The sequence below is a fragment of the Populus nigra genome, chromosome 12 (genome assembly GCF_951802175.1).
Source record: "Populus nigra chromosome 12, ddPopNigr1.1, whole genome shotgun sequence".
In the NCBI taxonomy this organism is placed as follows: domain Eukaryota; kingdom Viridiplantae; phylum Streptophyta; class Magnoliopsida; order Malpighiales; family Salicaceae; genus Populus; species Populus nigra.
The window spans coordinates 12745775-12806226 of NC_084863.1; the positions used below are offsets into that span (position 1 = coordinate 12745775).

Below are 60452 nucleotides of genomic sequence, written 5' to 3' on the forward strand. Positions count from 1 at the left end.
CACATGATTATTTTGAATGAATGTTGGGAGAATGCACCACACCCACCTAGACTGATCGTGGGACCATCTGATTTAAAGCTCAATTATACATTGCACCACATGAGTATGGGTGATAAAAGCAACATCATTGATGAGGCTGAGACACTTCTTTTCACAATCTGGTTAGATGAGTTGAGAAAAACTTATTGAGAAAGAAGCTGAGCATACAACGATGAGCTTTGTACTGCAAAGTATGAAATGCAGGTCTGAATAACATGACAGTTCCATGAAAGTGGATGACCGCATATCCTTGAAGGGTATGTTTCAACTGGAGGTGAGTTCATAGCTGATTGACAATCTTGATGGGTGTTGGCACGATGCGCACAATCAATCAGAGAACAATTCTTGAAAGAATCCTGGAGATGAATGATTTGTTAAACTTCTTAATGATAAATCAAGCAATGCTACACTTGGGGGCATTGTCAAGCTTGATAAACAGTGAGAGCAGTAATTATTGCGGACAGCCCAAGATGGACACTGCATTTACAGCTGAGTGGATGGCTAGCACATGAATGAGCTAATGCATCGAAAGAACAAAGAAGGCTTTGGAATGCAAACAAAGCCACCCTATGACGATGAAGCATCAAAGAGGGGGGAACCTATATTTCAAAAACAGGTAAGATGCATTGCATATCATCTAACTTCACATGCATTGCATAATTGTTTTGCAGATATTTCACGAAACAATATTCCCACTAGGATCCAACGAGACTCACATGAATTGAAGTTCTTGTAAATCACATCAAATATGGCAATTCCACAAAAGCAAAATTCATAAATGAAGACAAGAAAGATGGATTTTTATTCATGGAAAAGGGGTTTACAAGTACAAATGCTAAACAGTGCGAGGACGATCAGGGATATTTTCATCTTGATGGTTAATCATGCCTCGGAATTCCTCAAATTGTTTATACATGCGCTCCATCTCTTCCTCGAACTCGAGGTGTCGTGTGTTAACATAGTCCCTCCAAAAGTCAACACGTGTATTTAACTCTCGGTTTCTCCTCTCCAAGCTGTTTCTGTGACGTCTCTCATCACGGAGTCTATTCCTTAAATTTTCGATCTGATGTTGGAGATTAGGAACCTGAGTATTCAACTCAAGTCTTCTGGCATGAAGACGCTCTGCAACGTTCACCAAAGATGAAGTAGCCCTGATACTGAGAGCAAGTGACTGATTCACTGCTTCAATATCGGTCCTGGCTGCCAGCATTATTTCATCACGAGGAAGGATCATATCTCTAGCCACGGTTACAGCAATATCTTCGTTGTCCATTACAGTATCCTCTATTGTAACTGGACGACCATTCACTTCAAAGCTAGTGAAATAATATCTCTAGTACGCTAAACTGCAGGCTCTACTGCAGGAACAGGGTTTGGGTTAGCATTGGAAGAAGAGGAAGACATGGTTAAAGCTTCAAAAGTTAAGAACTTTGAGAGTATTGAAAATGCAAGAAGTTGATGATGTCTTGTGCCAAATACTACATGATTTATAAGGAATTTACTCATACCATCGTTTTGAACGGCAGCTCAAATCTCAACTGTATATACAGACATATCGAAGCTCATTGCTGACATCACTTTCATGTCTTGAAGCTTTCCTCTTTTTTGGGATCCACAAATCGAATCCCAACCATACATACATGACTTCCTTGAGAAGCTTTTCTCATTTTTGGGATCCACAAATCGAATCCCAACCATACATACAAGACTTGCTTGGGAAGCTTTCCTCATTTTTGGGATCCACAAATCGAATCCCAACCGTACATACAAGACTTTCTTGAGAAGCTTTCCTCATCTTTGGGATCCAATTACAAATCAAATCCCAACCGCACATATAAGACTTTCTTGAGAAGCTTTCCTCATCTTTGGGATCCAATTACAAATCAAATCCCAACCGTACATACAAGACTTTCTTGAGAAGATTTCATCATCTCTACGATCGATTTACAAATCAGATCTTAACCATACAGGTATGCCTTCCTTTAGAATTTTTCATTAACCCTGAAGCTCATTGCTGACATCACTTTCATGTATTTCACAAAACTATATTGAAATCACTTTCAAGTATTTTCACCATCGGGCAGGTCGCCTGACACAATTAGACCACTTGCAAGTTTCCTCGCATTTTATCATCGGGCAGGTCGCCTGGAACAATTAGACCACTTGCGAGTTTCCTCGCATTTTCACTATCAGGCAGGTCGCCTGACACAATTAGACCACTTGCGAGTTTCCTCGCATTTTCACCATCGGGCAGGTCGCCTGGAACAATTAGACCACTTGCGAGTTTCCTCGCATTTTATCATCGGGCAGGTCGCCTGACACAATTAGACCACTTGCGAGTTTCCTCGCATTTTATCATCGGGCAGGTCGCCTGGAACAATTAGACCACTTGCGAGTTTCCTCGCAACTTGCGAGTTTCCTCGCATTTCACCATCGGGCAGGTCGCCTGGAACAATTAGACCACTTGCGAGTTTCCTCGCATTTTCACCATCGGGCAGGTCGCCTGGAACAATTAAACCACTTGCGAGTTTCCTCGCATTTTCACTACGGGCAGGTCGCCTCGAATAATTAGACCACTTGCGAGTTTCCTCGCATTTTCACTATCGGGCAGGTCGCCTGGAACAATTAGACCACTTGCGAGTCTCCTCGCATTTTATCATCAGGATGGTCACCTGGAAAATAGGACCAATGTTGAAATCACTTTCATGTATTTCACAAAACCATTGTTGAAATCACTTTCATGTATTTCACAATGCTAATCTGAAATCACTTTCATGTATTTCACAACATTAATCTGAAATCACTTTCATGTATTTCACAAGATCAATATTGAAAACACTTTCATGTTTTTTCACTTGGGCAGGTCGCCCATAAGAATTAGACCAACTGAAAATCTGTGCATTTTTCAACACTTCCATCGTTTTTCTTTACAAAACTTACTATGCAAAGTCAAAAGAAAATGAATTTTCCGATGCCTTTGCACCGTAAGCATTGTAAAGAGGGGGCAACTGTTGTAACCCAATTTTGGATCCACCAAGATTTTCTCGAATGTTATTTTATTTCTATTATTATTTATAAAAATCCAAAAAAATTAAGAAAAAAGTTTAAAAATTCAAAAATATACTTTTCTCGAGTCAACCGCATCTTTCCATCAAAACCGAGTCCACCGGGTCAATACGGGTCAAACCATGTCGACCAGGGTAAAAATGAGTTTCGAACCGTTTCGGGTCAAAACCTTCATTTTTGGTCAAAACCGAGTCCATCGGGTCAATACGGGTCAAACCATGTCGACCAGGGTAAAAATGAGTTTCGGACCGTTTCGAGTCAAAACCGTCATTTTTGGTCAAAACCGAGTCCACCGGGTCAATACGGGTCAAACCATGTCGACCAGGGTAAAAAATGAGTTTCGGGCCGTTTCGGGTCAAAACCGTCATTTTTTACCAAAACCGAGTCCACCGGGTTAATACGGGTCAAACCATGTCGACTAGGGTAAAAAATGAATTTCGGGTTGTTTCGGGTCAAAACCGTCATTTCCAACCAAAACCGAGTCCACCGGGTCAATACGGGTCAAACCATGTCGACCAGGGTAAAAAAATGAGTTTCGAGCTGTTTTGGGTCAAAAACCATCATTTTCGACCAAAACCCGGTTCACTGGGTTGATACCCATCAAAAAAATTTTTCTCAGTGTTTCAACATAATTTTCGGTCATTAAAATGGATTTTTAGTGGTTGAATCAGGTTTTTTCTAATACTAAATAGAGTTTTTAATTTTACCTATATACATATATATTATTATACATAATAAAAAAAAATATAAAATAAATTGTCCAACGGCGCAACGCGTTGCGCCGAAAGCAAACGGCGATTAAACAAATGCCAAAAGCAAACGGTGATTTAAAAAATAAGATTTGAAGATTTGCATGTCTCTGTTGGCTATAAATAGCCAGTGATAGTTCGCCAGCAGGGGAGGAAAAAAAAAGAAAGAAAAGAAAGAAAGAAAAAAAAAATTTACTATTCACGTTTTTTTTACTATTTCTTCGTGCGAGTAGGATATTGATTTTAAAAAAAAACAATTTGAAAAATATCAAATATATCCTAACCGTTAGATCTATAGTGTTTAGATCTGAACCGTTGATTTAATAGGGTACAATAGGGCTTACCACACCCAATTAAAACCCAAATCAATCTCAGCCCTTAAAACAATTCTTCCTTAGATCTGGTGGCGCCACGTCACACGGTGTACCGAGCTTTCGGTGCACCGTGCCACACCAGATCAAGACTCCTCTCATCCAGACCGTCCGATCAACTTGCAGATCCATCGAATCGCAGCCGCAGGATCAGTTCAACGACGATCCAACGGTTCACAGCCTTCAGATGCACCGGTGAACCATGCGCGCGTTCACACCATAGCACAGCTCAGAGTCTCTCTCTCCTCTCGCCAGCGACTCTCTCTCTCTCCCCCGATCTCCCATCTCCGGTCGTCTCCAGCCTCCGCACCACCACAGAAAGGTTTCTCCCCTTATGTAAAGAAATACCCCGATGGTTTTCATTGATTTCGCCGCCTTATTTGGCCGGAAAAGGGCCGCGATTTTAGTCGGCCACCGAAGCTTCAAACCGACGATTCTCCCTCGTCAGCCATCAACGGCCGTCGAGACCACCGCCATCAGAACCCTCGACATCAGATCTACCAGGATCGACCATCGGTTGGCCAGAAATCTCGCCGTAAAATCTCCCCTCCGCCAACAGTAGCCGTGCGTGTGCCACACGCGCCGCCAGTGGCATTTTCTTAATTTTCGGAGAACTTCGAGGGTATTTTAGTATTTTACCCATACAGTGACACTCAGGTAATTTTTTGGGTTTCAACTGGTATTTTTGATATTTTTTTATATAAATGCTTGTAAATTTTCTTGCATGTTGTAAAAAAATACAAAAACCAAAGTCGACAAGTCTCCTAATTTTTAGGGACTGATGTCATTTTTAACGCGTCTCCTATTTTTAGGGACCGACGTTAATCATTTAAAAAAAACAAATTACCAATAAACCCAAAATATAATGGATTATATCCATTATTTCTTTTGGTAACCCAGACGTAACTCTCCTTTTTAGGGATAAATGTCAATATTTTAGACGAGTCTCCTAATTTTTAGGGACTGATGTCATTTTTAACGTGTCTCCTATTTTTAGGGACCGACGTTAATCATTTAAAAAAATTACAAATAAGCCCAAAATATAATCGCATTTGAATCAAATAAAAAACACACAAGTAAGGGTAACCTTTCTTTTGAAAGGATGTTTTAAGGGTGGTGTCTATCTTCCCTTAATCATAACTAACCCTGTACCCGAATCTCTGGGACCAGTGTCTAATTTAGGATTTCTAGTTCCCTCAAATTACTAGATGGCGACTCCAATAAAATCTTTGTTTTCCCCCAATTGAAAAAAAAAAACCCTTTTTGTTAAAATAAACAAAAAAAGCGGGAGCCGTCGCCCGACGTCGTGTATCGACAAGCATCAACAGAAGAATTCAACCCTTTATTCTAGTATACACATTTAGAATATATTTGACAGTGTGATAACGATTACTTTTCAAATAATTTTTCGTGTCAAAATATATACTAATGATGTTTTTTATTTTTTAAAAATTATTTTTGACATCAGCATATCAAAACGATCCAAAACATATAAATCATATTAAATTTTTAAAAAAGATTAAAATTTTTAAAAACATAATTTCCACCCATTCCCAAATGATTTCTAAAAACCAAACCTAAAAGAATAATAACTAAATCTTAAAACTTAATTCATACTAAAGGTCTGGTTAGGTGCTATAGTGTCAGTGGGGTTTTCAAATAAGACCAAACAGGTCAAGTCCTAGTCTTTAACACTAAATTACCAAAATCATTAAGTGAAGCAGCAGTGGTGACACCAGGTCTAGTAGTGTTTGAGTTTCAGACAGAGGTTCCAGAGCCGTTGAGGAGGCGGAGATTGCAAGAGGATAGGAATTGAAAGAATCCCTTCGAGTCAACCATGGTGTTGGTGTTGCCTGCTGTCCAAATTGGGATACCACCAATGTAGTTGATGGTTAAAGAAGAAGATGAACCCATTTGAGAAAATCCTATGTAGAATGTGGTGATGACCATGTTTGGTTGGTTTGAAGCTGAAAGATTGGTGCCTGGTTGGATTGTTGTTCGTGCAATTGAGATAGTAAATAAGAGAGAGAAACAAAAGAAAAGAGGAGATTGTGGGGTTTCATGTTCTCTTATTTTCTTCTTTGTTTAAGTTTTGAAATTTGTAAGTAGGATTTCTGCAAGATAGGCCTGTTATTGGGGGATTTCTGATTGTCATCTCTATGGAACAGAACAATAACAATACCAAGCATGACTCTTTATTTTAGTTTCCTTCTAACTTTTTTATCCTAAATGTCAGATGAATTTTGTAATCACCTGTATGCATAATTGAGAGAAATGGGGTGTTAATTTTGTATGCAGGAAATTAGATTAATTCTTGCTGCTATCCCATTGAAAGCTTAGACAGAGAAAGAGAGACAGGAAGTACAACACAGAATACCAAGGTAAAGCAAACCTACTACTATATTACCAAGCCATCTGGATAAATTATTAGCTGCGAGGGAAACAGAGCTAAAGCATGGACAGTTGTTTGACATTAATGGGGTAAACTTCACTTGTAAGGTTGGAATTATAAGCCTTGGTTGCTATTTGAATATTCACTGCTTCTGTTGGATGCAACCCATCAAAGAAGACATGGATGTTCCTGTCTTCACAGGCCTGCCCTTCTTTCTTGCATAGGATGCCATTTCCTCCTTCATTCAAGGACATCACTTCACAACAAGCACTGTTTGTGTCTTTGAATCCTGTTTCACAGAAATCCGCAAACTAATTCAAATACCTCCAGCTGATGAAGCTGATACTGTGCCTGTCATAATCATCTAGCAGCAGGTTATCGTGTTTGGTAATGAAGAAATTATGTACCTCTGGAGACGGGATTTTTTATAATATCTCTGATCATCTTGTAAGAATTGACAAAGACAACGTTAGAGCCAGGCATTTGTTCCTTGCTGACATCCACTAAAGACTTCAAGTGAGCATTGAAGAGGTGAGCTGCCTTGTTCAACCCTTCAATGCAGCCATTACGTGTCCGTCGGTTTGCCATGACCATAGGGCTGCACCCGATTGGATTAACAGCCATCAAGGCAAACTTGCGACCCCCTAAACTGTACAGTTTCTGCAGCAACAATGTATTGATTAAAGCTGTAAAACATGATCCTGCCATGAAAAAGTTAGACAAGATATTTGTTGAAAGTTCAAATTCATCCTGTAATTGAAATGGTAAACGGACACCAGGGCCTTGTTGCCCATAAAGGCTCTTGACCAATTAATGTCCTTTAAGGTGCATGGAACCCTGAGCATTGATGTGTGTCTGTCTCAAAAACTCAGGGCAAGAGTGAAATTTTCAGCTACAAGTCTTCTTCACAACCAAGGCAAAAATAGTTAATGCGAAGAACTAAAGTAGAAAGTTAGGTGTATACTGTGTAGCAATCCTTAAACAATTATTGAACGAAGAACACGAAGGGTGAAATTTCAAGAAAATGAAAGAAAGGAAAGGTGACCATGAGCAAAGTCATAGTTCAAGAAGAAGCACCAAGGCTTCTAGTCCAGAGGCAGAGGCAAGGTTTCCTTGCCTCTGTTACCTGGGTTTGAGTTTTAGCATGCATGTTTGTCATCCCTGCAGTGTTTTACCTGTCTACTGAGCTTGCAGGGTGTTCAATGGATCCAGGGATTAGTTATAGTGCATATAAACTAACCCGGACATTCCGGGTTACCAAAAAAAAAAAAAAAGTACCAACATGTTAAAATGATTTTTTTAATAAAAACATGATAACTTCATCCGAGTTTGGAATTGGACCTGCTGGAAGTTATTGCTTGAGAATTTCTTTATTTTCCTTCTCATTTTTTTATATTTTTTTCTACTTAGATTAGAACCCTTAATTTAATCTTGATGTTTTTCTTTTATTTAAATTGTTTTATAGACTATTTCTTTCCTCTGGATTATGGAATTAAAACTTTTCATAAAATATTAGAGTTTTTCTGTCTATTTTTCTATAATTTCAGAATATAAAGAGTTTAATAACCATAGTTTTTATTTTTATCCATGCTATACTTGAGTCAAAAGTAGAGAGACAATAAAAACTACGAGAAAAAGAAAAAGAAAAAGGAAATCTTGTACATATTGGTGTTCTATATAATTGGAAGACCAGCAGGAAGTGACGAACTGTGAATTTAAATTTAAATGCAGATCAAAATGTCCATAGTTTTCTAGCTGAAGATAAGAAATTGATCAATGCACCTGAAGTTGCCCCGACAGTTTCCTTGTCAGGTTGGCAGTGAAGGCTTCAAGACTGACATTTGCATTGGATTGTCTCAGGAAGTAGTTGAATGAGTAATCATTCCCTCCAGTTCCCATAACAAACAAATACTTCGGAAGTAACTCTCTTCTTTGGAATCCCATTTCAGCTTCTAAAACTGGCAGTGTGACCTCCTCAAAATTCCTGATTTGTTGATTTAAGCTGATAACATTGCCCTGAATGCAAGTCATTAAGCGTTTAAGCCACATTCATGCAGTAAGCTTATCATTTTATGATCGATAGAAGCTAATGTATATGTATTACATGTACAAGAAGGAGGAAATGATAGCATAAGAAGAAGAAAATGAGGCCATCTTACTGCTAGCAGTCCGGTGTCATCGAGTATGCCAGAAGCACCAGAAGCATAGCTGACACCATGGATAATTTTCGTTCCCTTAGTTGAGGGGTCAGTGAAAGCAGGAACTAAAGGAAGCTTAAGCTGGTCGCAAAGGAGGTCAATTACATTTTTCCCGTTTGTAAATCTACCAGAAGGCCCAGAAGGGAAGTCTATTCCATATGGCAAGAAATCAGCTTTAGCTATTGAGTTTTTGAGGAAGTTGTTGTTGCCATTGTCAACTAGAGAGCTTCCAAACACAAACATCCCTCTAATGCGAGCTCCATTTTTATCTGTTGCCCTAGCATAACAGCTACATGGAAAGACACAAGCAAGGATAGGGATGGTCAATAAGAGCAGTCTTGAGTTTATTATCTGACTAGCCATGTTGATCAAAGTTGTAGCAAGTTTGGACCAAAGATTATTTGTGTAGAATGAGAGGCAAGGAATGGTCAATTTATAAGGAGTAGAGTCTTCGATGAATTTTCAATGCAACCTACTTCTTCTGTGACATTTATTACTTGGTCTTCCATTCATAACATAGCTTGACTTTCACTCCTGAAATTTTAATTTACGTGATAGTACAAGTAGGAACTATCCACAAATGCTTCCTGTTCATGAGTAGCATGTAGCAAAAACAAAAACAAATCAAAGTTTTACTGATCCTAAAATTATAGCTAAATTATGAAGAGATTTTTTTTTTAATAAAATCTAAATATGAATAGTTTTTAACTGTTCCGAGAAATAAACTAGACAGCCCTGTTACACTATTCCTAGACCTAAATCCTAATTCTTACAATATGCGCACCCCGTCAGTTCAACTGGTCATTAAATTTGAGGCGTGGCAGTAACTCATTCACAGGGAAAGTGGTCAGCAGTGAGGCTGCAGTTTGGACATTAAAATCACAGCTGTTACCTCACATAGCACGGAGCAAAAACCGACGCTACCCATTCCCAATAATTTTGGCAACAGTGATTTCCTTCCTAGGGAATTGAGCTCTGCATAAATATGGTTCAGGAATGGTTGGTGTGAAGACAGGGATTGGTTAGGGTTATTGAATAAGGTATTAACAAATGTGTGGGATGGATAGGAGACAATGATACTGCAGAAAAAACACTGCCGCACACTTGGAGCAAACTGCAGCATCTCTGCTTCCTATCATCAGTCTTGACCTTCTCTTCAGGAAATGAACTGTGGACACATGGAACTGCGCTCTTTTATTTGAACATTTCAAGTCAGACACAGGCAGTTCATTCAGTGTAGTTGCTTGCTACAGCAGAATATCATTTGTAATATGTGTGTGTTAGGTCTTACACGTACACCAGAACTGCATATGTATTACTAATGCTCTCTGAACCTGGGAAAGAAAAACTATATGTGAGCAATATGAAATGCAAGATTAGTCCCACTCTCAAAGATGATGGAACCATAAAGACATGATGAGCACGTCTTCGAAGGTCTTATGGTTTAAGAATCAAGACCATTGAACTCAAAGAGGTGAATGGACTGAATGTTGAGTTTGTTTATTGTCATATCCTGCAGATGGAAGTTGAAATATTTGTAGGAGAATTGGTGTTTAGTTTGAAATACAAGTAGGGGTGAGAAAAAAATCAAAAAACCGATTAAATCGAGAAAATCAGGAAAAAAAACTGAAAAAACTGAACCGTAAAAATAAACCGATTAAACTGATTAGAATTTTGAAAAAACTAATCGGTTTGGTTTGGTTTTATAAGCTTGAAACCGAAAAAACTGAACTGAACCAAACCCAAACAGAAAAAAACCAGAAAAAACCAAGTCAAACCGGGAAAAAACAAGCCAAACCGGAAAAAAAACTGAGTCAGACCAGTTTGAACCGGTTTTTTTCCCAAAATAACCAAACCAAAACCGGTCGGTTTGAACCGGTTTCGGTTTCTTTTTTTTAAAAAACCAGTTTTGATAATTTTTTTAACAAAAACCAAATCAAACCAAAAATAATCACCCCTGAATACAAGACATGGGTAGAAATGTAGAACAAGAACAAAACCGATTACTTCCATCATTTTGCAGCAGAGAGGTGCAGGAGCTACATTCTCAAAAGTTTACTATTATCTGCAATCAATTAGACAGATACTTGGAACAGGTGATTCAGTTATATCAGAATGTCCATCATGTTCATGTCTATTTAATTCTCAATTTTAAGAATATAACAACAAAAAAATCATTTTAATCTAAAAATTTAATATAAATAATAAAACTCAAAAATAATTTATATTTTTTCAAATGAAACTTTTTAAATTTAAAATTTATATGTACTCATAACTATTTTATATTTAATTTTATTAATTTAAGATTTAAGTTGGAAGTGAAATTTCAATAATAATTTGACATTACTTTCTAATAATATATACCTTAGCTTCCTAAATAAAAGATTCATTATCAAGGAAAAGTTTAGTAACCTTAAATTGGTTGGTCTTGGAGCAAAACCCAATTCCACAGTTCCTCCCAAATGCTACTATGGAGAAGGATCTTAGAAAAGCTTTTCCTCAGTTTAATGCTTAGAACTGGAGGGGGGAAAAACCTTGCTTTTTGAAATACTACTGCCTCCTTCTAAACCTCCTGACCCAAATTTTCTAATGTATGGGGTTGATAGGGTTGGCGAAGCCGAGGAAGATGATATGGTTGTTTTATAAGAGATGAGGCTATTGTCAAAAAACTATATCAACTTAATAGTTTAAGTTATTAGGTAAGGTCTTAAAATATGATTTATATTATTCTCTGACATATCCCCTCAAATGAAAGCTCTTTGGGCTTGAAACTTACACAGACTCACACTACCTTATTCTTAATTTTTATCAAATAAATAGGGATGGTGAGATTCGAACTTGTGACCGTTTGGTCATCAAGGCTCTAATACCATGTCAAAAAATCAATTCAACCTAAAAGCTTAAGCTGTTAGGTGAGGTCCCAAGATATGATTTATATTATTCTTCAACACATCCCCTCAAGTGAAAGTTGTTTGTGCTTAAACTTGCACGGACTCATATTACCTTGTGCTTGATTTTTATCAAATAAATGAGGATGGTGAGATTCAAACTCATGACTACTTGGTCATTAAGACTTTGATACCATGTCAAAGAATCATCTTAACCCAATAGTTTAAGCTGTTAGGTAAGGTCCCAAGATATGATTTATATTATTCTCTAACATGGTATTGGGTTGAGATGGTTCTTTGACATGGTATCAAAATCTTGATGACCAAGCAGTTACGAGTTCAAATCTCATCATCCCCATTTATTAATAAAAATTAAGAATAAGGTACTGTGAGCCTGTGCAAGTTTCAAACCCAAAAGGTTTTCACTTGAGGTGGTGTGTTAGAAAAAAAATATAAATCATATATTGGGACCTTACTTAACAGCTTATGCTATTGGGTTGAAATGATTATTTGACAGATAATTTCAGTTGTGGGTGAAACTCAACATTTCGTTATATATTTTCTTTCCTTTTATCATTGCTCTATTGATTTCATCATTTAATGTAATGTATTGGAATTGTAGAAAGTTGCTAGCTCTGAATTTCACCAGATTATGGCTGATCTTATTAGGATTAATAAAGTTGATATAGTTGTTATTGTTGAACCTAAGATTAGTGGTACTAATGCATAAAAGCTTTCGTTTTCAGGATTCTTTTTGAGAGGCTTTGCTGATGGTTTATGAGTTTTATATAGGGATACTAACTTGAAGGTTGCAGCTATTCTGGATAGTGGTAGGCAGTTTATAAACATAGAGATTGAATGGTATTGTGCAATGTGATATTGCTAAAAAGGAAAATCTATTTCCTTATCACATGGAGAAATTTGTTGTTATATTTGTCAACTAGAGAGCTCCCAAACACATATTTCTCTAATGCTAGCTCCATGTTTTCCTACTACCCTAACATAAAATTTCTTAGCCATTCAGATAAATGGAGTGGCCTATTGGGTGGTTTGAGTTTGAACCGTATTTTTTTGTAAAAGTGAGACATCTACAAATTATTTTCTAGTTCGGCACCTAATTCTTATGCGATGTTTAGAAAAAAAAATTGAAATATGACGTCGTCGGCATAAAATTTCATGAAAATGACATAGGTTTAAAAAATATTAGAAAAATAACTTTAATACAATTGTTATTCAAAATCACAGCTTTAAACAAAACCATGATTTAGAATTGTGGTTACGTATACAATCGTGATTCAAAATCATGGTTATAATAGGTGTTTAAACACCCTTCAGCTCTCAATAGCCACCGCTCCTTAAAAAGAAAAAACCCTAGAAACCAAAAACCACCACCAAAATAGCCTTTAAATGCTGAAAATAGCTTTCAATCCACCACCAAAACACCAAAATCATGTTCCTCTTGTCTCCACAAGTCTAACTATTGTTATATGGTTGCAAACTATCGACCTAAGCTTGATTTGCAGCCTCCTCGCCGCGACAAGCGGTAAAACATCCATCTAGCCATAAAAAAAATCAAGGTAAAACAGTTACATTGTTTCTTAATTTTATGGGTTTCATTGTTGAATTGAGAAGTTTTGAGTTTTGATTTACGATTATTTATGTTTTGTTTGATAATTGGATATTTTATGGATGTTAAGATAGTTTTGGGGTTGAGTGAAGCAATTATGTGTTTTTATGCAATTCATGTTATTTATGAAATCAATTAGCTTTGAATTAGAGATATTATGGTTTAAATTGAATTTCGAGGTTACTTGTTATATTTGACAATATTATTTGAATTGAGATAAAAAAAATTTTAATTGATGCAATTAGATAGCTTTTAATCAATTGATGTTATTAATAAAGTTATGGTTGAAATCATAACAACTCAAGTTTGCATTGAATTCTGGTAAAAATAATCGTAATTAGGGTTTTGTTTCAACTGAGATAATTTAAGTTTTAATTGATACAATTAGATATGTTTTTCTTGATATTATTAAAGTCTAAGTAATAGCAATTAGGGTTTGTATTGAATTATGAGATAAATTATTTTTTATTAAATAGGTATTCTTCTTTTACAGAATATATCTTTCAATTTTTTTATGTTATGTCATTATGGTGGTACTATTATTCCTGATACGAATAATAGTATCATTTATATTGATGAAAAATCTATGTTCTTGAATGCTAATAAAGGCATGTCATTAGAAGATACCAAACAAATTATACATGGAAGACTTGTGTTGAATTATAATGATGTTGAAATCAGGATATCAATTAGAGGTTTCTTGTTGGGGAACATCAGTATTTTCCTATTTGATTGCATGTGATGTGAATTTTGGGAATATGATAGAATCATTCATCCAAAGTGGATCGAACTTGATGAAATTGTATGTGAGTATTTGACATAAACATAAAAGTTTATATAATATCATGGAAATACTATTGTATCTGGACCTATATATGCTCAGCCACTTAGACAATCATCATATTTTACCAGTGCTAGTATGTCTAGGTTATGAAAGATATAGTTATGGGAATTTGAGATGAAAATATGATTAAAATTATAAATTGTAATCAACGTAGGTATGACTCATCTACACCTAGTGATAATGAACATAAGGGTGTCATGGATTTATTTGTAACATCAGATGATGGTGATGAGATAATGAGGCCTCATGTTTCATAATTTGGTTTTGATAGTTGAGTAGATGACATAATTTGTAATGATTGGTCTATTTACTGTATAAATTTAATTGGTAATGTTGATTTGGTAGTTGGACAAACTTTCAGCACTAAAGATTATTTAGTAAATATTGTTAAGCAATGACACATTGCACATTCACTTAAATATCAAGTTCAACATTCAAACAAAATATTTGTTCAATAATAATGTGTTCATGCACTTGAATGTCAATAGTACTTGCATGGAAGATACCATAAAAGATCAAATTTCTTTGAGTTAGTAAAGTTGAAAGGTAAACACATATGTAACAATATAAACATAAAAAAAGGACCACTCTCAACTTGATTCAAAATTTATTGCATTAGTGATTTCAACTCTTATTCAAAATAACATTACTTGAGGAAAAAACCAAATTGCATTATAAGTTTAAAATTTCTTACTATAAGGCATAAGCTACAAAACAAAAGATATTTGAGGAATTTGATACACGTGAGGATTCTTTTGAAATGTTACCTAGATTTTTTTTGGCATTACAAAAATCAAATCTTGAGAATGTTGTTAAGTGCAAATATAATCGACAACTTGATAGTGAAACAATTATTTCTGGCAGAGTTTTTTGGAGATTTGATCCTGCAATTGAGGGGTTTAACTTTTATAAGCCAATTATTAGTGTGGATGGCACCTGTCATAACCCAATTCTGGGTTCTTCTCAAAAAATCAATTTCTTAATAACAAATAAAATAAAGGCTGACAAAGTGGAGAAAATAGGTCGGGAAATCAAGCTGCAATTTTTAAAGGAAATTCAAGGCCTAATTGTACCCCATTATGCCTAAAAATGGAGAAAAAATGCAAATTCAAGGTTAAATTAAATAATTATTGGATGAATTTGCATAAAAATTAAGTCCAATTACATAATTAAATTTTTAATAGGCCAATTTGATTTAATTATGGGCTAAATTAAATTTTAATTATGTTTAAGAATTAATTTGGGTTCAATTAAAGGATTTAATTAAGTGCAAGGACTTAATTATACTTTAAATGGGTCAAATTAATTTTATTTGGGGCTTAATTGGTGAAAAATTAAGTTTGGGAGCCTAATTTGAGCTTAATTGAGAATATTGGAGTTTTAAAAGATCAAATTTATTTTTTACAAAGTTAATTGATTGAAATTAGGGGCCAAATTGCAAGAAAATTAAAGTTTTAGGGTCAATTAGGGGTTAAATTAAAAAAACTGACAGCCAAGGATGTTTCTGCAAAAGGCGGCAAAATTAAAGGGCTTAATTAAAAAAAACTGGGGGTGAAATTGAAGAAATTAAAAGTTTAATGGTCAATTAGGGGTTAAATTGCATAAATCTGAGACCAAGGACTATATTGCAAAAGGCATGTAAATACGAGGCTGAAGTTGAAGTTCCGCAAGGGCCTAATTGCATTAAATCAAGAGTTTATGGTCAATTGGGGGTTCAATTGAAATCAATTGAAAGATGGAGGACTAAATTGAAGATCTGCAAAAATCCCTAATTTTAACAAAAAACGACGTCGTTTCTATTTTTTTTTTAAAAAAGGACCAGACGACGCGTTGTCTGGTCACTGTTCATTGTCTTCCCCAATTTTTGTCCGAAAATGACAGCTCAGGGAGCTATTTTTAAGGTGCATTTAATGCCTCATATGTCTACCAAAATGGTCACCTGACATCCCTCTATCCCCGAGTATGGTCTGTTCAGGCCTATGAACATGATACTGGCCCTGGCGGCGGCGTAAAGAGGCCAACTCAGGTAGCCTTTTTCCTGTAGCTTTAACAACTCATGATGAACATTTTGAACCAACGGTTGGGATGCTTACCAACCAAACCAAAGGCCACGATTTGGCACCATTAAAGATAAAATGTCCCTCTTCCACCTGCTATAAATAGGGGTGCATTTCATGACCTGAAGAAGGAGAAAATCGGGTCCAAAAAGGGTAAAAAATCAGATCCCTCTCCTGTTTTTCTTCCAGCCAACACTTCTCTCTTCTCTCCCTCTCCCCGCTGCTTCTTCAACCCTTGAGGATCCCACATAAACATTTCTTCTCCACCAACAGACGGCGGCGTAGCCTCCTTTCGAATCCAAATCCACACCAGTGGAAGAATAGCCACTGCGACCGCCGGTCCCTCTTCCCCTGCAGATTTTCTTCTCCTTCTTTCATCCTGCTCTGCCACCAGCTGCCATCTTTGCCACAGCTTCAACCACCGTCCTCACGGCAGCCCCTCCCCGTCTCGACCAGTCAAGCCTCCATTTAGGCTCTCCGGCCTCAGGTAGCGTTGTCTCTCCGTTGCTGCTAACCAAGTTGTTGCATGTATTACGAATTCTCATTCTACATGCAGCATGATTAATTAGCATGGTTGCTGGGTTGGCCTAGTAAACATGCGAGCCTGGGCCGGACCATTTGGGTCCGGCCTGGCCCAAAAAAAGAAAAGGATATGTTGGGCCGAGATCGGCCTAACCAAAAGTTCCTAGGCTTGGCCTAGCCCACATATTTAATATTATATTATATTATATATATATATATATATATATATATATTATTTTATTTTATTTTTATAAAAAAACAAAAAATTTCAAAAATCATTTCAAAAAAAATTGTGATTTTCTTAAATATTTTTCTACCAATTTTGTATAATATCGGGTTGTATATTTATACTATAAAATATAAATTCGGTATTAAAATACCCGGTTTTTTCCAAAATATTTCAAAAAAAAATCAAAACATTTTGAGGAAAAAAATCTCAAAAACTTTTGAATCAATTTCCTTTTTTAAAAATAAAAAAAAATTATATTTTGTTTTCATGCATACAGTCAAATTCTAAAATTTTTCCAAGAATATTTTTCATAAAATAAACAAAAATTACATCTTTTTCATGTTTTAAAAATTCAAAAATGGATATCGTAACCAGTTTATGATTATCCATTAGGATTTGACCAACATGTCAAAAATCTTTTTCCAATCTTTTTTTAGGATCTAGATGTAGACTTTAATATTTATGGAGTGTAAAATTACACGATAAAGTACACCCTCATGTATTAAAGATACAAAGATGCGATGCTAAAATTCAGACTTTAGAACAGTTAGGATTTAACCCAATAAGATAAAGACTCTCTCATGAAGATAGATTTGCCTTGAACCTTAAAAAAGACCTACTAATAGAAACCCGACTTAGAAAAAAAACAATCAAATAACAATACAGCTTACCTTAGGTAGAGTGCACTGAGGGTGATGCGTCTTCCCCTTGCACAACCAGTCCCTTACTCAGATTCTCGCAGACCATAGGTTCCTAGTGACCATAATACTAGGTGGCGACTCCTAAACATTAATCATAATTCTATGATTAAATCCAAAAACCCTTCGTAACAAACAACACCTCACACTTGGAGGCACAACAAGAGCCTCCGTCGTCGCGGCGCTCGCACCCCCGTGACAGCACCCATCTATTTATAAGGTTTAGGTGAAAAGTTATTAATTGTAGTTGATTTTAATGCAAATAATAGGACTTTACCTTTGGTTTATGCACTAGTTGAAGAAGAAAATAATATCAACTGGAGATGGTTCTTACAACTTCTTCAACATCACATTATAGGTGACTATGATGGTATTTGTATAATATCGGACATGCACACTGGTATTAAGCATGAAATGATAAAAATCTAGCCTAATTCACCACATGAAGAAGAAAAAGTTTGATGAATAGTTAAGTTGGCGAACACAACGTGCACATTTGGTAATTTCAAAGATCTCATCAATCTGGTTTACATGTTATTACATGTTGTGCAGAAAGGCTTCTTACTATTACCTAGTATGTTGACCAACATTATAGTGTTCATACAAGAATATATATGAGACTCCATTACATCCTTTACCCCCTGAATTAAATTAAAATGAATATACTGATCCTCAAGTATACCCAAACCCCATGAATTAAATTGCTCACGTTGTTTTAAAGGGTTTCAGTTGATGTCATTGGTCATTTCTAAAGCTAAAATAAGAGTAAATGTAGTTAATGAACACACAGTAATTGTTTGTTCTTAGATTTTCACGAACAATTGCACATATAGAAGACAAAAATTGATCAACAATACATTCTCGAACACCAACAGATTAAGAATAGAATAATTCTCCAAAAGACAAAAAGAATTAACTAAAAGCTAATTAATTAATGTCAATTTAGAGTTAATCGTCTGCTATTCCACTTGACTTCTACAAAGTGGGCAGGATTTGGAGTTGAGCACCCAACGAAAGATGCATTTTTCGTGAAAGACATGAGAGCAGGGTAACTTTGATAGCTTCACCGAACTTGAAAAATCCTCCAAGCAAACCACACAAGTACCACCGGAAGAAGAATCACCATTGCTCTGCCCCTGCTTCGTGTAAAACCTCTCCTTCTCCAACTTCTTTAACACTCTCTTCGATGCACCCGTTGATACGGTTACATGTCGATCTGTGTCAAATATCGGCTCCACGACATGAACAGTTTCCTCCAGGACCTTCACATGAGCCAACACGAAGAATCCAAAACAACCGGCCCTCACAAGATTGTCAGAAAAGGCAGCAATCTTTGAGGCCAAATCGTTGGATAAAGAAGCACTAAAATCGGAGCAAGAAATCATGTGGGCAACGTAATGAAAGCATGAAGCGGGCTGAGCAACAACTTGGCAAGGGATTTGGAAGAAATAACTAGTTGGGTCAGCAGCAGTTGGCCGGTTATCATCCACTCGCATGGCCAGTGATCGTCCTCTGACTCTAACCCGTGTTTCTTTCCTACTTTCCGACAAGATTTGAACAAGAAACATGGGTTCAGTGTTGTTGTCTGGATTAACCAGAGTGGTGCTAACTGCAATTAGGGTTTCATCAACTCTTGCAAGCGCCATTGAAGAAACGATTGAAAAGGGAGAAACAAGAAGATCGACGTGTAAGTAATAGATGGATGGATAGAGAGACTTCACATGTATTGTTATGACTTGAATTTATAGATCGAGACCGAAAGAACTGTGTGCTTTAATCCGGAATGGAAGAGGAAACCTAGCCAAAGTATACGATTCCAATCCTTTTAACACAAGGAAAGGAAACATGGATGAAAGGGGAAGTCTTCCATGGCCGTTACGGTTATAACAAGGAAGCAGATTTTATCATGCTTCTTTCAACTGGGCTAGTGATGAGCCTCTCTCACTAATACTCCTATTTTATAAAATAAATATTATTTTACCAAATATTTATAACTTTAATATAAATATTTTTTGGGTCAACAATATAATTTTTTATGATAATTTTAATAAAATAAAATAAAATTAATACCCTACAATTAGATTATCACAATTAATGCAAAATATTAAAATGGCTATTATAAATTATAGTTTTGATTTCTTATATAAAAAAATAGTTGTAATGTAGATTTATTTTTTGTTAAAAAATTATCTTTATTATAAAAAAACATATTTAGGCAGGATTTACACTAGTCATGCCTAGTTCCTTCTCTCAACTTGTTTCCTCAACTGATTCTCGCACTAGTTTCAAGTCCGGCATGGTCTCCGACGTGCATAATCTTGAGGATGTATTTTTATGTCATGATATTGCCTCAAAAACTGGTTCTTCTGTGATTGATTTTGCAAAGAAACAAGCTGGTCGTTTAGGGTTTTACACGTGGGCCCATGTGGTGATATTTGAAGATTTTGTCGAGGTACTGCGTCCCTTGGATGAGATGATCCTGCCAATTTTGATTTTGATGACGAAGATCATGTCGTGTCGTTGATCAAGAGGTGCATCAAAGTTAGCGTTAAAGAAGTTGAAGGGAGGGATGTTTTACATGAAGGGGCTATATATATATATATATATATATATATATATATATATATATATATATATATATATATATATATATATGTGGTGGTGAATATATCTTGAGGTTCAAATCCTGACACGGCATCGTATTTATAAAAAATAATTGGGTGCGATTTAACCTCTTGTGGCAGGTTGGTGAGTTGATTTTAGGTTAAACTAAGCTATAATTTTAAAAATAATAATATTGTTTTAAAAAAAAATAGTTTGAAATAAAATCTAATTTATACTAGATTCTAGATAAGCAAGGTATTAGATTAATTTTCAAGTTTTATTAAGATTAAAATAATTAATTTGATTTAATGGGTATGAATATGTTTCTTGAAAATATTTATTTATGTCATGATATTGCCTCCAAAATTGGCTCTTTACTTTTTTAGTGATTTTATGACAAAAATGTTTGTGAGTTTAATTATGGTTTTTTAAAATATTTTTTATTTAAAAATATATTAAAATAATATTTTTTTAAAAAAAATTATATTTTAAATCAGCGCATCAAAATATCAAAATGATCTAAAAATATCAAAAAATATTAATTTGGAATAAAGAAAAAAATAAAAAAATTTAAATTTTTTAAATATATTTTTAAAACATAGAAACAAACAGGACTTAGTCGTTTAGGGTTTTAGACATTGAGCCGTGGTAATTATTGAAGATGAATAGTTTATTTGTCTTGACAGCTATGTTGTGTTTTTTAAAAAAATAATTTTTTTAAATGAATTTTTATTTTTTAATTATTTTAATGTTCTCATATTAAAAATAAATTTTAAAAAATAATAATAAAATATTCTTTTAAAGGGCAAAATGATTCCAATCTCCAGTACATTAAGTCCTGAATAGTGAGAGTCTGAGGATTTTTTGGATTTTTTATTATTATTATTAATTTATTGATATTAGTAAAAATAGTTGAAAAAACATCAATTTAATATTTTTTTCAATAAAAAACAATTTAAAATGCACTTTTAAAATCATGCAGGCAAACACTTAATTAATCTTGATGAATTAGTTTTACTAAAACCATATTGTGAAATTCTTAATTCTAATTTTATTGGGTTTAAATTAAGTTTGACGGAATCATTAAAGATTAATAAATTTTCAATTGGGATGAGTTTTAAAGAACTAGCTCAATGGTCAAAGAGGTATGTTCTCTTTCTTAATTTCTTTAATTCAAACATTAAAATTAATATTTAGATAAATTTATTAAATTCTTTTTAATATATTACAATGATGTTAATGTGCGATTTTAAAATTATCTTAAAAAAATTAGTCTCGCTAATATGCAAGTTAATTAAATGTAAAAGTATGTATTCAAAATATGCTCAGGAATTTTAATCTTACTTGATTTAGTGATCAAATGAGATCTTTTAGAATGTGTTAACGGTTATTTTTTATAATATATTTTATTTGAAATTGTATTAAAATAATATTTTTTAAAAAAATTATTTTTGACATCAGCACATCAAAATAATTCAAATAAAAAATAATTCAAATAAACAAATCAATTTTTTATATATATAAAAAAAAAGCAAGTTAAACAGCAGCTTGAAATTGGTGTGTTTGAGAGTATGGTTGTAATTATTTTTCAAAGTGTTTTTCACTTAGAAATTCATCAAAATAATATATATTTTTTTATTTTTTAAAAATTATTTTTAATATCAGCGCATTAAAATAATCTAAAAATACAAAAATATATTTGTTTGAAACAAAGAAAAAAATAAAAAAATTCAAATTTTTTCAAAAGTGTTTTTAAAACGCAAAAACAAATAATAATAATAATATTCAATCACTTTTACTTTTGAATGTATTTTAAAAATATATTTCACTTAATTTTTTTTTAAATTAATGTTTTTTTTAGTATTTTTTAATTATTTTAACGTGTTTATATTAAAATATAAAAAATATATTTTAATATAAAAAATACTTTTAATAACAATATTAATCAAAAACTTAGTTTTAGTCGATAAATAAATTGGCTGGGATATGCCCAACAAAATAAAATTGTTTATTGAGACCATCTTACTGGTCAGTATTCAGACCCAAAATAATAGCTAGGTAACAAACCCAAGTACAAGTAGTGAAGAAGAGAGAGAGGCTGAGCTGACAAGACAAAAGCGCACACTAATAAATAATTAATCGTTCAAAAACTCTTAAAGATATAATGACAACTGAGCTCTGATCTTTCGGATCTTTTAATGTTATATTCAACCTCTCCCACCCCTGGAATCTCCACAACACTGCAAACTACCATTACAAGAGTGACTCCCGTTTCTTTTTTAAGGTTTCTTTCTCTAGGATCTCAATCATTTGAACATAATTGTCTTTTTGTTTAGATCTCTTCTGTTTTAATTCATGTCCGTTTGCATGTGTTTCTGTTTGGTGGGTTTATTAATCTTTTTTTGTGTTTCATTTGCCAAATATGGGAATAAATTTATGATTTTGGAGATGGGTTTTCTTTGTTTTGATTGAACAGGTTAGTTTTAGTGATTAACTGGTTAATGGACAGTGTTGAATTGGGATTTTGGTTAATGGGTTTATAATGTTAGCATATTGCTGATGAGTTTCTTTTACTTCTTTGCTTCCCTCTTTACCTGTTATGTGTGGATTATAGATAATCTCTATTGGTTCTGTGTGTTTTTGGCTACTGAGGTCGGGCTTGGGCTGTTCTACTCCTAGCATGATTGGAAATTGTTTAGGAAATTAGCTTTTCTTTCCCATATCATAACCAACTGCTATGACACATGCTCTTTGGTGTAAATGTTGCAGCCGATTTGTCCCCATGTGTGAATTTTTCTAACCTCTAATTTCAATGGATTGTGCCCCATGAGATCATGGAGAAAAATTGAAGTGTATGAAGGGGGAACATTAGAAGTAGACTCCTAACAAAGATCTTATATGAATTGCTTGATCTTCTTTGTAGTTTCTTGAACACCCCCTCGTATGGTATTATGTGGATGCCGTTTGGCTTGTATGGCTGCAAATAGAAATAACCTTTCTTGCTATGAAAATCTATTTGATTTATTTAGTAGAGAAAAGATGGGACTTGGAGGTGCTGATTAGTTGTTGCTGGTTTTGGAGGTGCATATTGCAAATCCAAGGAAAGATGATTAGCTTGTGGATGTGATGTGTAGAGAATCCTGTTGTGAAGTACTCGAGTAGCAAAGCATGGCAATAGATTGGCTATAATGAATTATAGGTTTCGTCATAGTAATTTTTTATCCATACCAGTCAGCCTATAGAAATTTCGTTTACTTTTTCAGGAAGAGAAACATTGCTGAGAGTACAATAACAAGCGTATTCACGGAGGGGATGGCATTTAATGCCTTTTTGGATTGGAGTGCAAAAGGGGTTATCTCCCTAAAAAGCTAAGGATGCACTATTTTCCCTAACATACACTCAATTCATGATCAATTTTCAATTTTCAGGAATTCCATTATTATCAAGTCTAGGGTTTAACACTTTGCCGATTCTTAGGTCTGATATGACCATTTCTGTAGGCATATTCATTCCTTTGGCATTATTATCTTAGAAGATGAACCTAGTTTGTTTGTTCATGACATATTGTAATCTTGAAGTAGGTGCATCAAGTGATAGATTTTAGTAGTTTAGTCATCTTTTTTGGGCTGGAATTTTCTGACTTTGTATTACATTTTCATGCTTGGGGGAAGGCAAGATCCACTTGAGGATTGGAGTTGCAGTGTACTTGAGATAGGATGAAATATGACAAATGAAGCTTGTGGTCTTTAGCTTCAGTGGTGAAGAGTGCAGTGAGAAAGCAATAAAATGATAGAATGGTCTGCTTCTAGGATCCGCTTAAGAAACGTTACTGTGTTAATGGAAGCCTATTGTAGCTCTAGCTAGCTTGTCCATAAAATTGCAGCTTTGTTTATCTTTATTACCATCAACTCTTTCTCTTTTCTTTTTCTTTTTTCAATATGCAAGGCTTTAAGAAGGAAAATCTTATGCCAAAAGGATATTTGATGCGTGGATTAATAATCTTGGGCAGACAGACAAAATTCTTAATGTTCAGTTTACAAGTAGCATCACATTGGGTAATTAGGTATCATGTCATGATAATTTACTACCTTCCAAAGTTAACTGTAGTCACTAATAGATAAATCATGGTTGCCGCTAACGGTATCTAACTGGAAAATCTGAATAGTTACTGAGACAGGATTTGGTGCTTTTTACAGGTTAGCTGGAATAAGTTGTTCTCTTGTTAAGCAAGGATTGACTCTTCGCATTCCCAACCAATCTCTGTTGTTGCTAGTGTTTTTACCAACCCTGTATTGTCACCCACTATATACCCAATTATTGTCCATAATCTTGGTGCATGAATTTCCTGGTGATCAGTGTACGAAAGTCAAATTATTTTTGCTCGTGTTACTTTATTGAAAGTTAATGTCATTTGAATGCATTGTCATCATCCACTTAAGGAATAGCTAAAATATGTAAAAGGAGAGCTAGAGGATTTGCATTGTCAGCTTTGGGAATTGCATCTGTCCACCAGGAAAGAAGTGAATATACATTTTGGTTGAAGCAATTCATGGATTTTCTTTTTTGATATGCCAAGTTTTATTTATCAAAATACTGATCTGTTCTTTTTTTCTGTTGGCGTATAACTTGCAGAAAGACATATCCTTGATCTGAAAATAGTGGACAAAATATGAGTCTAGCATGTCTTGTATGCCACAGCGTAGAAAGTCCATCACACTCCTTTAGAAGCTACTCAGTCTCAAGTTCAGACAACGAAGGAAGATGTTCTGCCATTGCCAACTGCATAACCAGGAAGTTATCTCTCCCTCCTCCCAGAGCAAACTCTTCCTTTGCATCATCATCCAAAGTGACCCCACAACCATCTAGTCCAGGTAATGATGACATGACAGGACCCCCGCGACTAGTACGTAGTCGTGCTGTGAGAAGAGACCTTGTAAGAGATTGGAATTTTGATGGGTTTGTGATGGAGCGATAACTACTTTAAGTAGGAAAACTGCCGTTCTCTCTGCTCATGTGATAGCTTTAGAGATTTATCTTGCTGTCTTTCCTTTATATTTTTTTTTGTTATGGATGCAGTTAAGCTCGCTTTTCCACTTGAAGAGTTTGCGTTTGTGACCATCTTAGGAAAATTAAATGTGAAATCTTGTTCATATTTCTTTTCTAAATGGTCCGCCATTGCTGGTCTTAATTTTTGTATCTCAGTTGGGTATTTTTCGCTGATGTAGCTCGAGCTTGGGTAGATAATGGTCTAGTGTGCCTTCTAGCATGTAGCCTTCCTCATCCTCCTCCTCCTCCTCCTCCTCCTCCTCCACCTCCTCTTGTTTTGGCCAATTACCTACGGCTGTGGTGAGCTGCATGATGAGCATCCACGGTTCCTTTCAACTTATCATAGATAGGAGACCGCTCTCCTACAGTAAAGCAGTAATATGCGAAGGCTGATAATTAACCTCGGACAGCTTTAGATGGGTTATGATTTTGACGAGGCAGACACCTTGTACGGTTGTAGGCTTGTAGGAAGTAGCAGACTGCCTGAGAAGAGTTGTCAACTAGTCATTGATAGCAATTTCACTTCAGTTTCTGGGTTCCAGTTCGCATCCCATTTTGGCTGGCAAAGACGGCACAAATTATCAGGTAGGTTTTTCAGTACGTGTTAGTAGATGAATTGAAAGGGTGGTGGGAAAACGTGGATGAATTTCAGGTGAAAATAATGGAAGGCTTCCTAGCGATCAAATCTGTAAGGTATCTAGCTTGTCCAGTTTCCTCTCAAAGCCCATTGCCATGAAACTGGAGTCATGACGTGGGGATTTACGTGGGGATCTTTTATATATATATTTTTGGTATAATAATGTCTATTGTATTATTTTAATAATAATAAAAAAATTTTAGGTTTTGATAGTTTTAGAACAGTCTAGAATGCAATTTTTAATTTTTAATATGACCGGTAGATTTAACTAAAATTATGTTTCTTATTAGATTAAAATTTCATAATGGTCAAAAATCAAAAAGTTCAATAGGGTTTTTTTTATTTTATTTTTTTTTAATTTCTAACTTGGTTCAACATCATTAATCATGCTTTTAATAATAAACACTTTTTAAACCCTTCTAAACCGTAACCCAACACAACTCAATACTAACTTTCTCCATCATCCAAATAATACTATCAAAACCAAGAAATGAAAGTTGAAATCACATACTCATCATTAACAACAACATTGAAGTCATTTAAACATGATTTTCAACACACAAAAAAATACTTATTTCCAAGTTTTCCTATACTAATCCATTTTCAAGCTCACCAATCAATATCAATTCCTCAAATTACTCATCATAAACAAGAAATAAAAGTAAGATCACTTACCTGAAGACATCTAGAATGGATTTAAACAAGCCTTTCAACAAGTTTTTCCCAAATTCTTCTTCCTTTCCCTAGGCTTTAAGCTTTCTCTCTCTATAATTTTCACTCCTTTTCTTTTATATTTGCCTTTTAAATCCATTGAGATCATGTTTCCTATGAAGTAATTGCTTAAATCTACCTACTACATCATAAAAAAAAAAAAGAGAATTTTCCCTCAAAATTTGATGGAAATTTTAGAAACCCTCATTCTCCTCTTTAACAGCAGCTGACCAGTTGTTTTTAGGTAGTGTTTGATATTGTAATAGTGGTTGTTTTTTAAAGTATTTTTCACTTCGTAAGAATCTACACGTGCCTTTATTTGTCCATCATTCCATTTAGGTTCATCACTCCTAGTTTAATAAATCTTGAGTCAAAGTGTTAGGGTCCTAAACTCTCATGCTAGTGTTCTTTTCTCTCTTTTTTTTGTTCAAAATTTGGGGTAATATCCAGCCAAGAAAATAGTGTTGGCCTTACCTTACGTTTCTGAACAGTCTTAATGCAGGTTTGATGGTTATTCTTCTTTTTCCTTTTAATTTTTTTCTTTTCCTTCTTTACTACATTAGCCGCCCCTTCTAGCTCACTTTTCTTTCATGGTTTTCTCTCATTTCTTTTAACTTTCTTCTCACTCAACGGTCAAGGGGGCCTACATGCATGCTATTTTGGTTCTGTTTTGAAAAGAGAGATTGTTGCAGCCAAGGCTTCTGGCCGGCTGTTTTTTAGGAAGAGGAAGGGCACCTTCTCTTCCCCCTTGTATTTATACCCCTCTTAAATAAGCTGGGGTGTTTAGGTGCTAGACAAGGCTATTCTTATCCTTCTTTTGGGTTATCTTTGGCCGGTTTCTATTTCAATTCTCCCCTAGGATAGGTCAGCCCTCCTCCATCAGGATTTTCTCTAAGGTTGGCCAGTTTATATCCTTCAATTCTTTCTAATATTGGTCGGCCAAAGACTAAATTTTTTATCAGGTTTTACAAAACGCATGGATTCATCAGTGCACACGGCCACCATTGACTCAAAATCATCAACGAAAACTGAGTCGATACCGACTCATAAATCGTTAAAGAAACTGTTTCCACGGCTAACGCATGGATTCGTCAAAGCACACAACCCTCTGTTGACTTAGAAATCATCAACGAAATTGCTTCCATGGCTGACGCATGGTTCGTCAGCGCACACATCCCTCTGTTGACTTATAAATCATCAACAAAAATTGTGTCGTTACCAATTCAAAAATCATCAACAACGGTGGAGTCGTTTCTGGCTTTACTTTTTTTTGTTGGGTGTTTACATGACCTGGATCAACATAAAACAAAAGTGATTATTATCATAGTTTTTAAAACTTGATTTAGTGGTCAACCTAGGGCAAGACACGGGTCACGGCTTAGGAAGGTCAACCCGGGTTGATCTGGATAAATATAAGGATAAAAGTTGTTATTATAATAGTTTTAAAACTCGACTTTGGAGTCGACTAAGGCAAGGTTCAGGTCATGAGTTGAGAGGGTCAACACAGGTTGACCTGAGTTAACGTATGAATAAAAGTGGTTATTATAATAGTTTTAAAATCCGACTTCGAAGTTGACCCAAAGCAAGGTTCGGTCACAGGTCAGGAAAGTCAACCTGGCTAAACCAAAAGGCTTTTAAAAAATAATAATTAAAGCAACCTTGTTTTTACCAAGATTTTTTTAAAAAAAATTAATAGATTTTTTACCTGTGTTTTATCCCGGGTTGACCTGGGTTTTTTACTAGATCAAGTCTAGTCAGTCATTCCTCTATTTTTTTCTTAAATTCGAATTAGTTTAGACCTCGAGTCAATCAATCTAGTCAATCCTTATTTTATAACTAAGATTATTATAATATTATTAATTTCAACACTTAATATAAACTAAAATAAAAGAAAATCTAATTATTTTTTAAACTATATAAGTTTGATAACAATACATATTAATAGTAAAATAGACTTTTTTTATATTTTATTATGGTTTGTTCACCATAACCAAACATGATATAGAGACAATCATTTTATCTTATATATATCATTATGAAACATAATTTTATCTATATCTTTCTCTTTTCTTTTCTTTTTTTACTCTACCTTCCTCTTTTCTGTCCCGAAACAGTTGTTAAATGCTACATAAGCACAAAGGAGAGTAACATTGGAAGCATGGTAATTATAAAATCAAGGAAAGTTAATTAGTTAATCTTTTAAAAAATATAAATGTTTAATTTTTTGGAATATAAATTAGAAAATTAAAATTACTAATTAAAAAATATAAAATAATATATTTTGGTATTCTATATATTAAAAATTGAGTTTTCTATACTTTTCCAGATAAAAGAAAAAAAAAAGGAAAATAAGAGAGAGAAACATAACTCTGTATTGAATTTTAAAATACAAGTTTTTACATGATAGAAAAATGGAAAAGCCAATTTTCATTTTTAAAATAAAACATTTCGTTGGAAAACATCTCTCTTATATATATATATATATATATATATATATATATATATCTTCTTATTTATGTCATTATGGATAAAACATTTAAAAAGTAATGAAATTGAAAAATAAAAAAAATCATATTTTGCATTATTCTATTATTCTGTAGGTTTAAATTATTAAGATTTTATTTATCAAATATCAAGAAATGAATATATTTTCTAGTTTTCTACTAAATTACGGGGGAAAAAAAGGAAATGAAGTAGGAAATTAAAGTTAGAAAATGTGAACCATTTAACACACCCCAGATTCTCTAATAAATCCAAAATTCATCATCCTATAACCTATAGGCTACCCCCCCCCCCCAAAAAAAAAAAAAAAATTGAAGCCCAAATGGCCATTCTACCCTTTTTAACCAAATCTGGAAAACCCCCACCACCACCCCTACAAAAACCGCCACTTTCAAAGCACAAAGCAAAATTCCTAGACCAAAATGCCGCCACCACCACCACCCTTCCATGCTCAAACCCAACTCTCTTCCTCGCTTTCACTCTCCTCACTTTTCTCAACCCGTGACCTGGACTAGGAATTTTTTGCTACGTTGAGTGCTGAAATGGAGCTTGCAAAAGGAAAGGGAAGTTTTAGGAGAAAAGAAGGGAATGAGGATTATCAAAGGCAGAAGGAAGTGGTGGATTTTGTGAGAAATTCCGAGGCTTGGAAGCGATCCGGTGGGAAAGATCATGTCTTTGTTCTTACAGGTAGTGTGTTTTATTGATTTAGCAATATGGGTGGTTGTTGCTTTTAATATTTGATTTGTTCTGGATCATTTACTGTTGTGGTTGATCGCTGCTCTTTTTTTATTGTTTTATTTGATATAAATTAATTGGCGTTGTTGGATATGGGTTGCAGGGCCCTGGGAGAGGGTCTCTCTTGTTTGTTTCTATTTGATTGGTGATCTTATGTCTTGAGTTATTTTATATGAGGCTGTTCAGAAAAGTTAATTGGGTTTAACTTCCACCCTCATATCAATCAAATTACCTAAATGCATTTGAGTTTTGCTTGATGACGTGTGTTATGTTGTTGCTAACATTATGGTTGACAGGGAGGCATAGTTCGAGAAAATTTGTGGGACTTGCTGGTTAATGAGCCTGGTGTTATCATGGAAGAAGGCTTCCCCAATGCCACTGGGAGAGAGCAGTCCATTAGAGGGATGAGAACATCAGAATTCTGTTTGCATCCAGCTGGGGACACCCCCACTTCTTGCCGACTTTTTGATGCCATCCAAAGCCTGTGTATACCTGTTATTGTAAGCGACAACATTGAGCTGCCATTTGAAGGCATTTTGGATTACACAGAATTCTCTGTTTTTGTTGCAGGTGATGATGCCTTGAAGCCCACATGGCTGATGGATCATCTCAGAAGCATTTCCGAGAAGCAGAAGGAGGAACTTCGTCGAAATATGGCTAAGATCCAGCTGATATATCAGTATGAAAATGGTCACCCAGGTGGTATTGGTCCTATTTCTCCTAATGGTGCAGTGAATCACATATGGAAAAAGATACATCAAAAATTGCCTGTGATCAAGGAAGCAATTGTTAGAGACAAGAGAAAACCGCCTGGTGTATCAATTCCTTTGCGTTGCCATTGTACCTGAACCAAATCAATTAATTTTTGTTTATTCATGTATTTTTTGCAGCCTAATAGCTTTTGGCACGATGCATTATACAAAGGCAGTTTATTTCATGTTTCAGGGGGGGAATCGTTCTTCTGGTTTCACATTTGTAAATTTCGGGATGCTAAAAGAGTTCTTAAACAGTGCACTCCACAGAAATTTGCCATTTTGTTATCATAAATCAGCTTCCATTAATGATCTTGCAGAGCGGACACTTGTTTTTTCGTTTTAAAATACAGCAGTTTCCAGGTTTGCGAAAAGAGGAGAGCTATATTCTAGCATCTAGAATAGAACGCTTCCCTCTGTAGCAAGAAAGGGTACCCAATCCCTCTTCTTTTGGAAGGAAACAAAACAAACAAGATACTAATCACAAAACCAATTACAAGAGGAACAGTGTTGATCACTTTCCTAGGCATTGCTGGATAGTAACACCCCACAACATCACCATGTGACCCAGCAAAAGCAAGAAACGCAATCAAAGAAAGTGATGCGTGAAAGAGATCGGCCCACCTCAGCCTATAATCCGACGGCACGCATGGTTTCTTCCTGCCTCCATTGAAGGTCCATATCCCTCTAAATGTTGCCAAACCATAATACAGCCTGCCAGTTGATGTGCGAAAGCTATCAGTGAACGTGAAAAAGACACAGGAGGCAGCCAGAAGGGCCCATAAGGCACCCATCAGCCAGCGATTCAAGGTAGTGCATATGCCATCGTTGGTTAGAAGAGGAGCGAAAATGGTGAAGGCAAGGATTGTAGCAGTGGGCAAGAGAATGTTAAGCCTAGCAGTTCCGCTGAGGACTGCATTGATTAGATGTAGGTAACGAGATTCATCAGGTTCTTCATCTTTCAGATAGCAGTAATCATCGCTAGGCTCAGAGTCTTCTGCGAGGTCTTGCCAGATTGACTTGTCCATCTTTGATGAGCAATTTCTAATGCAAGGCAATATAAAGACATGATGGATAAAGGAAGTTAACGTAGGAAGTAAGAGGTGATTCTTTGTTGAATTGATAGGGCAGGAGGGAAGGCAAGCAATTCTCTCCCTTTTTTCACCTTTATATTAGGATCTTTACTTCTGTGGAAGGTTTCTTCCTAGTTATAAGATTTGGCATTCGCTTTTGTTTCGAGAAATGGCTGCGCTTTCCCACTTGACATCCTTGAAAAGTGGGTTCAAAGGTAGGAGCAATGGCTCTGGTCAGCTGCTGAGTTGAAGAGGAAGACTCTTATAATCTCCCAAATTCAAAAGCTAGTAACCTCTCTCAGTGGAGTTACTCCATTAGCAAACCCTACGGGAACTGTCTTGCCAAGCAATCTTAGCTAGCAAATGGTAAAGGTGAACAAATCCTACTACATTCGTTCATAACTATCAGGCCTGATAGGAATTCTGTTTCCTAGTCCTAGAGGGATTTCTGTGTCACCGCTTATTTCCTGAATGGCTTCAATATGTGTTGGAAACAAAATAGTTTTCAATCCTACTCTTTGGAGGGAAACAATAGAAATAAAACACCAACAGTAAAACATTAATCGAAAACAGAAATGCATAAAAAAAAAAAGTGATTCAAGGGATCTGCTGCTCATCTTAGGATGGCATCTTCGATATGTTCCTGCTCCATAGTTCTTTTGTGATGTTTAGACAATCCAGAACAAAGTAAAATTAGCATTCAGACCACCTACGGGTTTAAGAAAGCTATTAACATTAACATGCATGCTAAAAGAACTAGGGTTTTTCCCCTGGTGTTTCACTTTCAAAAAACCATAGTTCTTTTAGCATAATCAAAATGGACTGGACATGAACATCAGCAGATGTAAGAAAGCTATTAAAATAGTTGACATTTTTTTTTTTTTCGTTTCTTGATTGATTTGAGATAACCAGTTCATGGCTCTCTACAATTTTGTTCAAAACTATAGCGCACCATTGGCAGACCTATAGAAACAAAACTATCCCCATAAATTTGCTAACAAGGGCTAATATCATAGGGTCGACTATACAGCTGTGACATCTATCTATATACAGTAATATGGACTGGCTTAAAAACAAATGCAGCACTAAACAAAAGAGAAAGAATCATGAACCAGAAGATGAAACTAATGAGTATGCCCATTTTGCCCTTGTTTTTGGGACTTGAATTGTGACGAACCATCTTCTCCAGCGCCACAAAGTTCACAAGGGTTAGAGGAACTCTGTGAGCACCAGTTATCGGGAACACTCAAGAAGTGCACAGTCATGAACTTTCTGAACCTCTTCTTGTACTCTATAGGAGATATTACAGTTGGCAACACATTTTTAGGAACAAGAGAAGACTTCACCCATGTTTCCAGCTGCTTGTCCCAGGTATACTGCCTGAGATAATCAATAATCCCACACACAAGTTCTCGTCGCTGGGTGTCTACTCCCACAAGTAAAGAATAATCCATTACATTAATTGACTGCAAAGACAAACAAGAACTGTCAGACAACATGCCCTGTAGAGCATTTTGAAAAATTGGCATTGAAAATAACGTGAAGGATTGTAATTATCAGCACAAGTAGTAATTATGAATTGTGGAAAAAAGAATAAAAAGTCTATCGATCAAAAACATAGGGAAGAGCAAGGGTGCACTGCATGACGGGCAAAACAAAGAGGACAGGAGAGACCAGCACTGCTGCTTCTGGCTTGTAAATCAACATTATATTATTTAGCAAATTTAAATCATATATCCAGAAATTATATCAGATTGAAGATATCTGGTTATGGCTATCTTATTCGTTAGTAGAAAGAATTGATGTTAAACTCACATTAAGAAAGGTGGTGTCATTCCAAACAGCACGTTCCAAGAGATACTTTGATGTATTACTGACGTATAGTGGAGAGGAATTCATGTCTTCAACAAAGTTTTTATCCAGAAGAACAACTCCTGCACCATCAGCAGCTGAATTGTATCTAGCATGTAAAGCTCCCTTAAGATCATACTGGCGAGTGATGTTTCGACCAAAGGTAAGATTCTCCATGACCATCAGATCATGCTTTATCTCTTTCCCACTTTTGGTTTGTCTAGTGATCACCTGCAAAATTGTATGGAAACAATTAAGTTTTTGAAGAACAAAACAAAACGGATAAAGGTACTGAAATCCAGAAATTGAACCTGATAAATCCCCAGAACTTTTGCAAGACAAGTTTGGTTTCCTAACTCAAATGACTCGTTCATGTATTTGAAATAATGTGGAGCAAACTTCACAAATGACTCAAATTCTGTCCTCTTAATTTCCTTTATGATAAATCTGTCATCCAGTGTCTTTGCAAAAAAGGAATTGCTCTTTCCACCTTTTGCATCCCATTTCTTACAACGACTGAGGGAAGCTATATAATCAAGTTCAGATGGACAACATCGATTCCGAAGATCACGGAACTGCTTAGCGTATAGACAAATTACAGAGTATTTACCCTTTCCAAATGATTTTGATACCGCAAGAGAGACTTCAGGGCTGAGATTTGCTGGAGGAACCACAGATTCCAATAAATTTAACCCATCAAAGCTGGACAAGTGTGACTCTTCCAAAGAAATATTTAGTTTAGAATGAACAGAATCTGAATCAGAACCGTTAGAAGACCAACGTGGGGAGATCATTGTAGGAATTCGAGTCAGTATGTCTAAACTATCAGTTGATTTAAAAGACATGCCACCCTCTTTCCTACCATCCTCGTTGTAAAGCTCTGTTGAAACAGGTTGATCTTTTAAAAATGCCAGTGCACAAGCAATTATGCTAGAGAGTTCACCATCGTAGTCTCTCACCATATAATTATCAGTTCCAACAGGGATGTGCAGCCTCTGTCCTTCCTCCATGATTAGTTGATAAGCTGCAGATACGTGTTCCTGAATATAGCTACTGATCGGCTGAAATTTTGGCATGAAACCTCTCTGAAGATCCTTCATGTAGATCCGTCGGATTTCTGAAAATGGCATCCAGAACCATCCATTTGTGTTCTCTAAGCTGAATGCTAGAGAACGTGCAGACGTACCCTTTTTAGATGAATCAGAATCAACAAAAGAATCGCTCATCTCTATACTAGTCACAATTGGAATGGTTCTTTCAACTTGTATATCAGAAAAATAGTCTGCTTGGCAATTTCCATCATCAGAATGCTGGTGGGCAGAGTCACTAGGTTTCACAAATAGTTCTTGGTTGAAAAACCTGTTCTGGCTCAGACCACTCACTCTTGACCTCTCAATATCCTCAGCCGCGGTAGGTGAGGTGTAAAGATTATCATGTTCCCTAGATTCATGAACGTGACCATCAACTGGAATTTCTTTGATTGAAAATTCACTTGCTCTAACAGTTGTACTGAGTGTATCCCTCAATTTGCCACTGTTTTCATAAACTTTGTCACTGCTAGTATCATTCCCATGGTTTCTTCCATCAGCAGTGCCAGTCATCTGTGACTCAAACTGGTCCTGCACTTCTTTCTCACTGGCACCAGTCACTAGCACTGAAGGATCAGGTGAGAGCAATGACTGCAGACGTCTTTCCCAGATGCATGATTCAAGAAGAAGCTCCCACAATAATTGATTCAAGCTAAGAAGCTTATAAACAGCCTCATCCCTATTTTTAACAACAGCTTTCTGAATGTTTAACGGATTTGTTTCCAACAGTGCAGCCAAAGGAAAAAGGAAAAACTTAGCAACCATGAACAGAAACAAAGAACTTTTGATCTTGTGTTTAAAGGAAAAACACTTAAATGAAATACACGTGTAGGTGTAACTTAAAATTGTGAAAAATGCCATTTATCAGTCAGTGCAATAAAGACTCATATATAGTCACACATGCAAGAACCTAAATGAGTTAAATGACAAAAAAACAAATATAAGAAACTAACTTAAGTAAATGACAAAAAAAATATAAGAAACTAACCTCGAACTCAGAACTCTCCTGCTTCAACATATCCTCAATATCAGAGAATTCTTTCAATGAACCTTGAAGATTCAGAACTGACCCTGCAAATCGAGATCTTAAATTCTTCAAAGTCTCACCAACCCCATTGAAGAGTAACATCCCTCTTAAATAAACCTTGAAAAAACAAAAGGAAAATCAATTCCAGTTCACGGAGATTCAAGATATCATAAAAGAAGGTGTGAGAAACAAACATTTATTCCAACATTCGTAAAGAAACACTGAAGCATCATCAAAGATCAAGGAGCTAGGATCAGAGAGACACATACATCATGAAATTCTTGCTTGGGGCCATCAGGCCTGATTGTATGGAACTCCAGCTTCTGAGGTGGGAGAGACAAAGTATAGGTTGTCACTGGAGAGTATTTAAACATTGCTGCCAAAGGACCCAGTCTGCAAAATGCATAAATAACATGAATGACAAAGCACAAAAGGTAAAGAGCAAAATTTCAGATTCACAAAGTGCAGACACCAGTTAATTAACTTATCTACATCACAGTTCCTAAATATAGCGCCATGCAGCAAACCTTTGACCAAAATATTCCAGAAAGAACCTAGAGCGTCCATCCTCTTAACAGGGGAAAAAAATTCAAATTGGTACCTAGTGTAAAAAATGTGTGCTCCTATGACATCCCATGGCAGGGAATTCCTCTTTGGACAAGTTTTATCACTAGTTCATGAGCATAAAGACATTGTTTTCACAATCTACTCAATATAACAAATTCATCAAAATAAAGAGGACCTGATTTAATATTTCATACCCAAAGAAGTAGAGGAAGTCTCTCTCCAGTGAATGGCCACAGCTAAATAAAATTCCAGATGAAAATTGGTGGGAAAAGCTCAGCTCCAAGAATTTTCCCAAGGAAAGGCTACATGCAGCAGTTGAAATCAAGACTCGTTTAGTAGATTTTGGGAATTTGCTTTCATGTTTACATTTACCACAGCGAATCCACATCCAAAGTTTTCCTTCTGCTTCTCCAGGCAAAATCTTCAGAAGCCTTTTAACTTGTATGGTAAGCTGCTTATTATGATGAGCATAATAGTAAAAGTGTGCTTCCGGCAATTCACCGCAAGTGCTGCACTGGCTTCTCTGCAATGAAGCAGTTTCTATCAGCGCAAACTTCAACTCACTGCAATCTAAATCTAGAAAACAGTTAAGGAGTTCTCCCATGTTGTGGACATGGTGGATACTTAGTGAAGCAAAAGCATAAACCTATTTCTAAAAAGATTATAAAGTCCTTAATAAGAAATATTTAATTCCCATACGGTATGGCCAATCTAGAACTACATCAAAATTCTTATAAATGAGATTTGAAATAACCTGATTGAGTAAATTATCCCGAAGAAACTTTCCGAGGGGAACATCAAAATTCTTGTAGAACATTATATGAGAAAAATGGCTTTGCTCACATACAGTCCCTCTTAAGGCATTCCGTCTAGACATCAAAACCAAAATACTCTGAGAATCCAACACTGCATTGACATCACCCTCACTTTGGATTTGATCTTCGTTATAGTTGACATCTTTTATTCTGTCCAGAGAGGCTTCGGAGCAAGGAAACAAAGATTGAGGATGTCCATCATCAACTGTCTTCTCTTTGTCAGAACCTTTTTTACCTTCCATATCATAGAGGTCAGAAGCTTCCACAGTTTTTAAAACTGGAACCTCTTCCGAGATTTGACCATTAATTTCTTTTCCATTGAAGCCAACGTAATTAGATAAAGACTGATGAGGAGAAGAGGAGGCAAGAGGTAAGCTGTCCCCAGCAACTTTCTTCAGAGAGGCTGAAAGGGAGGAAAATCCAGAAAGAATGGCAGGATTATATCCCTCTAATCCTATATTTATATTGTGGAAACCTTCTTCATGAAATCCATTACAAATGGGAATATCAATGGTAGATGAACCAGTTTCAGTTGTAGAGTCCTCAACACTAGGAATACTAGTTCCTAAAACAGAAGACTGCAGATCTCTTGATGAGTTGCTGGCTACTCCAGCAAATACTGCTGAAGAAAACATTGTCTTCCAATCAACAAGAAACGAAGTCTCCAGAATCAAGTGATATGCAATTACTACTGCAAACTGGGTCACATATTTAACCCTCTTCAACTCATCACTGTGACTTCCTTTCAACAAAATCTGCACAATCATATTGTACATATAATTAAGGAAGAGCGTTACATTGAAAGAAGGAACAGCAAATGTTCCCATAAGAAATTGAGAGACAAATTGAGTGGTATGATCAAATTTTTAGCAGCCTCTTATAATGCAAAGCCAACATCGACATATTTAAATGACCATGTCAGAAAGGTCGGGTACAGGATTTCAATTGACCAGCCTGGTCTACAAGAGCACATACATTCTCTTGTGTCAGAGAGGGGGGGGGGGGGGGGGGGAAGAGAGCAACCAAGTGTTCATTTGTGCATAGACCTATGGTACTAAAAATGTGATGGATGAGTGCACACTCCACAACAGAGAACTAGGGGAGAGAAAAAAGAATCAAGGGTTTATAGACTCACTGTACAACCCAAATGTGTCGGACAGCCCTCAATGAACATCAATGTCTTACTTGGCTTCTTTCCTCCTTCGCCTACCCCCGCATGTTCCTCCACAAATCTCTCGATATGAAAGGAGTCACAATGCTTTAACTTCTGACTAATCAAAGCATCAGATGATAAAATTGGTGAACCAGTACAGCGTGCGATCCTTTTTAGACGATGGAGCTTCACGTCGTAGATCAATGTGATTCCTTTAGCTAGGATGGACTCTTGGACATCACGAGAAACAGATTTTTCTACTAAAACTACATTTGGATGGCACATTTCTATGGTCTCAAAGAGAGACTTCAGATTATCCTTTTCCTGTTTGTGAGAAAATGATCAAAACAAATAACAGCATAGATATGCGATAACAAGACTTGAGAGATCCGGATCAAATACCTGCTCCATTGATTTAAATGATGACAATACACTTGAAGAGTGACCAAGCACACCTCGGATCAGTAACAACCTTGGGTTCTTGTACTTAGTGGGCATGTGCTTGTGAGCAGCATGTTTTTTAAAGACCAAGCCTTCCACAACTTGACTGCAAGAAAATACAACCAAAAATAAAAATAAAATCAAGAATTCGAAGGTGTACCTAAGGGTTGTTTTAAAAATCGGTCTTTTATTCTTTTCTTTTCCTTTTTTTTCTTCAAAGGAATGTTACAAAATCCTCTAGTTTTTTTAGCTTGAAAAAAAATAATCTTAAGCTAAAATGCTATACAACACACCACACATCCTTTCATGATAGAGCATTTTTATTTCCTCGGTCAATCATGTTTTTTTTCTTTTTATTTTTTATTATTGTGTTTTCTTTTCTTCTTTTTTTTTTTTTTTTTTTTTTGGGGGGGGGGGGGGGGGGGGTAAGGCTGAGGCATTGAAAATACAAGAATAAAGCAATCACCTTTCACTGCGAGAACCAGTTGCAATGCATTTTACTTTCACATAACCATCTAGATCCATTGCTTTCCCATCCACTGCTTCAGGCTTCAAAAATGAAGCAGCTTCCCATGATAAAGATGTAACAATATCCACCCAACTTTCACCATCTCCCACCACACAGGCAACACCTGCTGTTTTAAGAAGTTGACTCACGATGGCCTTGAATTTCCCATTAACCACTTCTTCCATTGCCTTCTGTTTTTCTTCTTTGAACTTGAAGCTCTGACTGCCTTCACCCCTCCAGCAACTCAAAGAACTTGGTTTACCCCATTTTGTGCCATCGCCACACTCCTCATCGTCATCAATAAAAGCCACACCACCGTCCAAATCATCCTCTGGATCTTCTGCTTCAGGAGGCTCCCAAACCCGTGCATCTGCTTCGTCGTCACTGATTTGAGAAATATCATTTCCTTCATTTGAAGATCCAACACTGTTCACAGAAGAGTTACCTTCTGATTCTCGATCGTTAACAAGTTCCACAATTTCTACATCTCTCACTGTGTCTCTATCACTGCCATTATGGCTATCCTTCCCCGTCACTTTATGTAATCCATCCACTCTATTTACAGGAGCTTCCAATCTTGTGTTGTGTTGTTGGTCATTCACCCCATAACCTAGATCCTTTTGGGCACTGTGTACCGTTCCTTCCTCTTGATGAGTCCTAAAAGACAAATCATCGTTAATAAACAATCAAAGAAAATATCTAACTGCACTACATTTCAAAGGTGTGATACATACCGGTCATGCAAGTTTACATCCACAGAAAGATCACCTAAGCAAACAAATAACCAAAAAAAAAACATAAGAATTATACAACAAGATGTCAGTATATCACATAAATATATAAGATGAGTAACAAGGAGAGGCAGAAATTTACTGCAGCTTGAGATAGATCTATCACTGATAGACAACGAAGTTGATGGACTGATCATTGGTGACACAGAATGACTCAAACCATCATGGTTCATCGATTCCGGTTCCTGCTTTTCCTGACAAAATTGGCAAGACCAAATGGGCTCTTCACCATTTAGTTTTAAAGAATCTCCATTCTCTAGTTTCTGCTTTTCATCCTTCAACTTTGCCTGATCAGCACCACAATAATGACACATGCTACACATCCAATTCAAAAACAATAAAGCAGCTTAGTCTATTTTGAAATGATGTACAACCTTGATCACCTGTTTGGTTCAATAAAAAAAAATCAACTCATTCATAATAAGTAACAAATTTCCTGATATACAAGACATTTTTGGTATTATATGAGACACTTTTAGTATATTAAAGCAATAGTTCAACCAAAAACATGAATTAAATTCTTTAAAAAAAAAAACAGAGAGAAAAAAATAAACGATGTTTCCTCTTCTTTAACCAAAAACCAACAATATTAGATCGTTTCCACCTAAAATACAATACAAAGATTCATAAAACCTCAAAAATAATGAGTTACTTCATCAAATTTCAAAGTTGTGGGAAAAACTTCTGATAAAACATGAACCAAAAGGTCTCATACAACAGGGTGTAAAGACTCGAGGTCGTCAGCAGGGTCCTCAGAGGGGAAAATTAGGGGGGGGGGGGGGGGGCAAGAAGAAACACATTCTTAGGGTGAACCCAAATTCTATATCAAACGAAAAAGAAGCAGAAATATACTTGAAAACAAACAGTCCCAAGTCAAGTTCTTACTGCAAGGTGTTTTCTCTACAATTGCTAGAGATTGTAGACGAAACATTCGAATTTTTATTTTTTTTAATCCAAAGTTCTGCACCAACAATATGATAAGACCAAGATTCAAATGAAGTTCCCCGGAAACTGAAGTGCACGTCGTTAACAAAATACGGATGATTATACTGTAACTTCAAAAACAGAAACTTAATCAGAAATGAGTACAAAATTGAAATGAGGAGATGAAGATTCAAACATCATACATACACACACTAAAGCACAGCTCTCTCAAGAAATCAAGATCACCAACAGGCAAAACTAAACAAAAAGAAAGAGAAGAAATTACCCGAAATCTTGAAATCCGCCAACACTACCAAGAAAACTGATCAACAAAGTCTAAAGATAACACAGCAAGTTTGAATGGCATATTAAAAAACAAAAAAAGCCCCACAGGAGTTAAAAAGTCAAAAATTGATCCATAAATCGGATAAAATCTCCAAATCAGTACTCAAAACCCAAAATGGCAACTAAATAATATCTTCAAAAGACAATTTCCATTAAAAAATCAAGATTTCAGACACAAGTTACCATTTTTTAAGCTCGTGAACCAGTCAAAACAAAACCAAAAAAGAAGGAAAGAAACACGAAGAATTAAATAAAGAAAGTAAAGAACATGACTTACTGTTTTAGAAACCAAAAGGGAACAATGGTATGCTTCTTGCTGTTGTTTAATTCACCAAGTTCTGCTCTTTATAAGCAAAATAATAAACTAAACTAAACTCCCACAATATTTGAAGGCAAAGGGAGTATGTTTATCCGTGTAGAGAAGAAAAGGAAGAATTTTTGTGAAGTCCACAAATGGGTCACGAGAGGGAAGAATGAGGAAGGAGGAAGCAGAGAAGAAAATAGAAGAAAGGTATTAAGTGTGGGTCCGCTCGGTGGTGAGTTGTATTTAGTCATTTATTTATTTATTTATTTTATTACAGCATTTTTTTAGTTAGATTTTGTCTGCAAAATTACGGCTAAGACTAGACTAGATATTCCGCATCTTGTAGGAAACAGGATAGATTATTAATGGTATTAAATATTATTTTGCTTTTATGCCCCTACGGTTTTTTTTCTATATTTTATTTTATTTTTAATTTCTTTATACTGTTGGTTACAACATTTCAAATATATATATAGAAAAAATTTAAAAAAATTATTTTTTATTTTAAATTAATTTTTTATATTTTTATATCATTTTGATATGTGAATATTAAAAATAAATATTAAAAATTAAAAAATATATTTTTAAATAAAAAATATTTAAATACCCCGTTAAAATAAACGGACATGAACAGGTAATTTCCACATCAGAAGAACCAGCGCCTACACAACTGGCAGCTTTTCATTTTGGAATTTAAAGGAAATTGAATTAAGGAAATAACATGAAATGTTATGAGTTGAGTAAAAATAATAATTTTAATACATTAAAAATAAATAAATATTTTTTTAAAAAATAAGATTTTATATATATATATAAACTTGTATGAATATATTTATAATATGAATTGGTATAAAAAAATTAGAAATGCGGGTAAGTTGAATAATATTATTGATTCTTGTCAAGAGTGTGTTTGATTTTATTATTTGATTTGTTTACTAAAATATTTTTTGTTTATAAAAATATTAAATTAATATTTTTTATTTTTTTATTAATTTGATATGTTGATGTCAAATATTTAAAAATAAATCTAGAAAAAATATTATTTTAATATATTTTTAATTAAAAAATATTTTTATAAAATTATCTTACGCTACATTACTAAATACATGCTAAACTCGAACAAAAAAACATAGTAATTTATCTTGACAACTTGCAGTCAAATATATCATATTAAAAGAAATTTAGTAAATAAATCATTGAGAGTCCATTAATATATTGAGAATCTAATCAAAAATATAAAATAAAATAAATAGATTGGTGACCTAATTGTGATATTCCTGTGAAAATCTATTGATAAATTAAAGACCTAGTCAAAATAATAATAAAAAAATAGATGGAATACCTACCTGTCATTTTCTTATAGGTTGAGGAGTTCAAAAACAATTTCTCCCTTTTAGAGACATTCTTTTAGCGCAACTGGACAAGGGATAAGGGCAAATCCAAATTGCCGAAGTAAGCAACAAAACAAGGGAGGGAAATCAGCATTAAATAAGGTCTAGATTGGTCTAGATTTATCTAGGGAAATCAGTCAAAATTTAATCAAAAAATTTATTATATTTTCAAAATAACATTGTTTTGATTTAAAAAAAAAATTAAGATCAACCATCTCAACTATGGACATTCAATTTAATAACTAAAATTAATTTATTTTTTTATAAAATATGAAAGGAATTTATTTCCTGTTCTATTTTATATTTTAAGTTTTTATAATAAACTATCTTACAGAATAAGGAAGGAAATATTAATTAGAAATGCAAAATAATTCTTAGCAAATAACCAAAAGGCATAACTATATCATAACTGTTGGCCTTATTATTATTTTTTTTCATGAAAGGGATAAGAAATATATAACAAACCTTTTTGGCCTTCTAGGAAAATTACAAATTTATTTAAATATTTTAATAAAAATATTTAAAATTAGTGGTGGAGTAAATGGACGGATGCTAACTATTAGTACTAATAATTTACTAATAATTTCAAAGTTAAGTACTTGAGGTAATGGATTCAATCTAATTAAAAAAAAAAAAAAGTATATAAGCTTTATCAACCACATAGGTACCTCATCTTTTCTCTTTGACCAGTAAAATAGTAGTAGTATATACCAGTAATTTGCAGATTGTTTTTCAATATAAAAAAATTATTAGGGTAAAAAAAAATTAAGTTTCAGTGCAATTAATAATATAAAAAATAGATAAAAAAAAACAATAAAAAAATAAGGTTAAAATATTAGACATGAACTTACTCGGATTATCAAACAACTAATACTAGCATAATAAAAGACAAATTGCAAAAACTACCAAAGCAAAATTCAAAAAAAAATATATCAATTTTTTTAAAAAAAAAAACTTGAGTAAATTTTTTAAATCTGGTCTAATCTCTAAAACTTGCAGCTCGTGAAATTCAAGACTTGCCCTCAATTAATAAACCTAACTCTCAATCAATTTAATTTTGAACAATAAAATCGTTGAAAAATATTAATAAAAAAATCTTGCAAAAATAAAAAATATATATAGCAAAAAAGGATGAGGAAAAAATTTGAGAGAAAAAAAAATACGAGTATGAAATTTAAAAAATAAAATTTAAAAATGATTCCAAACAAAATAAATAGCAATTAAAAGAATGAAGATCAAATTTGAAAAGCAAAAAAATCATAGGGGTGAAATTAAAAAAAATATAATTTTATAGATTATTTTCAGATTAGGAAATCACATTGGATAAATTTGAAAGAAAAAATTACAAGGGCTAACTCAATAGAATTAAATTGCAAAAACAAACCTAGAAAAAAGATTAAAAAATAAAAAAACACCAGCTTAAAAAAAAATTAAATAAACTCGGAAGAATCTTCTAAACTTGATATAATCTTTAAAACTTGTAACTTGTGAAATCTTAGACTTAGGTTTAATTAAGAAGCTTTACTCTCAATAAATTTAATTTTAAAAGATAAAATCATAGAAAAATATTAATAATTAAACTTGTAAAAAAAATAACAAAAACAATGAAGATAAAATTTTATAGAAAAAAACCAATGAGGATGAAATTTGTAACAAACAATAATTCAAAAAAAAATTCAAAGTAAAATAAATAGTAATTAAAAGAATGGGGACTAAATTTGAAAAAAAATCATAAAAAGGCAATATTAAAAAATATTTGTAATTTAATAGATTATTTATATATTTTAGAATGATAAAGAGTGAAAATAAAAAATATATATAATATTATAAATTATTTATAAATTAAAAAATGATTAAAGACAGCTTTGTCGTTTATAACGTGGACATACATTAGAGGCATTTTAGGAGGTTTTTATTACCATTTGTTTTTAAATAAAAAACTCATTTGACACCTTTCCTTTACATGAATTTAATCTTAAAAAAAACAAAATCTTGGTATGTACTTGGTAATGTTTGTGACTGGATAGAAAAAAAGAGAGATGAGAATATATTTTTTTATATTTTATATTTTGAAAGTATATAAATTTATTTTTAAATACATATATATTTTATATCCTTGTTTTTATTTATAAATAAAGATTTATTTTACTATATTTGTCCCGTGTTTTTTTAAATTAAAAATAATTACTTCAAATTTTTTTTTATATTTTTTTGATTACTTTAATATACTAATATTAAAAATAAATTAAAAATATAAAATATTATTTTAATATATTTACAATAAAAAAGACTTTAAAAAAGCGTTATCACAGTATTAAATACTGCGCTCAAGGTGCGCATCAGCAATTTTGTTCGGACTTTCCAATGATTAAAGTTATTGCTCTGCATAGTCGCCGCGTGGCAGAAGGAGGGCATCAGAGTAATTGGAGATGTCAGCTAATCACTAAACTACCCCTTATTCCGTGGAGTAAGGGGAACCTTTTGTGAGGGATGATTTGGCATGCTGTGATTGGAGGAGATAGTAGACCATCGAAGGCGGGTCCGTGTATTGAACGTAACGCAATAATTGTCTCTCCATAGTGATTTCACTTAAATTTCAAACTTTCAAAAACAAAAAAATTAAAAATTAAAAAGATAGTGAAATTTCATTATTCATTATCCTTCCTGCTCGACATTCAAATTTTTTTAAAATAAATTATATTTTTTATTAGATAACCTATCACACTAAAATAATTATAAAAATATGAAATAATATAAAATATTTAGAATGAGTTGTTTGTTATAAAATCCGATGCAATATTTGTCTTTGTGGTGGTACCGTGTTTTCTTTAAAAAAAAATTGATTTTAAATTAACTTGTTATATTTTTGAATTATTTCGGTGTGCTGATATCATAAATAAATTTTAAAACATAAAAAATATATTATTTTAACATGTTTCTAATAAAAAATTATCTTAAAAAACAACCATTAAAATAGAAAACATTATCTAAGCCTCTATAATGGTATTGAAATTCAACTATTTAATTTAATATTTTTATAGTGAATTAAGTACATCGAAAATTGGCTCCTCTCAACGTAAGACGGCACAAGTGATGATGGGAAATTTTTGTTTTGTTGTTCAAATTTGCAATGTCCATTGATAATTTTACGAGGCTTGTCCCATCGAAGACCCACAAATGTCTCAAAATTTGAGAACATATCCATCAAGAGGCTAAACTTTTTATTTTCTTGGTATATTCTCGTTTGTTTTACGTCTATTAGTTTTTCCTACTTTGTTTGGCATAATTTGTTTTTACAATGTAAAAGTATTTTTTTTAATTGTTTTTATTTGCTTTAAATTAAATTTTTTTGATATTTTTAGATTATATTGGCATAAAAATAAAAAAAAATATTATTTTGATGTATTTCCAAATAAAAAAACATTTTAAAAAACAACTATTAACACAATATCAAATCAAAGCCGGTAAGCTGATTCAATTTGTTATTTAGTTAGCATATGAAAATGCATTTGAAATAATGTTTTTTTTTAAATTTAATTTTTTTGTTTTAAATTTAATTTTTTATATTTTTAGATCTTTTTTATGTATTGATGTTAAAAATAATTTTTTTTAAAAAAAATATTATTTTGATACATTTTTAAATTAAAAAAACTTTAAATCAAAATTACTATCATATTTCTAAACATCCTCGTAGTTTCAACTCATGCACCAACCCCTAATAAAAGATTGAGGGAAATTAATAGAAGAAAGGCATGAAGAGAAATACTAGAAAAATATCTCTAAGGGATAATATAAACATTTGGAGTGGCTAAAAGCAAACGATTGAGCTTCATAATTATAAATACATGGCGTCTTATACATCAATAACACGAAGAGAAATACTCTCTATAATTTTTTCAAATTGGATTTAATATAAATATTTGTTTGATATTTGAATTGTCGTTTTCACTTCCATCTGTGGATTGCCGACTTGGGAATTCGTCCATTTGGAGCAATGCACAATAATTCTCTCTCATGGAACATCGAAGAGCATCATCCAAATCATTTTAATGTACAAAATAATAATAATAATAATAATGAATTTTGGACCAATAAATAAGTTAAACGTGGTCAATTGAATATCATATTCTTATTTGTCAAATGTCAACAAGGATAAGCTCATTTTCTCCTAATCCCGTTTAGAATTGTATTCAAAAGTGTGTTTCTGATATATCTGATTTTTTTTTTTATGGTTTTAATATGTTAATATTAAAAATAAAAAAATATTATTTTGATATATTTTTAAATGAAATAAATTTTAAAAAGACAATTATTACTACATTCTTAAACAGTAAAATAACATGTCACTAATAACTAGTCTTTAATTTCTTTTAAGAATCAATGAGTTCTTAAACTTGAAAGTGAGAGCAACCATCAATGAACCATAATTACAAGATTATTGATGATTTTAATTTTAATAGACATAACTTAACCAGTCATGTTTTAGATTTACTTTTTAAAAGTCACCGGTTCGAGTTCTAAAAACCTCAGGATCACTAGAGATTTATATTATTGTTAACTTCATGACCCGTAAGATTAATCGAGATGCACACAAACTAACCCTGACATTCACGCTAATAATAAAATAAAAGATTACCAATGATCTTTGAATTTTTTTTCTCGTTGCAAGAGAGTTCTCCAGATAAGAATTTCACATTAGAAGGTGTAAATTCAATTTGGCTGAGACGTGATGGTGTATTTTTTTGCCATATTTCCGTAGAGTAACAAGCATTACAGTAAATATGTAAAAATCTTGATAGAGGAAAAAAATATATAGATGGGATATTTCCTTGCAAACACAAAGATCCAAAACATTGAGCTGCACAAGCGTAATTTGTGAGTAGAAAATGTTATGAGATTTGATCATATTGAAAACTTTGATCCAAAAGTACTTTTTGGTGGTGGGATTTACGTAATTTGTGGGATTTTTATCATTGTTTTCTAGTAAAATGTGGCCAAACTCATTATTTTGCAGTGTTCATCACAAGCTTCACCACCATCCATGGATGGAAATAACTTTTTCTCACAATTCTTCCTTTTCCCTCCCATTTTCTTTCCTTCCAAAGGAGTAATAATAAACTCGCGGTTTCTATCACACAAAGAATTTGATTAGTGGACAAAGTAAACTTTAAGTTGTGAAAGAAGAACATGGCTAACACCTGCCATACGAGCATTTGAACATGGTAGCTAGATTCTTAACCTAGCTAATATTTGGTATTTTAGAGAGAGGTGTTCTCGAAGAGTAATAAGCAGCCAAGGACATGAAATAAAGGAAACGTTCAAAGTCTTTATCATTCAGTCGGCACATCTTTGCATAGACCAACATTCATGCATGCTTGGTGTCATTCTTGGTTTGAAAATTAGCTAGGTAGCCTCACTTTGAATCGGCTAGCTGTAAAATAGGTAGCGTATATAATATGTGTTAGTATAGTAGCAATTACTTTTTAAATAATGTTTTATATTGAAATGTATGTTAATGATGTTTTTTTTATTTTTTAAAAATTATTTTTGACATCAGCATATCAAAACGATGCAACACATACAAACCATATTAAATTTTAGTAATTTTTTTTTTAATTTTTGGGAACTCGGTTTGCACCGCGTTCTCAAACGGTTTCTTAATAAAAAAAACAACAACATCCTTTTAAAATTTCGAGATTTGAAATAATGAGAAAAATTAAAGATGTATATAAAGTTTTGAATTAGGCTTTCAATGGTATGCAATAGTGGACTTTAGTATTTGGGCTTAATTATACATAAAGAATAAGTTTTTTAAAACAAGAGAATCTTTAATGTTTAAGTTAGTAAATATACAAGTAAAATAAAAAAAATATATAATAACAAGAGTAAACTAATGAAAATAAAGCATCAATTTTATTATTTTTGTAATAAAAAAACAATATGATGGCTTTATTCCATTACACAAGTCTCACACATAAAATCAGAAAGATGATAACCATTAAGCAATGATGGAAATAGTCTCCTAAGGTGAATAGCGAGAAAGATCAAGAAAAAAAGAAAGGGGCGTTAGCCACAACAATATGCAACATGTAAAATATTATATGATTAGAAAAGACGTAATTAGTAATTAATTAATTCAAATGACTAATAAATTTAATCAATAGTTTTCCATTAGTCTATCTCCGATAATTCATCAATAGGGTGACCCCTGATGTAGCAGTTTCAAAGAGCTTGAAATTGAGAAATTAAATTGAGTATCCAAATTTGAATTCATTCCGTTGTATTAAAAAAATAAATTAAATTTGCAGTCCATTTGAATTGTCTATGTTTTTATTTTTTTTTCCTGTTCATCCTTGCACAAGTCCATGCTAATCTTCCATGCATCATGCTAATTTGAAATTATCAGACGTCTCCGAAGAGACGAAAAGAAAAGAAAAAAGAGACGATGTTGAGGGAAATAAAAAAGCTAATTCCTATCTCATTACATGAAAAACGAGTTCCATTTCAAACTCATTCAACGGTGCTATTCTCCATTCTACCCGAAAAGTCTTGGACAAAAAGGATTCAAAGTGCAACGATGTGGAAATTTTCACGCCGGCCGGCCTCTAGGCTCTCGGAATTCTAACAAAGCAAAATGTAAATCTCCCAAGCAATTCCCAGATATTCAAGAACTTGACCTTTCGCTACCGAATACCCTCTTTTCAACAAGCTCAGATGGGAGGGAGGTTCACTCTTGTAAGCCATCTACAAAGCAAAATGTGAAACAAGGCAGGCTCAATGGGAACGGCTGCAGCCCGCTGTTCATCATCCAAGCGTCCTGTCATGTCATGAGTGTGATAATATTTTTTAAAATTATTTTTGTTATTAATAAAATAAAATAATCTAAAAATATAAAAATATATATATTTTTAAAATTTTAAACGATATCTATTCAAATCGAAATACCAACGGTGGAGAAACCTCAAGGCAAGCAGCCGGGACTGCTAACAAGAAGATCCAAACTTTGCTGCAGATAGGGTGTCTGTGCCGTCTGTTTAAAGTCAATGGTGGGCAATAATAACGTTTTGAAGAGCTCATGAGGCATTCATATCGTTGGACATATCTGTGTCTAGCGATTGGATTCGCATCCCGTCGTTCTTTGAAAATTAAAATCACTTCTGCGTATAGAGAAATAAATCATGACAAGATCCAAAAGTCAAGATGCAATCCATGAAAAAGTGGATCTAAAAGGAGTGCTTGTAACTATCAACAAAAACCCAATTGAAAATAGGAGGTGGACTGTGTGTTTTGCTTCATGGGCTAGGCAGATATAGCATCTATAAGCTTTACTGTTGACCCAAAATGTTCAAGAGAATTTTGTGTTGTTTCCTGCAAAATTAAGTGATCTTGTTTTTATCGAATACATATAAAAAAATATTTATTTTTAATATAATTGTCTGGCATCTATATATATATATATGTGATCGTTGCCAATTTGCCTTGGGTAGCTTGTGATTTTGCCTGCAAGTGGAGATACCCAAGGAAGGTGAAGGAGCAGGCCTCGTACAGCTGAGGCCACTCTAAAACACTGGATTGCCTGTCCAAGTGGTTGGCCCAGCGTAGGCCTTCCTTTTTTTTTTTTTTTTGTTGATTCCCTGCAGGCTGCAGCAACAATGTGTGCCGGCATCTAAACAAGTAATACGATAGAGTGGGAAATTGGAAAATCTTTTTTTTATATAATTTTTTTTCTTGACATTTAACTAGCATATCAAACTGCAATGAATAGAAAATCAAAGCATTGACTACAATAACAATGGCATTGTAATGCTCATCAACTGAGTTGTTTTTATCCAACTAGTGTCCTCCCAAGAACATCTATATATATATATATATATATATATATATATATATATATATATAAAATAAATCTTTCAAAACCATGAACATCATGCAAAAACACCATATCAGACTGTAGAAGCTCTGCTCTCTTCATCATGGCCTCAGCTTCTTTCACCCTCGTTTTTTTCTCATTGCTAGTAATCCCATTTGCCGTTGTCCAAATAGCAATGGCGGGAGACCCAGACATTATTTCAGACTTCTTAATCCCACCAAATGTAACCACATTTGATGGATCATTCTTCACATTCACTGGCATGCGTGCCCTTGTGGGTGCACAGCCACCTTCAGCTCTCAAGGTCTCGAAAGTAAGCGCAGCTGAGTTCCCTGCTCTTATAGGTCAGAGTGTCTCGTATGCAGTTCTTCAATTCCCGGCTGGCACTACTAATCCACCTCACGTTCACCCTCGCTCAGCTGAACTCCTTTTCCTTGCGGATGGTTCTCTTCAAGTAGGGTTTGTTGACACAACCAACAAGCTCTTCACACAGACTCTACAAGCTGGAGACATGTTCATATTCCCCAAGGGGCTCGTCCACTTCCAATACAACGCGGATGCTCAGAATACAGCTCTGGCAATTTCTGCTTTTGGAAGTGCTAGTGCAGGGACCGTATCACTTCCTACCACCCTTTTCGCCACGAGCATTGACGATAACATCTTGGCCTTGGCCTTCAAGACTGATGTTGCCACCATTCAAGCTCTCAAGGCTGGTCTTGCACCCAAGATTTGAGGATGGGCTTCATTACCATTCTTTCCTTGTTATTCCTCTTATATATTGTATTGAATAATCGCCCCAATAGTCCAGGAGGCCGGTGCATGTTGTTCCTTTGTTCTTTGCTATATTATATCGTTTGTCTCAATTTCTTGTTTAATTGTAATAATTATTCTCCATAACCCATTTTTTGAATCTTCACTGGAAATGTAAAGTTCGTATCTTAGAAAATATTAACCAAAGACGTAATGATGGTGCTAATGATCACGATATTAGCCAGATATCCTTTCTTTAATTAATGCCCATGTCGTTCACTCCTTCACCTCCACAATCACCACTCGTGATTGGAATCGGCAACTTAAATTGGTCCATAACAGTCTCCACCCATTCTTCCTCCACCGTTAACAGTTCCAACATCAATAGACCCGACAACAGCTAAAAAGGAAGAAACAAAATCGGCCCAGCCGTGGTGGAGAGAATCAAATCTAAAGAGGGGAAATTAAACCGATTGTGTTTGGGTGTTTTCTTTTATTTGCATGTAACAGGCAACACCCATCACTGGTATAAGAGAGACAAGAAGAAGAAGAGCAGCCCGATCCAGCCAACCATCATCTTCTCTACCCGCCAGAGCGTCGGTTCATGCCCCACCAGCCACGGCGGCGTCTGATCTCCATGCGCCAGTACTGTTTCAATATTCTCATTATATCTTAGTAGCTATTTTTAACAAGGAACAGAAAATATTAAATAAACTTTAATAATAAAATTATAAGAAATTTAAAATTTAAATGTTTTAAAATTAAATAAAAATTCATGCATAATCAAATATCTTAAAATATTCAAATATAAATTTATATATAATTTAAATAATTTTTTTATTAACTAATAAATAACAAATTTGAAATAAATAATGTGCGGACGTGGAAGCAATTTAAGAACCAACTCAGCAAACCTGGCCATTTGAAAAGCATCGGTGCCAAACTTCACTTCATCAAATATAGAGTTGATAGTGGCATTTTTACCAACACCTATCTTTCCAAGAATCATAATTATAAAGCTTGAGATAAAAAAGTTTGTTCTCTCTATGATCTTAGGTTCGAGCCCTGTGATTACTCATATAATGATCACTAGAGGTTTACATGGTCGTTAACTTCAGGGCCCATGAGATTAATCGAGGTGCGCGCAAGTTGACCCGGACACCCACATTAAATTAAAAAAAAAATCATAATTGTACAAGAGAAATCAAGGGGTTTCTGCCCCACAGCCTCAAGATGCTCTGTCATGGCACTAGCACAATCAAAACCAGCAACACGACCACCATTTTTACCTCGCAGTTGCTCAGCTAATCTCAACCTGTATAAAACCTATGCAACAACAACATTATGGGGAGTCTGCTAAAGTCTATGTGCAAGCAGCAAAAATTTAACCCTAATCATCTGAAGTTTTCCACGCGTCTCATCAAACTCTTTTGATTCCCTGTTTGTAGAATCTTAAATCTGTTGGGGTTGCATATGAGAAACAGTTCTATTAGCATGAAGTTGCGGGGTTGTCCTGGGTGCAGGTTGCAATAGTGGTGCAGCGCGCCTAAGGCCAACTGGACGAGAAGGTGAGGGGGCTGCACTCAGAGACTTTGCAGATGAAGATGCAATCTCAGGCGTTGCTAGTGTTAGTCTGCTATTGCTAGGGTTGAGATTTGAGAATCAGAGAATGTGAGATGAAGAGTTAATAATTTTTGTTAATTTTGTAACTTGGTAATTATTGGTTTTCAAGGTTTTTACTTGATTACACATGTTATATTTGTGTTGACTCGTAAAATTATATGATTTTACGAGTCAACTTGCGAATTTGACAATCATGATTCAAATGCTCTCTAGAAGATGTTATCTAAATTTAAATGATTTTGTGTTTATTATTATACAAATTGAATAGGGATAATTGTAAATATGTGGAAGTGATTAGTGAAAAGGATGTTGCGTGTGTGTGTATGTCTGAGAGAGATAGAGAGCTTTTATTTTTAGAAAATGTTAAAATAAAAAAAAATAAAAAATTTTAACCATTAAAAATTTTATATTATGGCCAAGAAAAAAAAACTAAAAAAATGTATCTTTTGCATAAATTATTTTTTTGGTTAAATATTATGTTCACCAAACATAATGATTTAAAACACAATTCTAAACTTTAATCATTTACTATGATAGCATAAAATGTTTTTTAAATAGAATGTTTTAAGAATGATAATATTTTTTTTTTATAGTGTGAACAATCCCATACCAACATATTAAATATCTGTTTTTTTTAAGAAAAATCATCGCAATGTCGGTTGTGACAGAACAATTTGTTGAACTATCAGTGAACCAAGAGGGTTGGAAGCTTATGCCATCATGTGAGAAAAGTACTTCTTTAATGTCAAAACATTTCTACAACACACACACGCACACGAAGGTAATTCATGTGGAGATGTTAGAACTTGGAACCAGATGAACAGTTGTTTACAAGCAGGAATGTGTTGGAATAATGAATGTTGTTCTGTAAGAGTTAATAATTACCGCCTGATGAACAGAATTGTTGCAAGGTGAATTATTTTGTCCGAGTTGTGGCATTCAATGCCGTTCTGGAGTGCCCCAGTTCAAATGGAAGAGGCTGACGCGGTTCCTCTCGAGATCCCCATTGAACAGTCTATTCCAACTTCTTCTTCTTCTTCTTCTTTTTTTCTTTTTTTTTTTAATGTTCGTCCATTTAAGTCCAACGAACGAAAAACTAATTAAAAAATTATTTTAATTCAATAATTTCAATTGTTAAATAAAATTTTATGATATAATTTATATTAAATTTTTATATATTTTTTAAAGTAAATATTCTTTGGACTTAAAACTTGCAAAGATTCATACTATCTCGTGTTTAATTTTTATCAAATAAATAAGGATGGTGAGATTCGAACTCGTGACTGCTTGGTCATGAAGATTTTAATACCATGTCAAAGATTAATTATCTTAATACAATAACTTAAACTGTTAGGTAAGATTTCATAATATAATTTATATTATTCTCCAAGACAAAGGATTACTAAATTTGCTAAGTTTCGTGTGTTTTTCTTTTCGTTTTTAAGAGGATTAATGAAAATCCTAAAATCTTCCCTGTTTAGGGCTGATTACTGCCCAAGAAGTTCAAAATATTCTCGATCCATAAATTCTGTAGAACATATATGAGTAGTAATTTCTCAATTTGTTACCTTTTCTTCCTCCAATATCACTTTTTTTTTTCTTTTTGAATAAAGAAGGGAGGGAGAGGAAATTTGCAATCGCGACAAATTATACAATTGAGTTGCATAATATGCATACACAGGTAAACATAGAGAGACGAAAGGAGCAACCAAAACACAATTCCACTAGTCGATTGTTGAGGAGAAAACACATAACAAAATCTGAAATATTCTACCATTCAAGCTAGCAAAACATCATGATTCCACTATTTACACATCTTTCTCCTCCTAAATTTTTTCCAACTCCCTTTCGGAATGCACATAGATAACTTCATGGCGTACGTACGTAATTAGGGCCAACACTACTTTACGTCAGAACATCCACGCTCATAAACCAGACCTAGCTGGCTACTAGATTACTACTGGAGTGCTAACGTCCTCCATTAATTATATTAATGAGCTATCAATAGCTAGTGCATGCTTTTGAAGCAATCATGCTGAAGGCACATGGTAGTATTTCCCTTTACACATGCACCTGTAAACAATAGGACAAGATTCTGCAACGGAGCACTTGAAGCTCACCATCACCCTCTTGCATGGAGTGCAAGGTCCACAGGCATGAGAGCAGTCTGGCAAGCTTGATCCTGTCGGATATAGTTCCATTCCTAGCTCTTCTCTTGGTGCTTCCTACACATATTGTACATTGCCAGAAGATCACGCAAATTAAAACCCTTGTTCACCATAAATAAATTTACTTAACAACGTTGACAAGTTAACCCTAAAAACATCTAGAAAACAAACCTTGGGGAAATCATGAGCCTCATCACCATTTGAAGCACCTTCTTTGCTGTAGCTGGGCTTGGTATCTACCAAAATAGTTGAAAATAAATATAGAGAGATCATGCTTGTAATAACTTTCATGTTCCTATCCTACGATGATAGCATTTTGGAAGTGAAAATAAGACTTAAGAGTCATTTTGCTCTGAAACCAATTGAAGATCGAGAGAAGAAATGGTCGATTAAGGTGCACTTACAATGATGAGGCCGGAGGCTTTTACCAACCATGAAAACCATAAAAATAAGCATAAGAAGCAAAGATTTGTGGGCTCCAACTAAGAACTTCATTGCTTCCTTCTGGGAAACTTGATCAAGAAATACTTAAATCCTAAAAAAGGAAAAGAAATGTGAGAGAAGAGATCTTGCAAGAAAGAAGTTGCTGAGTGGAGTTGACAAGTGAGTAGCTGAATATATAAATTTTACAAGGAGGGAAAGGGGTCGGTTTTAAATGTAAATGGAAGTACACCTGATACACTTCACATGATCCACGGCTATCTTAATTATGAAGGTTTCACATGTTTTGGTGAGTTCATAAAAATAAATCAAAACACACACACACACACACACACACATCAAAGCTTTAAATGAACATTCAACAGAAGTATATTTAAAATCATAAGTACAGTTTGAATCCTGCATTCAATTCTCAACACATGAAACAGCTGCACATCTGGATGGTCAACTAGTATTACTGACCATTGTCTGGATAGTCAACTAATATTGCTGTCCATTTCTTTTTTTATTATGCAAAATGTTCTATAGCTGCATTGGTACTTGCCTAAAGACCCACAAACAAATTGCAAACGGGCCCCAAAGAAGGAAAAAAGAAACTGGGAGGGAAATTCAGCAAAATAGTTGTCATGAATTAGGCCAACAAATCGCTAACATGACAAAATCTCTCTACAAATTAAGCCAAGCAAGTGATTTATTAATGAAATAAAAGCCAATTATTCCTCGTAAGGGTTCAGAAACTACATATCTAGAAGACCAGCATTCATTTATGTGCCTGAGATAGTAACAAGAGATTGACCAGAAAGAGAAGAATTATTGATCTAGGTGGGCAAATCATGACACAACATTCATTTGAATGTGTTCTTTTATGCGCATTTACTATATGTGAGTGAACAATACCACTTGGTACTCTAGCTTTAAATTGGCTAGTTCACGTGTAACAGTAAAAAAATATATAGAAGAGAAGTTCCTATTCCTATTCACAGACGTGAAGGACTACTGTGAAGGCCTGCCATAAACGTGAAGATCAGGCCTGGGGCTTAAATGAACTTGTTTTACTCTTTTCCCTGCCTTCATGGATAATTGTCGTCTCCTTCTTTATTGGTGTTCCCGTGTATCCTATCGTTGCAGCCACACAAGTACTGTGCATGAGGAATGACTGGCTGCTGCTGATAGCATGGGTGTGCTGACATGGTAAAACTGATCCCGTGTAATAAAGCTTAGGAGGCTAGAAAGAGAGGATTATTGTAGTAAGCAACAAAAAGCTTTGAAGGCTTGAAACAATTACAAACAAAAAAAAAAGGACCCAAACGATGAAATATTTCATCTATTGAATTAATTTAGATATTTTTAGACTTTTAAATGTTTTAATTTTAAAATCTTTTTCAAAATACCTTTAAATTAATTTAGATGTTTTTAGATTATTTTGATATAAAAATATTAAAAAACACAAAAATAAAGTATTAGATTGAATGCCTTTTCAAATATTTAAATATATTTTTATAAGTGTAAGTGTAACACATTACCAATCTATATCGTTATCATCCAATTAAGTGCAATGTGTTTTAGAGTGTTATTAATTGAAAATAATTTATTTGATAAGATAAAATTTAATGTGAAATCTTTGTAAGTGGCACAACTACCTTAAAGCAGGATGAGTCAAGACCACTGATGATGTTGCTCATAAATCAAATTATTTCATGTATTGAATTTCACTTGATTGTTTATGGCTTTATTGCGTGTGCTTGGGTAAAAGTTTAATATAAATATATCTTTATGCTATTAAGTATTTTTTATTAAATATATCTTTAAATATTTAAAATCATTATATTGGTTTCTCATAAATATTTAATTAGATTAAAATTGAATTATCGGGTCAATAATACTTCTAACAAGGATAGAACATTATCGAGTAGCACTTTTTTATAAGAAAAACAGACCTTGAAAAAACTAGTATTTTTTGAAACTCCAACTTATTTGTAATTAAAAAGAGTAAGTTATTTTAAAATCTATATAACTTACTAGTAGATTTGATTTTTGTTGAGTTATATTGAAATTAGTTTTTAAATGAGTTCGTATAAAACAAAACAAATATGAAGAAAAAAATCTCAAAGATTATTTTTTAAAAAATCTTTTTGATTTGTTATCCTAAAAAAAATAATGTTAAAATAAGTTTATTCAAAATAGTTATCTACACATTATTTTTTAGAGAACTTTGAATGAAAATAAAATATAAAAAGGGTAATATAGAAAATAAAAAAAAATTATCTTCTTTAAAAATATAAATTCAATTTATTTACCATTTAAATTTAAATTAAATATTATAATTGAATTCAATTAAAACTAAATAGCTTATAAAAAACTTATCACAAGGAAATGATTTACAACGAAATTTTTTAAGGAATGATTTTAGAAATGTTGGATGGCATTGAAAATAAAATATGTTGTAAGTTCTTTGTTTTATTTTTTAATTCTCAACATTAGAATTTAAATTTTATTTTTTTTATTTAATCAAATAATTTGTTTGTGTTGTGTGTGCTCGTTATTGATTTCAAGTTTTTTCCTGTTTTATGACATCAAGCAATTATTAAAATTCAAATTATTTTATGCCATCTCAAAACTTGTACAAGACAACAAGCTCAAACGACAGGTCGTTTACTTTCCCCAAAAGCCCATCAAACTTAAAATCCAAACTCTTAGCCCAGAATACACTGGTAGACTGGCTTCCTCCTCCTCCTCCTCCTCCCTATTCCTCATTTCTCAGTGCACAAACAGCAGCAGCAGCACAACAACAACAATCAAGTTTAAAGCTTTTAACTTCTCTTTAGTAAGGTAATCCTCCCACTCTTCTCGTTTCAATACAAAAATCATCAAAAGAAGCAATTCAAGGACAACCCTGTTCCATTTTATTAATAACTATGAGCTTTTCATTGCTTAGAAGAAGAAAGTGTCTAGTTCTATGCACTAACCCTATTTCCCCACAAAAATTTTACACAAATCCCGCATTAATATCCAAAACCCAACAAAACCCATGTCCCCGAAACCCTCTCACACAAAACCCTCTCGGGGTTTTACAATTTTATGCCCTATTTTCAACACAAGCTTCCAAATTCCATGAATATGAGATGCCTTCAGTTACTTGGGGTGTAGTTCAAGGTAAAAAAGAGAAGCTTGTTAATCGTGTTATAATTTGTGATTATCTTAAGGGTTTAGGGATAATTCCTGATGAATTGGAAAGTTTAGAACTTCCATCAACTGTTGAGGTTATGAAGGAGCGTGTTGAGTTCTTGCAGAGAATGGGATTGACTATTGATGATATTAATGAGTACCCTTTAATGTTAGGTTGTAGTGTGAGGAAAAACATTATACCAGTGTTGGGTTATTTGGAAAAGATTGGTATTAGTAGGTCTAAACTTGGGGAGTTTGTTAAGAGTTATCCACAGGTGTTGCATGCGAGTGTAGTAGTTGAGTTGCAGCCTGTTATTAAGTTTCTTCGGGGGTTGGATGTTGACAAGCTGGATATTGGATATGTTTTGCAGAAGTATCCAGAGCTTCTTGGGTTTAAGCTTGAAGGGACAATGAGTACTTCCGTGGCATATTTAGTTAGCATCGGTGTTAGTCCTAGAGATATTGGACCAATGGTAACGCAATATCCGTACTTATTGGGGATGAGAGTGGGGACTATGATTAAGCCGTTAGTTGATTATTTGGTTTCTTTAGGTCTGCCAAAGAAGATAGTGGCTCGGATGTTGGAGAAAAGGCCATATGTACTTGGATATGATCTTCAAGAGACTGTTAAGCCAAATGTGGATTGTTTGATTAGTTTTGGGATTAGGAGGGAAGTACTCGCTTCCATTGTAGCACAGTATCCACCAATTCTGGGTTTGCCTCTGAAAGCTAAGCTCTCTTCTCAGCAGTATTTCTTTAACTTGAAACTGAAGATTGATCCTGAAAGGTTTGCCAGAGTGATAGAGAAAATGCCACAAATTGTTAGCCTTAACCAAAATGTGATTATGAAACCTGTTCAGTTCCTTTTGGAGCGGGCAATCCCATCTGAGGATGTCGCTACGATGGTTATAAAATGCCCACAGTTACTTGCATTGAGAGTTCCACTCATGAAGAACAGCTATTACTTTTTCAAGAGTGAAATGGGAAGGCCATTGAAGGAGCTCGTGGAATTCCCAGAATATTTTACTTATAGCTTGGAATCTAGAATAAAGCCCAGGTACGAGATGCTGAAAAGCAAGGGGATCAGGTCTTCACTTAATTGGTTCCTCAATTGTAGTGATAAAAGATTTGAGGAGAGGTTAGAAGGCGATTATATTGAATCAGAGAGTCTTGGCCCATCATTTTGTATGGGTGGGAAGTTAGAACTACCAGGGTGTGAGATTCTGTCAGATGAGGAAGACGAGATCGATGATGATGAAGATGAAGTACTTTTCAGGCGCACTGTTTCTCTTTAATTTTTTTTTTTTGTTATGTCAGTGAATCATATTCAAATCAAATCAATGACATGGGTATCAAGTGATGCTAGTGTTTTCCCCCATTATCATTATTTCTGCAGTGTTTCCAGTTCGAATTTTCAACGGGTCAATTTTCTTTTTGTACTGCAATTAGGCTTACAGGAATACTTATGAAATCACGGGGTTTGCTCATAG

General features: G+C 34.1%; 9 protein-coding genes and 1 long non-coding RNA gene across 17 annotated transcripts; 4 read left to right on the forward strand and 6 right to left on the reverse strand.

Moving 5' to 3' along the window:
* Positions 1-6502: 6502 nt before the first annotated feature.
* Positions 6503-9183, reverse strand: LOC133668931 (GDSL esterase/lipase At1g29670-like). Its single transcript, XM_062088936.1, has 4 exons — positions 8777-9183; positions 8400-8633; positions 7025-7277; positions 6503-6906 (listed from the first exon to the last, which is right to left on the reverse strand). Exons 1-4 carry the CDS (start codon positions 9176-9178, stop codon positions 6674-6676), a joined length of 1122 nt encoding a protein of 373 aa, XP_061944920.1. The 5' UTR covers positions 9179-9183; the 3' UTR covers positions 6503-6673.
* Positions 9184-18452: 9269 nt separating this feature from the next.
* Positions 18453-19589, reverse strand: LOC133668955 (uncharacterized). The gene has a single exon (XM_062088964.1). It carries the CDS (start codon positions 19324-19326, stop codon positions 18640-18642), a length of 687 nt encoding a protein of 228 aa, XP_061944948.1. The 5' UTR covers positions 19327-19589; the 3' UTR covers positions 18453-18639.
* A 2741-nt stretch (positions 19590-22330) lies between these two features.
* Positions 22331-25449, forward strand: LOC133669403 (uncharacterized). Its single transcript, XM_062089522.1, has 2 exons — positions 22331-22568; positions 24917-25449. The coding sequence occupies exon 2, from the start codon at positions 24954-24956 to the stop codon at positions 25257-25259; it is 306 nt and encodes a 101-aa protein (XP_061945506.1). The 5' UTR covers positions 22331-22568; positions 24917-24953; the 3' UTR covers positions 25260-25449.
* A 4032-nt stretch (positions 25450-29481) lies between these two features.
* LOC133669554 (probable arabinosyltransferase ARAD1) lies at positions 29482-30976 on the forward strand. 2 transcript variants are annotated; one of them, XM_062089747.1, is made up of 3 exons: positions 29482-29867; positions 30212-30415; positions 30486-30626. In XM_062089747.1, exons 1-3 carry the CDS (start codon positions 29850-29852, stop codon positions 30498-30500), a joined length of 237 nt encoding a protein of 78 aa, XP_061945731.1. In that variant the 5' UTR covers positions 29482-29849; the 3' UTR covers positions 30501-30626. The 2 variants fall into 2 exon arrangements, with proteins under 2 accessions (XP_061945731.1, XP_061945729.1); XM_062089745.1 differs by having other exon boundaries at positions 30212-30976.
* An 80-nt stretch (positions 30977-31056) lies between these two features.
* LOC133669017 (protein DMP5-like) lies at positions 31057-31695 on the reverse strand. Its single transcript, XM_062089033.1, has one exon. It carries the CDS (start codon positions 31693-31695, stop codon positions 31057-31059), a length of 639 nt encoding a protein of 212 aa, XP_061945017.1.
* Positions 31696-32583: 888 nt separating this feature from the next.
* LOC133669499 (putative 1-phosphatidylinositol-3-phosphate 5-kinase FAB1D) lies at positions 32584-41737 on the reverse strand. Of its 7 annotated transcripts, none has more exons than XM_062089665.1 (14): positions 41528-41737; positions 40867-41030; positions 40064-40364; positions 39925-39958; positions 39149-39847; positions 38644-38788; positions 38224-38565; positions 37028-37843; positions 36468-36796; positions 35976-36099; positions 35668-35823; positions 33903-35378; positions 33556-33822; positions 32584-33206 (listed from the first exon to the last, which is right to left on the reverse strand). In XM_062089665.1, the coding sequence occupies exons 3-14, from the start codon at positions 40302-40304 to the stop codon at positions 32865-32867; spliced, it is 4971 nt and encodes a 1656-aa protein (XP_061945649.1). In that variant the 5' UTR covers positions 40305-40364; positions 40867-41030; positions 41528-41737; the 3' UTR covers positions 32584-32864. The 7 variants fall into 7 exon arrangements, with proteins under 7 accessions (XP_061945649.1, XP_061945651.1, XP_061945647.1 ...); XM_062089667.1 differs by having other exon boundaries at positions 40064-40296; positions 40867-41036; XM_062089663.1 differs by having other exon boundaries at positions 40867-41036.
* Positions 41738-49314: 7577 nt separating this feature from the next.
* LOC133669234 (uncharacterized) lies at positions 49315-50144 on the reverse strand. The gene is made up of 2 exons (XR_009833856.1): positions 49891-50144; positions 49315-49762 (listed from the first exon to the last, which is right to left on the reverse strand). It is a non-coding gene; the product is annotated as an uncharacterized LOC133669234 (long non-coding RNA).
* Positions 50145-50918: 774 nt separating this feature from the next.
* On the forward strand, positions 50919-51548 carry LOC133669018 (germin-like protein 9-3). Its single transcript, XM_062089035.1, has one exon. The coding sequence runs from the start codon at positions 50919-50921 to the stop codon at positions 51546-51548; it is 630 nt and encodes a 209-aa protein (XP_061945019.1).
* Positions 51549-54970: 3422 nt separating this feature from the next.
* LOC133669231 (protein EPIDERMAL PATTERNING FACTOR 1-like) lies at positions 54971-56028 on the reverse strand. Its single transcript, XM_062089288.1, has 3 exons — positions 55761-56028; positions 55528-55592; positions 54971-55413 (listed from the first exon to the last, which is right to left on the reverse strand). Exons 1-3 carry the CDS (start codon positions 55849-55851, stop codon positions 55219-55221), a joined length of 351 nt encoding a protein of 116 aa, XP_061945272.1. The 5' UTR covers positions 55852-56028; the 3' UTR covers positions 54971-55218.
* A 2469-nt stretch (positions 56029-58497) lies between these two features.
* Positions 58498-60449, forward strand: LOC133669287 (transcription termination factor MTERF4, chloroplastic). The gene has a single exon (XM_062089360.1). It carries the CDS (start codon positions 58713-58715, stop codon positions 60255-60257), a length of 1545 nt encoding a protein of 514 aa, XP_061945344.1. The 5' UTR covers positions 58498-58712; the 3' UTR covers positions 60258-60449.
* The last annotated feature ends 3 nt before the right edge of the window (positions 60450-60452 follow it).

Excerpts from the sequence above, each read along its gene's own strand:
- LOC133669499 (XM_062089666.1), bottom strand. The coding sequence starts at position 40,304 with ATGTGTAGCATGTGTCATTATTGTGGTGCTGATCAGGCAAAGTTGAAG. Across the intron at positions 36,100-36,467 it reads GACTTCCTCTACTTCTTTGG|ACTGGGTCCTTTGGCAGCAA; the intron begins GTATGAAATATT and ends TGCATTTTGCAG. Across the intron at positions 33,207-33,555 it reads ATGACACCACCTTTCTTAAT|TCAATTAATGTAATGGATTA; the intron begins GTGAGTTTAACA and ends TTGTCTTTGCAG.
- LOC133669231 (XM_062089288.1), bottom strand. The coding sequence starts at position 55,851 with ATGAAGTTCTTAGTTGGAGCCCACAAATCTTTGCTTCTTATGCTTATT. Across the intron at positions 55,593-55,760 it reads AAGCCTCCGGCCTCATCATT|ATACCAAGCCCAGCTACAGC; the intron begins GTAAGTGCACCT and ends CTATTTTGGTAG. Across the intron at positions 55,414-55,527 it reads AGGCTCATGATTTCCCCAAG|GAAGCACCAAGAGAAGAGCT; the intron begins GTTTGTTTTCTA and ends CAATATGTGTAG.
- LOC133669403 (XM_062089522.1), top strand. The coding sequence starts at position 24,954 with ATGAGTCTAGCATGTCTTGTATGCCACAGCGTAGAAAGTCCATCACAC.
- LOC133669017 (XM_062089033.1), bottom strand. The coding sequence starts at position 31,695 with ATGGACAAGTCAATCTGGCAAGACCTCGCAGAAGACTCTGAGCCTAGC.
- LOC133668955 (XM_062088964.1), bottom strand. The coding sequence starts at position 19,326 with ATGGCGCTTGCAAGAGTTGATGAAACCCTAATTGCAGTTAGCACCACT.
- LOC133669287 (XM_062089360.1), top strand. The coding sequence starts at position 58,713 with ATGAGCTTTTCATTGCTTAGAAGAAGAAAGTGTCTAGTTCTATGCACT.
- LOC133668931 (XM_062088936.1), bottom strand. The coding sequence starts at position 9,178 with ATGGCTAGTCAGATAATAAACTCAAGACTGCTCTTATTGACCATCCCT. Across the intron at positions 8,634-8,776 it reads ATGACACCGGACTGCTAGCA|GGCAATGTTATCAGCTTAAA; the intron begins GTAAGATGGCCT and ends ACTTGCATTCAG. Across the intron at positions 6,907-7,024 it reads AAAAAATCCCGTCTCCAGAG|GATTCAAAGACACAAACAGT; the intron begins GTACATAATTTC and ends TCTGTGAAACAG.
- LOC133669018 (XM_062089035.1), top strand. The coding sequence starts at position 50,919 with ATGGCCTCAGCTTCTTTCACCCTCGTTTTTTTCTCATTGCTAGTAATC.